The sequence below is a fragment of the Triticum aestivum genome, chromosome 5A, assembly GCF_018294505.1.
Source record: "Triticum aestivum cultivar Chinese Spring chromosome 5A, IWGSC CS RefSeq v2.1, whole genome shotgun sequence".
Lineage (NCBI taxonomy): Eukaryota > Viridiplantae > Streptophyta > Magnoliopsida > Poales > Poaceae > Triticum > Triticum aestivum.
The window spans coordinates 493,339,879-493,411,967 of NC_057806.1; the positions used below are offsets into that span (position 1 = coordinate 493,339,879).

Here is a 72,089-nt window from a genome sequence, read left to right on the forward strand (position 1 = left end):
CAAGCTATTATGGGCTCTAGCATAGTTGATTAAGTTGTGAGAACTCTTACAGTGGTAGACTAACAGATGTATGGGAAAGTAGGTGTAATGGTCTACCCGATCGTAAGGTGCTAGCGCTTCTGAAAGACTATGTCTTGGTCATCCGTTTTCTCAAACACCATGTAGTGCGAGAAACCAAACGGAGGCGATCGAGTCTTGTGGGGAAAAGTGCGCAAACCTCTGCAGAGTGTATAAACTAATCATGATTAGCCGTGTCCCCAGTTATGGACATCTTGAGTATCTAGTACCTGGATTATCATGTGAATCTCAACATGTTACTCTAAAATTAATTTTTTTGGATTTTGTTTAATGATGATGCTTAATTGGGATTGAGAATGCTGTCCATTCTCAATGTTTAACAACTACCATGATAGTTAAATAAAATGTATTCCTTTGCAGTAGGGAAAATTTGGCTTTACGCAAAACTGTAACCATAGAGCTTTCCACCAGCCAAATATGCATATAGAATAGCCTATTTCATTCCATTACTCTCTATGTGTTATTTTGCCAGCATATTCCATGTGCTGACCCGTTTCGGGCTGCAACGTTAATGTTGCAGACTTTTCAGACGATGATTAAGGTGTCTTTAGATCGTGGTTCTATACTCAGTGATGCCGTTGGAGTTGATGGACTCACTTATCTTCCAAGCCCTCCGTTGTTATCGTTATTAGATGGCCTTAAGCCATATTTATTGTAATAAGTTCTCTTTTGAGACACTCGATGTAATAAGTGTGTGATTGCTACTCTGTTATAAATCCTTCAAGTACTGTGTGGTGTTAGCATTACTGATCCAAGGATGACACATGAGCATAGAGATTGGACCGTTTGAGGTCTGGTCGTTACACGCACTCCCACCAAATCCCCTCGGGATCCATCCCCAACCTACCAGGCTCCTCCTTCCTTGGGATCATGCCCGTTCCAATCCAGCCACACCGAACCATCCATCTCCTCCATCCAATCAAGCCAACCCATCGTCGTTGTCTCCTACTCCTCCTGCCGAGCTACCACGTCCGCAGCAACGCCGTGCCCGAGCCCCGCTGCCTCCTCTGCTTCCTGAGCGCCACCGCAGCAACAGATGCAGACTCCTTCCTCGTCTCCTTGTTCCGCCAAGCCACCGGAGCGCAGTCGCCCTTCCGCCGCCGTCGAGCGCCACTTCAGGAGGCAAGCTCCACGCCATGGCCTCCCCTGCTCGCCGTTTCCGCTGCTCGCCCCGCCATCTAGATCAGGCCGGGAACCGCCTCCCCGCCGCCCTCTCGTCCGGACCCTGCCACCGTCAGAACTTCGGAGCGCGACGCCAGGGACCTCCCCGTCACGCCAAGTTCCTGCGACCGTGGCCGCCTGCCTCGACCGCCTCCTGCTCGTCAGGAGACGACGAGCGCCTCGAGCTTTGCCCGCCTCGTCTCCATCCGTCGTCGGTTGCCTCCCCGACCCGCCGCTTCTCGCGCCCTGCCTCACGCCCGAGCGTCGCGAGCGAGCGCGAGCTCCTGTGCCTTCCGCGTCGTCCCGACCTCCTCCAACCGTCGCCCTCTGCTTCGAGCTGCCGTCCGCGCCTTGATCTCCTCCAAGACCGGCCGGATCCATCTTCCCGCGCCTGGGCCCGCCCGTCCGATCCATCCCGCCGCTTGCCAGAGACCCAGGCGCCCCCGTCGTCGTCGTTGACTGCGTGCGAGCTCGACCCCTACCTTCTGTCGCATCCACGTTCGAGCGCTCGAGCACCGCCCCGCATTGAACGGTCCAACGCCAGCGTGGAAAAGTGTCGCGTCGCCGTGCGAGCCCTCCTCTGCTTCGCCGTGGGCCGCCAGATCCGCCCCGCTGGGCCTCCTCTCCGACGTTGGGCCTTAGCCCATGGGTGAGATGCCCCAGCGCCCCTCTTGTTTTTTTCCCTCCTATTGGGCTAGCCAGTTTCGGCCCATGTAGTGTTTTTTTCCTCGAGACGAATTTAGCTATTTTCCCAGGTTTTGCTATTTTGCAGAACAACCCTCATACTTCATGCATTTAATATCTCCACAACCATGCATCGGATTAAAATAACTTATATATGTAAAATGCTTAGAATTTTGTCTAGTTTCATAATATGCCACTTTCATCCATGTTAAAATGTTTAAACTGATGTTTGCATTAATTTGCTCATATGCCATGCTAAAATGCTTTATTTCATAACTAAATAACCGTAGCTCCAAACTTAACAAACTTTATATGTAAATGGGGTAGAAAATTGCCTAGTTTAACATGGTGCACTCATCTTGCATGTTTAACAGCTCTAAAATATGCTTTAGGGCAGAACAGTACCAAATCCATAATTATGCTCATGAGGATATTCCGGACTTGTTGCTTGTTGTTCCGGCCTCATTTAAACTTGCCTAGATATGTAGTTTTACTTTGCTTCACCCCTTGCCATGCTAAACAACATTTAATATTGTTGAGTGCATAAACGGGAGAGACTAAATAAGTCATGTGGTGTTCTGTCAATATGCAACTCGTTGCATATTGTGCTCCAATTAATTTGTAGGATTGTTTGTGCATTTTGCCATGCCATGCTTCATTAAACCGGACATGCATCATACTTGATTGTGCATCATGCCATGTTTATGTGATGGTTGTTTACCATGTTGTTTGCTTCTTTCCGGTGTTGCTTCTTCGGGTTGGTTCCATTAACATCGCGTTTGTGAGGATTCGTTCGACTACGTCCGTTTGTCTTCTTCATGGACTCGTTCTTCTTCTTTGTGGGATCTCAGGCAAGATGATCATACCCTCGAAATCACTTCTATATTTTCTTGCTAGTTGCTCGATCTATTGCATTTGGGGTTGTCTTTATTTTGGTTCTGTAGTCAGACCTTGATTGTATTCTGGATGATGTAATGCTATATTTATGTATTGTGTGAAGTGGCGGTTGTAAGCCAGCTCTTTATCCCTTTCTTATTCAGTACATGGGATGTGTAAAGATTACCCCTGTTGCGACATGCCTACCATCCGGTTATGCCTCTAAGTCGTGCCTCGACACGTGGGAGATATAGCCGCATCGTGGGTGTTACAAGTTGGTAATCAGAGCCTTGCCCGACTTAGGAGCCCCCTGCTTGATCGAATCGCTGGCGTTGTTGAGTCTAGAAAAATGTTTTGAGTCTTTTAGGATTATATATATCGGAGAGTAGGATTCTTTTTACTCCTCAGTCCCTTCGTCGCTCTGGTGAGGCCTCCTGACGTAGAGTTTTGACTCTTCTCTTCTCAAATTTCATGAAAAAAAATTAGGATCACGCGGGTGTCTTGGAATCGTTCTGATGGTTTTGTGACGAGAACATTGTTCTTGGTGCCTCCTGACATTTAGGGTTGTGGCAGTGTCCCAGGAAGTTGAGCTCTGAGGTGTTGTCGTCACAATTTTATCGTTGCGGTTCTGGAATATCTGAGTTTCGCCGACATCGAAAATCTCCTTTATGCAGTTGTTGGTGAGATAACCTCGACGCCACCCAGTACTGGGGCGGGAGTTCGGGAGTATTGCCATAACTCGTATAATGGATGCTTTTCGAAGGTTGAGGTAAATGATTTCCGAAGGTTTCTTGGTTATGTGTTGAAGGATGGATACAGCTGGATGTAGGATTTGCTAGTTTTGGGTGCGATATTATGCTTCCCCTGTATCCCCAACACCTGATTGCATAACCAGAAAGTTTCGGGAGTTTATAAGTGGGAATTCAAGTAGCTCCTAGGATATCTTTCCGAGAGATGCATGATATGAGATTGGGGTTCGACATCTAGTGGTCCGCCTATCCACGGTTGGTTTTACAGTGGTCTCATTGTGTCTTAAAGAGTCCTTGGCTATGCTAACTCGGGGACGCTTTGTATGTCATGTGCACTGCCTTGTACATGATGGTGTTGTACGATCGAGCCTGTGTGGGCCCCACCACGAAAACTTCGGATGAAATCTCTATCATATGTTTGTTCTGGCTTATTTTGCAAGCCAAATCCTTTGTTTTGTTTTTCAGTTGTGGTATTCGAGTTGCTTCGAAGTCAAATGTTGATTCCATACCTTCCCTAAGTGGTGTTCTCATATTCCTATGTGAATACAAATCCTTCTTGATCTTCGAGTTTGCTATCTCAATTTCTTCTAAACCGGTGTGTCTCTCTTCAAGTGGATCCGATCTTTTTCAACATCGACAAGACCAACTCGTCTTCTCAATGTTGTTTGTTTCATCCGCCCCAAATTGCCTTTGTTTTCCTGCCCTCCCACCCTTTTGTTTCTTCAAGGACTCAGATTTCTTTTTGAAGTACCCTTTTACTGATGGGAAGTCTCTCCATTCCTTTCCGTCAATGTTCTTATCCGGTGATTCTCAGGAAGATTCTAACGGAGCTTCAAGTTCGTCACTCTTCATTTGTTTTATTCTCGGGTGGATTCAAATCAAGCTTTCGGTGTTGATCATATCTTTTTCATTGGTTCACATGCTTTCCATGTTGGAAATTCTTATCGAAGACTTTCTTATTTATTCACCTCTCGCTATTCATTTGTTCCGTTGTCCTGAAGATATCTCAGAAGATTCAAGTTTCCATTCTCAATTCGCTCAAATTCTTTCGAGGTTGTAATCTCATTCAAGTCATTTAATTCAATCGGCGCATGCTCTCTTTTAAATTGTTCAACGGTGTTTCTCTTGAGTGGGCCCTAACCCACAGGTCTTTTCCCAAGATCTTACCTGACTCTTCTAATCTTCCCGGAGTTACTCTCAAATTCTTTTCGAAATTTGACGTAAGAATGAATTATCATCAGTCAGTTGGTTTCTCCAAGATCTTTCAAATTCTATCATCGCTGGTTCAACCTTTCTAATTTCCATCCTGAAGTATCTCAACAATTCATGGTGGTGTATATCATCATCATTCTCAACATTTGAAGACCGAAGAAGAGTTTCTCTCAAATTTTGGTTCGTTCTCTCAGAGATGCGTGGTCCTAGATTGATGCCATCCTCTCAAAATTGTTTTCGGTTGTGAGAATTCTTTTCACCCATCTGGAGCAATTCAAGAGTCTTTTCAGTCTGTTTCTCCGGAGCCCATCATCTCAGAATTATTCATTCTCAGCTTTCAGCTCTCATTCTCTAAATCTTACCGGTGCATCGTTCAAATATCCTCTAATCAGTTCATGATCTCTTCGTTCTCATGTATTTAAATCCTAGCAAGCATCTTCGTTCATTTGCTAATTCTTCCTGGTGTTTCTTTATCTTTTCTACGTTTATTTTCAATTCTTATTGTGGTTCTTCCAAGATTCTTCTCCCTTCATTTATCATATCAATTCATTCATTGTTTCCAAATCTTACCGGTGGTTCGTTGAAGACCTTCCCAAGTTTGCGCCATATCTATCTTAATCCGTTCTGCGAGAATAAGTAGTTTGTCAAATCTGTTGCTTGTCATCAATTTAAATTGGTGAAGGATACGCATAACATAATTCTTATTCTTGCTTCATCCAAATGATGGATTCTTTCTTCCGGAGTTTGTTCACGATGATTAAAATTCTCGGTTCAAGTGCTACATACTTTTCCCGGAGTTCCAAGATCTCTCAACTATATCACCACGAAGATCCATCTAAATCATTGCAAGGTTTCACCTTGTGTTTTCAACTTCTCTTTCTTTCTATCATCCTTGTTTACCGGAGTTCTTCATGGAGACTCTACATGCTTAATCAAGGATTTAATTCCTTCTCGAAGTGTTGATCGAGATTCTTTTCAAAGGAGCTCAAGTATTCTTCATCTTGCATTCCGAAGTGAAATTCTTTCTATCTTATCTTTTTCAGGTGGTGTTATGTCTTTCTTGACAATTTCCCTTCATGTTTCATGATTCACAAGTTTTCAAAGAGTGACGTATTTAAATCCATCAATCTCTTCACTAGAGTTATCTGGGTATAGATTTCACCTAAAGCCTTCCATTGGGAATGTTGCCATTATGGTGCTTATCTATGATCCAATTTCCGCTTCTCATCTCGATGAAGGAGTTTTCATCTCCTTGTTGATCTCAATCCAACAGATTGATTTCGTTAGTGGATGGTCTTCACCTCATAATTTGGGGATGTTTTCCTTAAGACCATTGGAAATCATATCTTTTGTTGTTGGTTTTCCAACAACTCCGTTCGACCCTTCTCCTAAAGATGCTTCTTCAAGCTCATTTGTGGCAGAAGTTGGCATTTTCTTCTCCATTTTGTTATTCCAATGATATATCTTCTATTCTTCCTTCCGGAGGCATTGTGATGTTGCACTCTTCACTCATCATCTAGTTTTGTGAAGATCATGTTCTTTCTTTTGCTTATCCATTTAATCGGAGTGTCGTGTCCTCTTTTCAAGTTCTTCCATCTTATCAAGTTTTGCCTCCCTTCTCTACCGGAGTGCTGTCTGAAATCTTTCTTACCTCTTGTGCCATTTTTTTCAATAGCTCTGGAGGCAGTGTGTTGTTGATTTTATCAAGTATCCTCTCATCTTGTCAATCCATGTTCAATTCCTACCATTTACAGTCGGAGTGCTGCCCAAATTATATCATTCTTATTCCTTCTCTATCTTGTTTTAACCGGTGTGTTGTGTCTATCATTCCTCTTCTAACCGGAGTCTCATCCAAGTGCTTTCATTTTGCCTATCTCATATTATTTACCTTCAATTTCTAACCAGAGTGTTGTCGTAATTGATCCTTATCATTCCTTGTACATCTCATTTCATCCGGAGTGCTTGCATGTACTTCTTGCCCATTGCAACCCTTTTCTCATGTCTTCAACCACAAGGTTCTAGTAATGTTCCTTGTTCCTCTTTTCTAACGGAGGGTTTTCGACTTTGTTCACCTTCGTTTTATTCTTTCTCGAATTTGTTCAACCTCGCAAGGTCCTTTGGTTTCACTCATTCGTCAAAGAAGCAACTTAGTTTTACCTCTTATCTTCCTTTTCTGTTTCTTTCCGGTGCCATCCTAGATCTCGGGATGAGATCCTCTCGTAGTGGTGGAGTGTTGTGATGCCCCGAGACCGATGCACCAGGTGTCTTCCAGTTATTCGTTGTTGTTGCCTTGTCTTCCGCTTGCGTGTTGCATCTTGCCATGTCATCATCCGCATTGCATCATCATGTTTTCGAAACTTGCTTCCGTCAGGGTCTCCCCGTTCCTTCCGTTGTCCGTTCTGAGCCCAGACACACTTGCACGCGCCCGTGGCACCTCCAAAATATTATTTTATAAGTGGTCGGAAAATGTTCTTGGAATGGGTTGAAAGTTGGCGTGTGGTGTTGTGTTGTCAGTAGAACGCCTGCCAAGTTTCATCGCATTCGGAGTTCGTTTGACGCCTCAACGTTTAACTATAGCGGCAATATAGTCGGTCTATCATCGGACGTTTTTGGTCTCCGAAAACTGTTGCCAGTCTTTCCCTCTCTTTCCTCCCTAGTCCGTCTACACAGGCCATCACCTACCGCCAGGCCCAACCTAACCTCTCTCGTTAGCCCGCGGCCCTCCTCGCGCGCGCGTCCGAAAGCTGTCCCGGACCCGACCCGGGCAGTCGTTACCGTTGTGTCCGGATCATCCCCAAACATCTACAAAACATCTCCGTTTTGTTATTTGGGCTCCCTAACCTATTTATCCGAGACCGTCCGATTCGATCGGATGATCTAAACTCCCTCCTTTCCTTATATATAAAGCAGTCCCTAACCTATTTTAGACTAACCCTAGAATCTAGCCCATTGTCCCATCCACCCGACCCGCCGCCGCACTCCCACCAAATCCCCTCGGGATCCATCCCCAACCTACCAGGCTCCTCCTTCCTTGGGATCATGCCCGTTCCAATCCAGCCACACCGAACCATCCATCTCCTCCATCCAATCAAGCCAACCCATCGCCGAAGTTTCCTACTCCTCCTGCCGAGCTACCACGTCCGCAGCGACGCCGTGCCCGAGCCCCGCTGCCTCCTCTGCTTCCTGAGCGCCACCACAGCAACAGATGCATGCCCCTTCCTCGTCCCCTTGTTCCGCCAAGCCACCGGAGTGCAGTCACCCTTCCGCCGCTGTCGAGCGCCACTGCAGGAGGCAAGCTCCACGCCATGGCCTCCCCTGCTCGTCGTTGCCGCTGCTCACCCCGCCGTCCAGATCAGGCCGGGAACCGCCTCCCCGCCGCCCTCTCATCCGGACCCTGCCACCGTCAGAACTCCGGAGCGCGACGCCAGGGACCTCCCCATCGCGCCAAGTTCCTACGCCCGCGGCCCCCTGCCTCGACCTCCTCCTGTTCGTCAGGAGACGACGAACGCCTCGAGCTTTGCCTGCCTCGTCTCCATCCGTCGCCAGTTGCCTCCCCGGCCCACCGCTTCTCGCGCCCTGCCTCATGCCCGAGCGTCACGAGCGAGCGCGAGCTCATGTGCCTTCCGCGTCGTCCCGACCTCCTCCAACCATCACCCTTTGCTTCGAGCTGCCGTCCGCGCCTCGATCTCCTCCAAGACCGGCCGGATCCATCTTCCCGCGCCTGGGCCCGCCCGTCCGCTCCATCCCACCGCTCGCCGGAGACCCAGGCGTCCCCGTGTTGCCGTTGACTACGTGCGAGCTCGACCCCTGCCTTCTGTCGCGTCCTCGTTCGAGCGCTCGAGCACCGCCCCACGTTAACCGGTCCAGCGCCAGCATGGACAAGTGCCGCGTCGCTGTGCGAGCCCTCCTCTGCGTCGTCGTGGGCCGCCAAATCCGCCCCGCTAGGCCTCCTCTCCGACGTTGGGCCTTAGCCCATGGTGAGCTGCCCCAACGCCCCTCTTGTTTTTTTTCCTCCTGTTGGATAGCCAGTTTCGGCCCATATAGTGTTTTTTTCCTCGGGACAAATTTATCTATTTTCCCAGGTTTTGTTGTTTTGCAAAACAACCCTCATACTTCATGCATTTAATATCTCCACAACCATGCATCGGATTAAAATAACTTTTATATGTAAAATACTTAGAATTTTGTCTAGTTTCATAATATGCCACTCCATGTTTAAAATGTTTAAACTGCTGTTTGCATTAATTTGCTCATATGCCATGCTAAAATGCTTTATTTCATAACTAAATAACCGTAGCTCCAAACTTAACAAACTTTATATGTAAATGGGGTAGAAAATTGCCTAGTTTAACATGGTGCACTCATCTTGCTTGTTTGACAACTCTAAAATATGCTTTAGGGCAGAACAGTACCAAATCCATAATTATGCTCATGAGGATATTCTGGACTTGTTGCTTGTTGTTCCGGCCTCATTTAAACTTGCCTAGATAGGTAGTTTTACTTTGCTTCACCCCTTGCCATGCTAAAAAATATTTAATATTTTTGAGTACATAAACGGGAGAGAGCTAAATAAGTCATGTGGTGTTCTGTCAATATGCAACTCGTTGCATATTGTGCTCCACTTAATTTGTAGGATTGTTTGTGCATTTTGCCATGCCATGCTTCATTAAACCGGACATGCATCATACTTGATTGTGCATCATGCCATGTTTATGTGATGGTTGTTTACCATGTTGTTTGCTTCTTTCTAGTGTTGCTTCTTCGGGTTGGTTCCATTAATGTGGCGTTTGTGAGGATTCGTTTGACTACGTCTGTTTGTCTTCTTCATGGACTCGTTCTTCTTCCTTGCGGGATCTCAGGCAAGATGACCATACCCTCGAAATCACTTCTATCTTTGCTTGCTAGTTTCTTGATCTATTGCATTTGGGGTTGTATTTATTTTGGTTCCGTAGTTGGACCTTGATTGTATTCTGGATGATGTAATGTCATATTTATGTATTATGTGAAGTGGCGATTGTAAGCCAGCTCTTTATCCCTTTCTTATTCAGTACATGGGATGTGTAAAGATTACCCCTCTTGCGACATGCCTACCATGCGGTTATGCCTCTAAGTCGTGCCCCGACACGTGGGAGATATAGCCGCATCATGGGTGTTACAATAGCACTTTCCAAATAAAAATGGCAGCAGTTCTCGTGAGCGCTAAAGTTTCTATTTTTTACAACAAGATATCAAGTCTTTCCCCAAGTCTTCCCAACGGTTCTACTTGGCACAAATACTAATTAAACACAAAAACACAACCTAAATAGAGGCTAGATAAATTATTTATTACTAAATAGGAGCAAAAATCAAGGAATAAAAAAATTGGTTGCCTCCTAACAAGCGCTATCGTTTAACGCCCCTAGCTAGGCATAAAAAGCAAGGATAGATCTAGGTATTGCCATAATAGTAAGATAGATCATTAAAACTCATTTCATATTCTCTACGTTCGGCAGCAAGTTTTCTTTAAGGCAAACAAAAGTAATCAAAAGGGCTAAATTTAATGGGACAAAAGTCCCCAAGATCAACCTTGGGAGGTATAGGTTCCTCCTTTGGTCCTTTGTATTGCACAACCAATTCATCATTATAAGCATTCTTTTGACAAAACTTTGTAAGCCTATATTTGAGAGAATATCTTAGTTCATTATTTCGAATGGCCAAATCATCATTAAGTTCAGAAATTCTATCAACTAAAACATTGGTAGGAGCCCTTTTTCTAAGATTTTCATTGAAAGCAACATAGTCTAGAGATTAAAAACGCATTATTTCTTCTTGATCAAAAAGGATAGCCTCTATAGGAGGATGGCAAGCGTCCACCCTATAATATGCAAAGATTTCTTTGGCCTCTTTTATTATGAATCTAAACTCATGAGCCAAAAAGATAGTAGCGGCACGCTTAATAGAAGAATGCTCAATATTAGAAAATTCTAGGAAAATCCTTTGTATGCAAGGATGCATGTGCATGAATTTTCTTTCAAGTTCAACTACAAGCATGGCAATAGCGTCCGCAAGACTACTAGTTCTATGAAGGGTAGAACTACCCATAGAAGGTAAAGCACCGACACAAGTAAAGAAATCTGAATAACTCCTTTTCCAATAATATTACCACTACCAGCGCGGAATTTTTTTGTATGTAAGATGGGGGTTCTTTAGCAGGAGCATCAGAATTTTTCATGATATTATTATTGTCCATATCGACAATAATTTCCCCAATTTCAGACATAACGGCAGAAGGTGCAAAGGGCAAAAAGAGGCAAAAAGAGAAAGAGAGGCAGGATAGAGAGAGAGAGGGCGAATAAAACGGCAAGGGTGAAGTGGGGGGAGGAAAACGAGAGGCAAATGGCAAATAATGTAATGCGGGAGATAAGGATTGTGAAAGGTACTTGGTATATTGACTTTTGCGTAGACTCCCCGGCAACGGCGCCAAAAATCCTTCTTGCTACCTCTTGAGCACTGCGTTGGTTTTCCCCGAAGAGGAAGGGATGATGCAGCAAAGTAGTGTAAGTATTTCCCTCGGGTTTTGAGAACCAAGGTATCAATCCAGTAGGAGGCTACACGTGAGTCCCTCGCACCTGCACAAAACAAATAAATCCTCGCAACCAACGCGATAAGGGGTTGTCAATCCCTACACGGCCACTTACGAGAGTGAGATCTGATAGATATGATAAGATAATATTTTTGGTATTTTTATGATAAAGATGCAAAGTAAAATAAAAGCAAAGGAAATAACTAAGTATTGGAAGATTAATATGATGAAGATAGACCCGGGGGGCATAGGTTTCACTAGTGGCTTCTCTCAAGAGCATAGATATTTTATGGTGGGTGAACGAATTATTGTTGAGCAATTGACAGAATTGAGCATAGTTATGAGAATATCTAGGTATGATCATGTATATAGGCATCACGTCCGAGACAAGTAGACCGACTCCTGCCTGCATCTACTACTATTACTCCACTCATCGACCGCTATCCAGCATGCATCTAGAGTATTAAGTTCATGAAAACAGAGTAACGCCTTAAGCAAGATGACATGATGTAGAGGGATAAACTCATGCAATATGATGAAAACCCCATCTTGTTATCCTCGATGACAACAATACAATACGTGCCTTGCTGCCCCTACTGTCACTGGGAAAGGACACCGCAAGATTGAACCCAAAGCTAAGCACTTCTCCCATTGCAAGAAGATCAATCTAGTAGGCCAAACCAAACTGATAATTCGAAGAGACTTGCAAAGATAACCAATCATACATAAAAGAATTCAGAGAAGATTCAAATATTGTTCATAGATAAACTTGATCATAAACCCACAATTCATCGGTCTCAACAAACACACCGCAAAAAGAAGATTACATCGAATAGTTCTCCACAAGAGAGGGGGAGAACATTGTATTGAGATCCAAAAAGAGAGAGGAATCCATCTAGCTAATAACTATGGACATGTAGGTCTGAGGTAAACTACTCACACTTCATCGGAGGGGCTATGGTGTTTATGTAGAAGCCCTCCATGATCGATGCCCCCTCCGGCGGAGCTCCGGAACAGGCCCCAAGATGGGATCTCGTGGATACAGAAAGTTGCGGCGGTGGAATTAGGTTTTTGGCTCCGTATCTAATCGTTTGGGGGTACGTAGGTATATATAGGAGGAAGGAGTACGTCGGTGGAGCAACAGGGGGCCCACGAGGGTGGAGGGCGCGCCTGGAGGGGTAGGCGCGCCCCCCTACCTCGTGGCCTCCTCTTTTGTGTCTTGACGTTGGGTCCAAGTCTCTTGGGTCTTGTTTGTTGAGAAAATCACATTCCCGAAGGTTTCATTCCGTTTGGACTCCCTTTGACATTCCTTTTCTTCAAAACCCTAAAATAGGCAAAAAAAAAACAGCAATTCTGGGCTAGGCCTCCAGTTAATAGGTTAGTCCCAAAAATAATATAAAAGTGGATAATAAAGCCCAATAATGTCCAAAACAGTAGATAATATAGCATGGAGCAATCAAAAATTATAGATACGTTGGAGACGTATCAGCAACTTTCATATATAAATTATTTGCATCCGAGCCATGGTTTAAAAGATATGATTTTCTAAAGTTTTATTAATTTCCTGAATTTATTTATTTAAATCAAACATTATCCAGAACAATGGATGATGACGCAAGCATGACATCAGCGTGATGTCAGCAGGTCAACTTGTCGGTTGACCAGTCAAACCAGACAAGTGGGTCCATTGGGACCCACATGTCAGTGACAGTGCTAACTAACAGCGTTATTTTAACCTAACTAACCTAATTAGAGAGAGGGGCCCAATAGTCAATGAGAGATTAGGGTTTTAATTAACTAAACTATTAATTAACTAATTATTCTTTTTATTTATTTTGTTTATTGAGGTGGGGCCCATAGGGCAGTGGGACAGGGGTGTCCCAGTCAGGAGTTGACTCAGTCAACTAGTCAGCAGGGGCCTCGGGCCCACCAGTCAGTGGCACGGGGCGATGCCACGTGGGTGCCAGCTCGACACCGGACGGAGAGGCGTCGGAGCTAACTCCGGCGACCAATCCAACGGCGGAGCGATCGGGAGAGCTGCGGGATTCGTCCACACCACATCATTTTGGGCGCGGCCGGGCTCGTTCGAACGGCAAGACGACGGCGGAGCGATCTGTGACGGTGGCGGAGGTTGGGGTGGCCCGAGCTAAGCGCATCGAGCTCATCGGCGGCGAGGTTCTTCGGGCGAGGTACGGGACCGGGGCTACGAGGCGCAAAGCGAGCTGCACGAAGTGCCCACGGTGCCTACTCGACGCGAGAAGCGGAACGGTGGCACGCATGGGTTCAAATGGTCACCGTGGCCACGCCGGCGACGAGGCCAGGTGGCGGCGCGTTCGGGTGAGCATGGAACAGGCGCTACAGGCGATCAGAGGAGGCAGGGGAGGGCACATCCGGCGCAGAGGCTCACCGGGGGAGCGTGGGGTCTGGGCAGAGGGCTCGGGGAGGACCGGTGGCGTAGATCAAGGACGAGGACGATGCGGTGGCCGAGCCGGAGAAGAAGAAGAATGCGGCGACGCGAGGGGCTCCGGGGCTCGATCCAGCGGTGTAGTGGAAGCAGAGGACCACGGCGGAGCTGTTGGACTTGCCGGGGCGACGAACGGACGACGGTGGCCATGGCTACGGCGATCGACGGCGACGGGGGCGCTCGGGCATCTCGAACAGAGGCGAGGAAGGAGATGAGAAGGGGATTGTGGGCCCGCTAGGGTTCTGGGAAGAGAGCGAGGCGCGCGGGCGAGTTATTAAGGGCGTCGGGGAACCATGGGATTGGCGACACGGCGTTGAACGCCGGTCGGATGCGCGCGCGTGCCGTTGCGTGCGCGAGGAGGGAGACGGGCGCTAGGTGGGCTGGGACGGGGACTGTAGCAGTAGGCTTAAGTGCACAGTAGTTCTTTAGGCCTTTTTCATTTTTCCTTTTTCTGTTTCTTTCCTTTTTTGTTTTTGCTAATTGTTTGGGCACCAAATGAGTTTTTTAAAATATGAGAGCTGGCCCACAAATGACAGCACAATATATCCTACCACCAAAAACTAGTTTGGGGTAAATATCATTTCATATTTATTTTGTATTAATAAAAAGGTTATTAAATAATGTTTTCAGCTACTGTTTGAGGTTGTTTAAGTCACTTATCAAATTTCAATAATGTTGATTGCAATTTTATCATAGCCTATGATTTATCTCCCATTTATTGAACATTTTAGTTTTAATATTTGAAAACTTTTATTGTTTGCTTGATTTTGAATTTGAATTTGAATCGGTTACGATCTAACGCGAGATTAGCAACAATAACCAAAGTGACGTGGCATCGTTAACGTGGGATTACTGTAGCCTAATTATCCAGGCGTCACAGTGACACTCGGGCTCTAGTGATAAGCATTAAACATAGCAAAGTCATAGCAATCTCAGAACATAGCGTATACTAGGGATCAAACCCTAACAAATTAACATGACTACATATGAAATCTCATACATCTTCATCTACCTCTAGTGTGCCTAAAGGGAATTACTCACTCATGATTGTGAGCATCAATAAATTGTTCATGGAGAAGGGATGGTGATGACGACGACGAATCACTCTCTCCGAAGCCACGAACGGACTATATATTAGGGCTCTCAACGAAGAACATGAGATGGCGGCGGCTTCATATCATAAAACGTGATGAAATTTTTTCTCGGTTATTTTCTCAGGAAGACGGGATATATAGCACTGGAATTAGGTCAGGAGGCGGTACGAGGGCCCACAAGCCCCATGGCACACCCTGCAGGCATGCCCCTGGCTTGTGGGCCATGGTGCCCCTCTGGTGCTTCTTTGCTCCAGTATTTTTTTATTCCCTAGAAAATATTCGTAAAGTTTCATCCAACTCCGAGAACTTTTTATTTCTGCACAAATAAGCGGTTTCCCACACGCCACCACGTTGGCTGCCACAAGCGTCGCCGGTGGGGATTCTGATGTGCCCTTAATGGCAGTGTTTTCTCCTCCACCGGTGCCCATCCACCTCCCCCTCCTCACACATATTCTGGTGGCCTCGGTGATGTGGAACCCAACCTTGTGCTCCATGATGCTGACACTAAACGTGGTCTTCTTTCCCTCCTTCAGCTCATCTTTCATGGTACTTACGCTACCAAAATCAGCACCCACGAGGCCACAACATCATGCATTCATCGTGGCGGCGTTGGCATTGAATAGAAGGTGGTGAACCTCACAAGCTCGAAGGCCTTGCTGAAACATTTGAGGTCCAACACGGAGGAGCAGATGACACCCACACTTTGCCCAATCTCGTTGATGCAATAGCCGTGGAAGAGTGTGGACTCGAAGAGCAGCTAGAGCAATATCTTGCGGCTCGCCTCGCTTTAGCGACTGAGGGGTTTTGAAGGGGGGTGGGGTCGCAAGACCAGCAATCGAAAGACATATCGGGGCGCAAAGACACAACCTTCGAATGAACTAACAATGCAGTCTCCAGTCGCACTCACAAAAGTAGCAAATCACCCCTTCTCGTCTCTCACTAGGACCCCAACTAAGCAATACATGCGAAGGAGGCACACACTGTCGAAAAGGGCAACTAGGTGACATGAGGATATCAGACCGGGATAGGTGTAACAAGCGTTTGACCAATGGGTGGGCATAGAACCGCGAACCGAAAACTAGATCGAAAAATCCAGGACCGATGTGAAAAAAGGTTAGCCCTAATGTGTTTCATTCTTCATTGCAGCGTCGCCGCCTCCATTCGCCTACCTCTCATAGTCACGACAACCACTGGTGCCCATGACTTGTATGCAGTGGTGACCATGGCGCCTTCATGGCCGAAGGTTGTGGTTGTATCTCCCGGTCGCTGTGCGGCCGGTTGTTCACATGGCTTCCATGGCCCACATGGCTTCCATGTGCGACGGACATGGCTCCTTCAACAGTTCTTTCCTCCTACCATTTCTGCCTGTGCTTGATTCCTGCTCGTATATTCCATCGTTTCTTGCTAAATATTTGACTCCTGATTTGGTCCTCCCATAAAATATCTGCCCTCTTCGGTCATGACCGGGACCGAACCGAGTTCATGGTGGAAAAAACAATTGGTTTTTCATTTGTGGAATAACCGACCAGTCATCACATATATGAAGAACCAAACAGTTAGACCGAATGCCTAGACTAAAATCCCATGCAGTGACAAAATAAATTAACATGCAGTGACCAAAGGGACACACCGAGAACATGACCAAGTTAAAATTATGGGGCAAGATCTCAAATTATACACCTCAATTAATTGTGAGAGCTTTAACCCCTAGGGAGCTTTGTAAATTAAAGGATTATGCACTCTATAGCCAATCCCCTTTCTTAGAGCATCTCCAGCCGCGGCCCCAACAGGCTCTCCCCAGACATTTTGTCGCGTCGGCGTCCAAAATTCGACCCAGTCACGCCCCCAGGAACCCGTTTTTCGCCGGGTTGGGCCGAAATCGGCGCCGGCGGCCCCAGGCTGAACCCGGTGCACTCGGGGGTGCCGGGTTGAGGGGTTTTGGCGCGAAAACTCGGCGGGCCCGCCAAGTCAGCGGCACGTGCCTCGTCCTCCCCAGAACGCCTAAGTTTCCCGCGCGGAATCAATGGCAAGGCTGCCGTCGGTCAGCCTTGCCATTGATTCCTCATGGGCGACACGTCACGGGCGGGCAGGCGCGGCGACGCCTCCACTTCTGTCATGCATTCACACGACCTGAGGCTATATAAACAGAGGCTTCCCTCGCCGCTGGCCACACCAGCCGATGTCCCTCCCTTCCACCGCCGAGCACAAACCAGCCGCTGTCCCTCCCTTCTGTCACCGAGCTCTGCCGCTCTCCCCTTCTGAGGGAGTCCTGGATTAGGGGGTGTCCGGATGGCCGGACTATACCTTCAGCCGGACTCCTGGACTATGAAGATACAAGATTGAAGACTCTGTCCCGCGTCCGGAAGGGACTTTCCTTGGCGTGGAAGGCAAGCTTGGCGATACGGATATGCAGATCTCCTACCATTGTAACCGACTCTATGTAACCCTAACCCTACCCGGTGTCTATATAAACCGGAGGGTTTTAGTCCGTAGGACAACATACACATCAACAATCATACCATAGGCTAGCTTCTAGGGTTTAGCCTCCTCGATCTCGTGGTAGATCTACTCTTGTACTACCCATATCATCAATATTAATCAAGCAGGATGTAGGGTTTTACCTCCATCGAGAGGGCCCGAACATGGGTAAAACTTCGTGTCCCTTGTCTCCTGTTACCATCCAGCCTAGACGCACAGTTTGGGACCCCCTACCCGAGATCCGCCGGTTTTGACACCGACATTGGAGCTTTCATTGAGAGTTCCTCTGTGTCGTCGCCATCAGGCTCGATGGCTCCTACGATCATCAATAGCGATGCAGTCCAGGGTGAGACCTTCCTCCCTGGACAGATCTTCTTCTTCGGCGGCTTCGCATTGCAGGCCAATTCGCTTGGCCGTCTGGAGCAGATCGAAAGCTACGCCCCTGGCTGTCAGGTCAGATTTGGAAATTTAAACTACACGGCTGACATCCGCGGGGACTTGATCTTCGACGGATTCGAGCCACTGCCGAGCGCGCCGCACTGTCACGACGAGCATGATCTAGCTCTGCCACCGAACAGTGCCCCGGAGGCTGCACCTGCATCGGCTCCGACCCTTGATTCGGAGCCAACTGCACCGATCGAGGATGGGCGGTTGGACACCACCTCAGGGGCTGCGACCCCAACGGCGATTGTGAAGGAAATATGCCCTAGAGGCAATAATAAAGTTATTATTTATTTGCTTATATCATGATAAAAGTTTATTATTCATGCTAGAATTGTATTAACCGGAAACATAATACATATGTGAATACATAGACAAACAGAGTGTCACTAGTATGCCTCTACTTAACTAGCTCGTTAATCAAAGATGGTTATGTTTCCTAACCATGGATAAAGAGTTGTTATTTGATTAATGGGATCACATCATTAGTTGAATGATCTGATTGACATGACCCATTCCATTAGCTTAGCACCCGATCGTTTAGTATGTTGCTATTGCTTTCTTCATGACTTATACATGTTCCTATGACTATGAGATTATGCAACTCCCGTTTGCCAGAGGAACACTTTGTATGCTACCAAACGTCACAACGTAACTGGGTGATTATAAAGGAGCTCTACAGGTGTATCCAACGATACATGTTGGGTTGGCGTATTTCGAGATTAGGATTTGTCACTCCGATTGTCAGAGAGGTATCTCTGGGCCCTCTCGGTAATGCACATCACTTAAGCCTTGCAAGCATTGCAACTAATGAGTTAGTTGCAAGATGATGTATTACAGAACGAGTAAAGAGACTTGCCAGTAACGAGATTGAACTAGGTATAGGATACCGACGATCGAATCTCGGGCAAGTAAGATACCGATGACAAAGGGAACAACGTATGTTGTTATGCGGTCTGACCGATAAAAGATCTTCGTAGAATATGTAGGAGCCAATATGAGCATCTAGGTTCCACTATTGGTTATTGACCGGAGACGTGTCTCGGTCATGTCTACATTGTTCTCGAACCCGTAGGGTCCGCACGCTTAAGGTTACGATGACAGTTATATTATGAGTTTATGCATTTTGATGTACCGAAGGTTGTTCAGAGTCCCGGATGTGATCACGGACATGACGAGGAGTCTCGAAATGGTCGAGACATAAATATTGATATATTGGAAGCCTATGTTTGGATATCGGAAGTGTTCTGGGTGAAATCGGGATTTCACCGGAGTACCGGGAGGTTACCGGAACCCCCCGGGAGGTATATGGGCCTTGGTGGGCCTTAGTGGAAGAGAGGAGAGGTGGCCAGAGATGGGCCATGCGCCCCTCCCCCCTGGTCCGAATAGGACAAGGAGAGGGGGCCGGCCCCCCTTCCTCCTCTCTCTCCTCTTCCCCCCCCCCCCCCCCCCTCCGCGAATCCTATTCCAACTAGGAAAGGGGGGGAGTCCTACTCCCGGAGGGAGTAGGACTCCTCCTGGCGCGCCCTATGATGGCCGGCCGGCCCCCCTCCCTTGAGCCTTTATATACGGAGGCAGGGGCACCCCCTAGAGACACAAGTTGATCCACGTGATCATATTCTTAGCCGTGTGCGGTGCCCCCTTCCACGATAGTCCTCGATAATATTGTAGCGGTGCTTAGGCGAAGCCCTGCGACAGTAGCACATCAAGATCGTCACCACGCCGTCGTGCTGACGGAACTCTTCCCCGACACTTTGCTGGATCAGAGTCTGGGGATCATCATCGAGCTGAACGTGTGCTAGAACTCGGAGGTGCCGTAGTTTCGGTGCTTGATCGGTCGGGCCGTGAAGACGTACGACTACATCAACCAAGTTAACGCTTCCGTTGTCGATCTACAAGGGTACGTAGATCACACTCTCCCCTCTCGTTGCTATGCATCACCATGATCTTGCGTGTGCGTAGGAAATTTTTTGAAATTACTACATTCCCCAACAGTGGCATCCGAGCCTAGGTTTTATATGTTGATGTTGTATGCACGAGTAGAACACAAGTGAGTTGTGGGCGATATAAGTCATACTGCTTACCAGCATGTCATACTTTGGTTCGGCGGTATTGTTGGACGAAGCGGCCCGGACCGACATTACGCGTACGCTTACGCGAGACCGGTTCTCCCGACGTGCTTTGCACATAGGTGGCTTGCGGGTGACAGTTTCTCCAACTTTAGTTGAACTGAGTGTGGCTACGCCCGGTCCTTGTGAAGGTTAAAACAGCACCAACTTGACAAACTATCATTGTGGTTTTGATGCGTAGGTAAGATTGGTTCTTGCTTAAGCCCGTAGCAGCCACGTAAAACATGCAACAACAAAGTAGAGGACGTCTAACTTGTTTTTGCAGGGCATGTTGTGATGTGATATGGTCAAGACATGATGCTAAATTTTATTGTATGAGATGATCATGTTTTGTAACCGAGTTATCGGCAACTGGCAGGAGCCATATGGTTGTCGCTTTATTATATGCAATGCAATCGCGCTGTAATGCTTTACTTTATCACTAAGCGGTAGCGATAGTCGTGGAAGCATAAGATTGGCGAGACGACAACGATGCTACGATGGAGATCAAGGTGTCGCGCCGGTGACGATGGTGATCATGACGGTGCTTCGGAGATGGAGATCACAAGCACAAGATGATGATGGCCATATCATATCACTTATATTGATTGCATGTGATGTTTATCTTTTATGCATCTTATCTTGCTTTGATTGACGGTAGCATTATAAGATGATCTCTCACTAATTATCAAGAAGTGTTCTCCCTGAGTATGCACCGTTGCGAAAGTTCTTCGTGCTGAGACACCACGTGATGATCGGGTGTGATAGGCTCTACGTTCAAATTTAACGGGTGCAAAATAGTTGCACACGCGGAATACTCAGGTTATACTTGACGAGCCAAGCATATACAGATATGGCCTCGGAACACGGAGACCGAAAGGTCGAGCGTGAATCATATAGTAGATATGATCAACATAGTGATGTTCACCAATGAAACTACTCCATCTCACGTGATGATCGGAACATGGTTTAGTTGATTTGGATCACGTAATCACTTAGAGGATTAGAGGGATGTCTATCTAAGTGGGAGTTCTTTAAGTAATATGATTAATTGAACCTAAACTTATCATGAACTTAGTACCTGATAGTATCTTGCTTGTTTATGTATGATTGTAGATAAATGGCCCGTGCTGTTGTTCCGTTGAATTTAATGCGTTCCTTGAGAAAGCAAAGTTGAAAGATGATGGTAGCAATTACACGGACTGGGTCCGTAACTTGAGGATTATCCTCATTGCTGCACAGAAGAATTACGTCCTGGAAGCACCGCTGGGTGCCAGGCCTGCTGCTGGAGCAACACCAGATGTTGTGAACGTCTGGCAGAGCAAAGCTGATGACTACTCGATAGTTCAGTGTGCCATGCTTTACGGCTTAGAACCAGGACTTCAACGACGTTTTGAACGTCATGGAGCATATGAGATGTTCCAGGAGTTGAAGTTAATATTTCAAGCAAATGCCCGGATTGAGAGATATGAAGTCTCCAATAAGTTCTATAGCTGCAAGATGGAGGAGAACAGTTCTGTCAGTGAGCATATACTCAAAATGTCTGGGTATAATAATCACTTGATTCAAATGGGAGTTAATCTTCCAGATGATTGCGTCATTGACAGAATTCTCCAATCACTGCCACCAAGCTACAAGAGCTTCGTGATGAACTATAATATGCAAGGGATGAATAAGACTATTCCCGAGCTCTTCGCAATGCTGAAAGCTGCGGAGGTAGAAATCAAAAAGGAGCATCAAGTGTTGATGGTCAACAAGACCACTAGTTTCAAGAAAAAGGGCAAAGGGAAGAAGAAAGGGAACTTCAAGAAGAACAGCAAGCAAGTTGCTGCTCAAGAGAAGAAACCCAAGTCTGGACCTAAGCCTGAAACTGAGTGCTTCTACTGCAAGCAGACTGGTCACTGGAAGCGGAACTGCCCCAAGTATTTGGCGGATAAGAAGGATGGCAAGGTGAACAAAGGTATATGTGATATACATGTTATTGATATGTACCTTACTAATGCTCGCAGTAGCACCTGGGTATTTGGTACTGGTTCTGTTGCTAATATTTGCAACTCGAAACAGGGACTACGGATTAAGCGAAGATTGGCTAAGGACGAGGTGACGATGCGCGTGGGAAACGGTTCCAAAGTCGATGTGATCGCGGTCGGCACGCTACCTCTACATCTACCTTCGCGATTAATATTAGACCTAAATAATTGTTATTTGGTGCCAGCGTTAAGCATGAACATTATATCTGGATCTTGTTTGATGCGAGATGGTTATTCATTTAAATCAGAGAATAATGGTTGTTCTATTTATATGAGTAATATCTTTTATGGTCATGCACCCTTGAAGAGTGGTCTATTCTTATTGAATCTCGATAGTAGTAACACACATATTCATAATGTTGAAGCCAAAAGATGCAGAGTTGATAATGATAGTGCAACTTATTTGTGGCACTGCCGTTTAGGTCATATCGGTGTAAAGCGCATGAAGAAACTCCATACTGATGGACTTTTGGAACCACTTGATTATGAATCACTTGGTACTTGCGAACCGTGCCTCATGGGCAAGATGACTAAAACGCCGTTCTCCGGTACTATGGAGAGAGCAACAGATTTGTTGGAAATCATACATACAGATGTATGTGGTCCGATGAATATTGAGGCTTGTGGCGGATATCGTTATTTTCTCACCTTCACAGATGACTTAAGCAGATATGGGTATATCTACTTAATGAAACATAAGTCTGAAATGTTTGAAAAGTTCAAAGAATTTCAGAGTGAAGTTGAAAATCATCGTAACAAGAAAATAAAGTTTCTACGATCTGATCATGGAGGAGAATATTTGAGTTACGAGTTTGGTGTACATTTGAAACAATGCGGAATAGTTTCGCAACTCACGCCACCCAGAACACCACAGCGTAATGGTGTGTACGAACGTCGTAATCGTACTTTACTAGATGTGGTGCGATCTATGATGTCTCTTACTGATTTACCGCTATCGTTTTGGGGTTATGCTTTGGAGACGGCCGCATTCACGTTAAATAGGGCACCATCAAAATCCGTTGAGACGACGCCTTATGAACTATGGTTTGGCAAGAAACCAAAGTTGTCGTTTCTGAAAGTTTGGGGTTGCGATGCTTATGTGAAAAAGCTTCAACCTGATAAGCTCGAACCCAAATCGGAGAAATGTGTCTTCATAGGATATCCAAAGGAGACTATTGGATACACCTTCTATCACAGATCTGAAGGCAAGACTTTTGTTGCTAAGTTCGGAAACTTTCTGGAGAAGGAGTTTCTCTCGAAAGAAGTGAGTGGGAGGAAAGTAGAACTTGACGAGGTAAATGTACCTGCTCCCTTATTGGAAAGTAGTGCATCACAGAAAACTGTTTCTGTGACACCTACACCAATTAGTGAGGAAGATGATGATAATGATCATGAAACTTCAGAACAAGATACTACTGAACCTCGTAGATCAACCAGAGTGAGATCCGCGCCAGAGTGGTACGGTAATCCAATTCTGGAAGTCATGCTACTAGATCATGATGAACCTACGAACTATGAAGAAGCGATGGTGAGCCCAGATTCCGCAAAATGGCTTGAAGCCATGAAATCTGAGATGGGATCCATGTATGAGAACAAAGTATGGACGTTGGTTGACTTGCCCAATGATCGGCAAGCAATTGAGAGTAAATGGATCTTCAAGAAGAAGACTGACGCCGACGGTAATATTACTGTCTACAAAGCTCGACTTGTTGCAAAAGGGTTTCGGCAAGTTCAAGGGGTTGACTACGATGAGACCTTCTCACCCGTAGCGATGCTTAAGTCTGTCTGAATCATGTTAGCAATTGCCGCATTTTATGATTATGAAATTTGGTAGATGGATGTCAAAACTGCATTCCTGAATGGATTTCTGGAAGAAGAGTTGTATATGATGCAACAGGAAGGTTTTGTCGATCCAAAGGGAGCTAACAAAGTGTGCAAGCTCCAGCGATCCATTTATGGACTGGTGCAAGCCTCTCGGAGTTGGAATAAACGCTTTGATAGTGTGATCAAAGCATTTGGTTTTACACAGACTTTTGGAGAAGCCTGTATTTACAAGAAAGTGAGTGGGAGCTCTGTAGCATTTCTGATATTATATGTGGATGACATATTACTGATTGGAAATGATATAGAATTTCTGGATAGCATAAAGGGATACTTGAATAAGAGTTTTTCAATGAAAGACCTCGGTGAAGCTGCTTACATATTAGGCATAAAGATCTATAGAGATAGATCAAGACGTTTAATTGGACTTTCACAAAGCACATACCTTGACAAGATTTTGAAGAAGTTCAAAATGGATCAAGCAAAGAAAGGGTTCTTGCCTGTGTTACAAGGTGTGAAGTTGAGTTAGACTCAATGCCCGACCACTGCAGAAGATAGAGAAAATGAAAGATGTTCCCTATGCTTCAGCCATAGGCTCTATCATGTATGCAATGCTGTGTACCAGACCTGATGTGTGCCTTGCTATAAGTCTAGCAGGGAGGTACCAAAGTAATCCAGGAGTGGATCACTGGACAGCGGTCAAGAACATCCTGAAGTACCTGAAAAGGACTAAGGATATGTTTCTCGTATATGGAGGTGACAAAGAGCTCATCGTAAACGGTTACGTTGATGCAAGCTTTGACACTGATCCGGACGATTCTAAATCGCAAACCGGATACGTGTTTACATTAAACGGTGGAGCTGTCAGTTGGTGCAGTTCTAAACAGAGCGTCGTGGCGGGATCTACGTGTGAAGCGGAATACATAGCTGCTTCGGAAGCAGCAAGAGGATGAAGGAGTTCATATCCGATCTAGGTGTCATACCTAGTGCATCGGGTCCAATGAAAATCTTTTGTGACAATACTGGTGCAATTGCCTTGGCGAAGGAATCCAGATTTCACAAGAGAACCAAGCACATCAAGAGACGCTTCAATTCCATCCGGGATCTAGTCCAGGTGGGAGACATAGAGATTTGCAAGATACATACGGATCTGAATGTTGCAGACCCGTTGACTAAGCCTCTTCCACGAGCAAAACATGATCAGCACCAAGGCTCCATGGGTGTTAGAATCATTACTGTGTAATCTAGATTATTGACTCTAGTGCAAGTGGGAGACTGAAGGAAATATGCCCTAGAGGCAATAATAAAGTTATTATTTATTTCCTTATATCATGATAAAAGTTTATTATTCATGCTAGAATTGTATTAACCGGAAACATAATACATGTGTGAATACATAGACAAACAGAGTGTCACTAGTATGCCTCTACTTGACTAGCTCGTTAATCAAAGATGGTTATGTTTCCTAACCATGGACAAAGAGTTGTTATTTGATTAACGGGATCACATCATTAGTTGAATGATCTGATTGACATGACCCATTCCATTAGCTTAGCACCCGATCGTTTAGTATGTTGCTATTGCTTTCTTCATGACTTATACATGTTCCTATGACTATGAGATTATGCAACTCCCGTTTGCCAGAGGAACACTTTGTGTGCTACCAAACGTCACAACGTAACTGGGTGATTATAAAGGAGCTCTACAGGTGTCTCCAAAGGTACATGTTGGGTTGGCGTATTTCGAGATTAGGATTTGTCACTCCGATTGTCGGAGAGGTATCTCTGGGCCCTCTCGGTAATGCACATCACTTAAGCCTTGCAAGCATTGCAACTAATGAGTTAGTTGCGGGATGATGTATTACAGAACGAGTAAAGAGACTTGCCGGTAACGAGATTGAACTAGGTATAGGATACCGACGATCGAATCTCGGGCAAGTAACATACCGATGACAAAGGGAACAACGTATGTTGTTATGCGGTCTGACCGATAAAAGATCTTCGTAGAATATGTAGGAGCCAATATGAGCATCTAGGTTCCGCTATTGGTTATTGACCGGAGACGTGTCTCGGTCATGTCTACATTGTTCTCGAACCCGTAGGGTCCGCACGCTTAAGGTTACGATGACAGTTATATTATGAGTTTATGCATTTTGATGTACCGAAGGTTGTTCAGAGTCCCGGATGTGATCACGGACATGACGAGGAGTCTCGAAATGGTCGAGACATAAAGATTGATATATTGGAAGCCTATGTTTGGATATCGGAAGTGTTCCGGGTGAAATCGGGATTTTACCGGAGTATCGGGAGGTTACCGGAACCCCCCGGGAGATATATGGGCCTTAGTGGGCCTTAGTGGAAGAGAGGAGAGGTGGCCAGAGATGGGCCGCGCGCCCCTCCCCCCTGGTCCGAATAGGACAAGGAGAGGGGGCCGGCCCCCCTTCCTCCTCTCTCTCCTCTTCCCTCCCCCCCCCCCCTCCGTGAATCCTATTCCAACTAGGAAAGGGGGGAGTCCTACTCCCAGAGGGAGTAGGACTCCTCCTAGCGTGCCCTATGATGGTCGGCCGGCCCCCCTCCCTTGAGCCTTTATATACGGAGGCAGGGGCACCCCCTAGAGACACAAGTTGATCCACGTGATCATATTCTTAGCCGTGTGCGGTGCCCCCTTCCACGATAGTCCTCGATAATATTGTAGCGGTGCTTAGGCGAAGCCCTGCGACAGTAGCACATCAAGATCGTCACCACGCCGTCGTGCTGAAGGAACTCTTCCTCGACACTTTGCTGGATCGGAGTCCGGGGATCGTCATCGAGCTGGACGTGTGCTAGGACTCGGAGGTGCCGTAGTTTCGGTGCTTGATCGGTCGGGCCATGAAGATGTACGACTACATCAACCAAGTTAACGCTTCCGTTGTCGGTCTACAAGGGTACGTAGATCACACTCTCCCCTCTTGTTGCTATGCATCACCATGATCTTGCGTGTGCGTAGGAAATTTTTTGAAATTACTACGTTCCCCAACAGATTGAGCCAAGCACCAGCCCCGTACTCTACGAGACTCATGACTCCAAGGAGCCGGACTCCCCTCCGGACTCCGAACCCTCCGCGCCCTACCGATCGAATCCGATTGGGCGCCGATCATGGAGTTCACTGCCACGGACATCTTTCAACACTCGCCTTTCGGCGATATCCTGAAATCACTGAAGTCTCTCTCTTTATCAGGAGAGCCCTAGCCGGACTACGGTCAGCAAGGTTCGGGTACGGACGATGAAGAAATTCAAAGCCCACCAACCACCCACTTTATAGCCACTGTCGACGACTTAACCGACATGCTCGACTTCAACTCCGAGGACATCGACGGTATGGACGCCGATGAAGGAGATGATGAAGAACCAGTGCCTACTAGGCCCTGGAAAGCCACCTCATCGTATGACATATACATGGTGGACACCCCAAAAGAGGGAGATGGTGATGGAACAGCGGAGGATGACCCCTCCAAGAAACAGCCTAAGCGCCGGCGTCAGCAGCGCCGCTCAAAATCCCGCCAAAACAAACACGGTGATTCCAGCACGGGAGATAATAATACTCCGGAAAGCGACGAAGAAAACCCCCTCCAACAAGAATTAGCACAGGAGGATGGAGAAACCAGCCCTCATGAGAGAGCGGCAGACAGAGAGGTCGAAGACGATAATTATATGCCTCCCTCCGAAGACGAGGCAAGCCTCGACGACGATGAATTCATCGTGCCAGAGGATCCCGTCGAGCAAAAGCGTTTTCAACGCAGGCTTATGGCCACGGCAAGAGACCTCAAGAAAAAATAGCAATAGCTTAGAGCTGATCAAGATTTGCTAGTCGACAAATGGACTGAAGTCCTTGCGGCCGAAGAGCATAAACTCGAACGCCCCTCCAAGAGCTACCCAAAGCGCAGATTGCTACCCCGATTAGAGGAGGAAGCACTTGATGCGGCCGACGGGCCACCTCGTGGTCGCGACAAAGAGGCCTCTCGGCCCTCCACTCAAGCCGCACCCCGTACCAAGGCACGGGAATATGCGCCGGACTTACGAGACATGTTGGAGGAAAAGGCAAGGCAAACAAGATCGATCTACGGATCGCGTGGGCGCCCCACGGCTCGAGACGGTAACCGTCACGCCGGCCACAAATTCGGCGGGGCTGAACACAGTAGACAAGGCTCATTGGAGCTACGTCATGATATAGCCCAGCACAGAGGCGCCGCACATCCACTCTGCTTTACAGACGAAATAATGGATCATCAAATCCCCGAGGGTTTCAAACCCGTAAACATCGAATCATATGATGACACAACAGATCCTGCGTTATGGATAGAGGATTATCTCCTTCATATCCACATGGCCCGCGGCGATGATTTCCACGCCATCAAATACCTCCCACTCAAGCTTAAAGGACCAGCTCGGCATTGGCTTAACAGCTTGCCAACAGGATCAATCAGTTGTTGGGAGGACCTGGAAGCCGCATTCCTCGACAATTTTCAGGGCACTTACGTGCGACCCCCAGACGCCGATGACCTAAGTCACATAATTCAGCAGCCAGAGGAATCGGCCAGGCAATTCTGGACACGGTTCCTAACAAACAAAAATCAAATAGTCGACTGTCCGGACGCTGAGGCCCTAGCAGCCTTCAAACACAATATCCATGACGAGTGGCTGGCCCGGCACCTTGGGCAGGAAAAGCCGAAATCTATGGCAGCACTCACGACACTCATGACCCACTTTTGCGTGGGAGAAGACAGCTGGCTTGCTCATAGCAACAATATGACCAAGAACCCTGGTAATTCGAACACCAGGGACAGTAGTGGCAGGTCGCGTCGCAACAAGCAGAAGCACCGCATTAACAGCGACAATGCTGAGGATACTGCAGTTAATGTCGGATTCAGAGGCTCTAAATCCGGTCAGCGGAAAAAGCCATTCAAAAGGAATCCTTGGGGCCCGTCCAGTTTGGACCGAATACTCGACCGCTCGTGCCAGATACATGGCACCCCCAAAAAGCCAGCCAATCACACCAACAGGGATTGTTGGGTGTTCAAGCAGGCAGGCAAGTTAAACACCGAAAATGAAGACAAGGGGCTGCATAGCGATGACGACGAGGAGCCCCGGCCGCCGAACAATAGTGGACAGAAGGGTTTTCCCCCACAAGTGCGGACGGTGAACATGATATACACAACCCATGTCCCCAAAAGGGAGCGGAAGCGTGCGTTAAGGGACGTATACGCGGTAGAGCCAGTCGCCCCAAAGTTCAACCCATGGTCCTCCTGCCCGATCACCTTTGATCGAAGGGACCATCCCACTAGCATCCGTCATGGCGGATTCGCCGCATTGGTTCTAGACCCAATTATTGACGGATTTCATCTCACTAGAGTCCTTATGGACGGCGGCAGTAATCTGAACTTGCTTTACCATGATACAGTGCGGAAAATGGGCATAGATCCCTTGAGGATTAAGCCCACCAAAACGACCTTTAAAGGCGTAATACCAGGTGTAGAGGCCAACTGTACAGGCTCGGTCACACATGAAGTGGTCTTCGGATCTCCGGATAATTTCCAAAGCGAGGAGTTAATCTTTGACATAGTCCCATTTCGCAGTGGCTATCACGCACTGCTCAGGCAAACCGCATTCGCTAAGTTCAATGCGGTACCGCATTACGCATACCTTAAGCTCAAGATGCCAGGCCCTCGAGGAGTAATTACGGTCAATGGAAACACCGAATGCTCCCTCCGAACGGAGGAGCACACAGCGGCCCTTGCGGCGGAAGTTCAAAACAGCCTCTCCAGGCAGTTCTCCAGTCCGGCCACTAAACGACTGGACACCGTCAAGCGCACCCGGAGTAACCTACAACAAGACCGCCTGGCACGATCCGAGCAGGCGTAGCAATGCGGCCCCAACCCCAACCCTCGCAAAAAGGCGACGCCAGTACTTCGCGTACATAACTACGCTCTAGAGATACCATGGGAACAGGGGGAGGGGCACCATCACGGCACGCCCAAAACACGGCTTAAACCGTACCAGGGGCTGTCGATTTCTTAATTTTCTCTTACTTTTAGGACTTCATCCTTCGGAAGGCCTGTTCGGCGGTTCAATTGCCGCACAAACGATGCAAGAACCAGGGAAGCAGACAAGCCACGCCGCACTACGGAACTCCCAGGTGGTCTCTATCACGAGCAGTATACCCGTTCCGCATACTATTCCGCAGCTTGCCCCTGGAATGGACATGTTAACTAGTCCAACCTTCCACTTATCGCATTATTTGTATCGTTCTGCTTTGATCGCAGCCCTTTTTAATAAACAATGCATAGCTTTCGTCTATTTTTGCATTACCTTTTTTTCTTTATATATGTTCCTTAACGACATGTTGCACCCGTACACGTTGGTACAGCCAAAATACGCCAGGGGCTTTAGTACCCCTCAATATGGTGTGAGAAGTCCGAACACTTTAACAAGTGCGGCACCCCGAACTTATAGCATTATATGCATCGGCTCTGAATCATGTCTTGGGTCAATAGTTGGGTTTGCCCGGCTCCTATGTTTTGGTGCCTTACGTTCCGCTATATCGGCTAAGGTAGCACTAGGAGAACCACATCGATTGTGCCCCGATTGAGCTGGGTCGAGCACCTCAGTGGAGAAAGCTAAAACTGACTATCATGATGAAGCGAGAGCTGGTCGCTGTTCGAGAGGTTTTTTCGAGTCCCTAAAGACTTATGTCGCTTAGGGCGAGGAGCCAGTTCTGTCCGTCCAAGGCGTGGATAGCGCCCAGAACTCGGTCTTCCGAATACCAGGGGCTTCGCCGAAATTTAAAATTATAGAATTCTATGGCTAAGTGAGAGTGTTCATGCATTATAGTCTGATTGCCTTGTTCGTTGGGCTGAGCGCCTCCCTCGAAGGACCCAAACATGGGAAAAAGAGCGCTCAGGTTTATCCCCGAACACCCCAGCACTAGCGGCACAGGGGCAGAAGCCGACGACTCGCCATCTCTCAGAACTGATAAACAGCCGCACAGAAGGTAATATTTTAAATTCCAACAGCATTGCTTAGCGCATATAAACAAGTTTTCAGCGCACAGGACAAAACGAGCAAGTTTCACTCAAAAATTACATCCCTAGAACATTCATCCGCCACAAGGCGGGCACCCTTCAGAACATCCTTATAGTAATTCTCGGGCTCGCGATGCTCTTTTCCCGGCGGTGGCCCGTCCTTCACTAGCTTCTCAGCATCCATCTTGCCCCAGTGCACCTTAGCACGGGCAAGGGCCCTACGGGCACCTTCAATGCAGATGGAGCGCTTGATGACTTCAAGCCTTGGACAGGCCTCCACCAACCACCGCACCAGCACGAAATAGCTCCCAGGCAGAGCCCCTCCAGGCCACAGCCGAACAATGAGGCCCTTCATGGCCTGTTCGGCCGCCTTGTGGAGCTCGACCAGTTGCTTCAGCTAGTCGCTCAGGGGCACGGGGTGTCCGGCCTCAGCGTATTGAGACCAGAACACCTTCTCCGTCGAGCTGCCCTCCTCGGCTCGATAGAATGCGGCGGCATCGGATACACTCTGGGGAAGATCTGCAAACGCTCCTGGAGAGCTCCGGATTCGGGTAAGTAACAAGTAACTCACGTTTACGTGCTTGCTTTGCATAAAGAATGCCTTACCCGCCGCTATCTTCTTCACCTCATCCAACTCCTGGAGGGTCTTCTGGGATTCGGCCTTGGCAGACTTGGCATTTTCGACAGCCACAGCGAGCTCGGACGCTTGCGTCTTCGAGTCAAGCTCCAAACTCTCATGTTTTTCCATGAGAGCCTGGAGCTCTTGTCGCACCTTGCCAACCTTGGCCTCATATTTCTCCCGCTCGGTGCGCTCCGAGGCCGCACTCTTCTCAGCCTCGACCAGTGCTTGCTTAAGGGTCGCCACTTCAGACGTGGCCCCTACAATAGCCATGATAATCCTGTCATTCTTTGCAATTGCACCTTTTTATATATATTTTTAACAAGGCATTTCTTACCTTCATTGTCCTCGAGCTGCTTCTTGGCACGTTCGAGCTCTTGCTCGGACCACTCGAGGTTCTGCTTTAGCGTGTCCACTTCCGCAGTCAGTGCAGCGGACGCAAGCAGGGAAGCCTGCATATGCATATTGACTCATTTTTTTAGACTCCTGCGAATTCTATTTGATCCTCTATTCGGCTTTTCTTCCCGAACGCCAAACAGAGCATCAGGGGCTACTGTCTATGCGGTACTATTATTTACACTTTACTTACCTCAAAGCCTGTCAAAAGGCTAGTACAAGCTTCAGTCAGTCCGTCTTTGACGGACTGAACCTTCTGAACCACCGCACTCATAATAGCGCGGTGCTCCTCGTCGATGGAGGCGCCTTGGAGCGCCTCCAACATATTGTCCGGCGCCTCCGGTTGGACGGGGGCCGCCGGCACGGTGGACTTGCTCCACTTGGAAGGAGGTCCCCCGCCGGACTCTAGAACCTTTGAAGGTTCCGAAGCGGTGTCCGGCCTAGAGCCGGACTTGGAACCCTGAGGGGTTCCATCCCCTTTACTCCTGGAGTCCGGGAGGTCGCCTTGCGGTGCCTCCAGGACCACCTCCTCCCGGCTTGGAACCTGTTGAGACAACACTTCTGTGTCGTCCGTAGGGCGGGGGGAGGAAGCCGTCGGAAGCGAGTTCACATCCGACGAGTCCAATGAGCCGCTCGATGACGCGTCGAGCCGGTCTTTGGGTGGGCTGCATAAACATATTCGACGTTAGGGAAAGCTGTGCAATAAACGAATGCTATGAATTACTCCGGTATCCGGATACTTACAATTTTACCAGGGGCTTGGCCCTAGGCGCCCACTCCTCTCCGCCGCCGTCGACGTCGATGGAGCAGTCCGGAGGAAGGGTTTTCCCCTTCTTGGACCCTTCGGCCTCCCCAGTTGGGGTGGCCTTCCTTTTCTTCCCTTCCCCTGCTGGAGGGGGAGGGGTCTCTTCTTCCTCCTCCTCGTCTTCACGGGAGGAGTGCGTCTTGGATTCGGATGATGAATCCGACACCTCCGGGCGTCGGGCACTCTTTCAAGTCCCCGTGGCCTTCTTCTTGACCTTCTTCTCCGGCACCACATAGGGTGCCGGAACCAGCAGCTTCGCCAAGCGAGCATCCGCTGGGCCTTCGGGCAAAGGAGTCGGACAGTTGATCTGTCCGGAGGTCACCTGCCAATCCTGTCAAAGGTAAGGGAGTTTAGATCCCGCATGGATTCAAACTATGAAAAACTGATACCCTGTAAAAGGAAAAAACAGCTTACCGCGAGAGCGTGACACTGTGCATTGAATCCGCGATCCTCAGTAGCGGATGCGGGAGCCTCGGAGCCCTTGAAAAGCACCTTCCAGGCATCTTCGTACATCGTGTCGAAGAGCCTGCTCAGAGTTTGGTGCCGCGTCGGGTCGAACTCCCACAGGTTGAAAGCTCGTTGTTGGCACGGGAGGATCAAGCGGATGAGCATAACCTGGACTACGTTGACAAGTTTGAGCTTCTTGTCCACCAGGGTTTTGACGCATGTTTGGAGTCTGGTTAGCTCTCCTTTTTTACCCCATGACAGGCCCGTCTCTTTCCAGGACGTGAGCCGCGTTGGGGGTCCGGACCGGAACTCGGGGGGTGCGACCCATTCGGCGTCGCGCGGCTCGGTGATGTAAAACCACCCCGATTGCCACCCCTTCAGGGTCTCCACAAAGGAGCCCTCGAGCCAGAGGACGTTGCCATCTTGCCCACCATGGCGCCTCCGCACTCCGCCTGGCTGCCGCGCACCACCTTCGGCTTGACGTTGAAAGTCTTGAGCCAAAGCCCGAAATGGGGGCGAATGCGGAGGAAGGCCTCGCACACGACGATAAACGCCGAGATGTTGAGGACGAAGTTCGGGGCCAGATCGTGGAAATCCAGGCCATAGTAGAACATGAGCCCCCGGACAAATGGGTGGAGAGGGAAGCCCAGTCCGCGGAGGAAATGGGGGAGGAACACCACCCTCTCATGGGGCCTAGGGGTGGGGATGAGCTGCCCCTTTTCGGGGAGCCGGTACGCGATGTCGTTAGACAGGTATCCGGCCTTCCTCAGCTTTTTGATATGTCCCTCCGTGACGGAGGAGACCATCCACTTGCCTCCCGCTCCGGACATGGCTGGAGAAGGTTGAGGTTGGGAGTGCGGACTTGGGCGCTGGAGCTCGAGTGCGCAAGAATGGATAGGCAAAGGAGGAAGAAGGCGTAGGTGAAAAGGTGGATCTTTATCCCCTTATATGGGTGGACGCGGCTACATGTCCCCACCACCCTGATAAAACTCGCTTATCTCCAAGCGCCGTAATCGATGGCGCGGTTGGGTTACCCACGCCCATATTGATGAGAATCCCGGAATAAGGGGACACGATCTCTGCTTTAACAAGACGTGCCAAGGAAACCGCCTCGCATAATGCGCTGAGATGGGATAGTAAAACAGTTCGAATAAAAGCTTGGCCGTGGTGTGATGTCGCACCACGGAATACGTCAGCAGATTAGATTTGTGTAAATATTATTCTCTCTATAGCAATATGTGGAAACTTATTTTGCAGAGCCGGACACTATCTTTGTGTTCAAAATCTTCTATGAAGTACTTGGAGGAGGAACCCGCCTTGCAATGCCGAAGACAATATGCGCGCCGGACTCGTCGTCATTGAAGCCTGGTTTAGGGGCTACTGAGGGAGTCCTGGATTAGGGGGTGTCCGGATGGCCGGACTATACCTTCAGCCGGACTCCTGGACTATGAAGATACAAGATTGAAGACTCCGTTCCGCGTCCGGAAGGGACTTTCCTTGGCGTGGAAGGCAAGCTTGGCGATATGGATATGCAGATCTCCTACCATTGTAACCGACTCTATGTAACCCTAACCCTACTCGGTGTCTATATAAACCGGAGGGTTTTAGTCCGTAGGACAACATACACATCAACAATCATACCATAGGCTAGCTTCTAGGGTTTAGCCTCCTCGATCTCGTGGTAGATCTACTCTTGTACTACCCATATCATCAATATTAATCAAGCAGGACGTAGGGTTTTACCTCCATCGAGAGGGCCCGAACCTGGGTAAAACTTCGTGTCCCTTGTCTCTTGTTACCATCCGACCTAGACGCACAGTTCGGGACCCCCTACCCGAGATCCACCGGTTTTGACACCGACACCTTCCCTCCCCTTCCCCTTCTCTCTCCATGGTCGAACGCTTCCCCGGCGACGCCGCAGCGGCCAATGGCTTCGCCCGCCCCACGCTCCAGGAGTGCGAGTTGTGGCTTCTCTTTGAGGCAAACATCCCGACGTCGCCGGACATGCGCACCGGGCCGACGGGGTGGAAGCTCAGCAACACCGGCGTCCCCATCCTCCTTGTACCCGACGTCGACGCGCGCCCCGGCCTCTTCGCCGCCGAGGTCGACCGTGTGCGGGCGTCTCTGTCGGAGGAGGAGCGCGCCCTCCACCAGTACGTCGCCGACAACCACGCGGCCTGGGCGGGATATTTCCAGCGGTGGCAGGCGCAGAGGCTGGCGTCCACGAACGGGGCGACGGTGGTCGGCGGCACGAAGAACAACGACGGCCGCCACATGTAACGCCCGGGTAATTAAGCTACAGTAATCCCCACTAATGATGCCACGTCACCTCTGTCACTGTAGTTAATCTCGGGTTAAATCAAAACGGTTTCGAAATTCAATTCAAAATTATGATGGCAATAAAAGTTTTTCAAAAAATGAAACTAAAATGTTCGGGGGTTGTCAAAAATTACAAGGTTAATTATGGTGGGGTGCACACATTTTTATAAAGTGCCTGAATATTTTAAAATGAAATAAAACAGAAGAGAAAATAAATTAAGAAAAGAAAAAGAAAACAAAGGAGAGAAACCCCCCCCCTGGCCAAACTGGGCCAAGCCCACCTGGCCCAGCCGGCCAGCCCCTGGCCCGGCCCACCCCCCTCACTCCCATAACCCCCCCCCCCCCGGTCGGCGGAAACCCTAGCCGACACCCCATTCCCCCCCCCCCCGATCCCCTTCTCCTCCCTCCCCCGCCGATCTGGATCGGGATCCGCCCGATCCCGTCGTCCCACCCCACCGGCGCTCGTCCTCCTCCCCTCCTCCCCGACCGGCCGCGCAAGACGCCCGAACCCCCCCTCGTCGCCTCGGGACCGTCCCCGACTCCCACCTCGCCGGATCCGCATCACCGGACGGCCGCCGCCTCGACCTCCTCCCCGCCGGACGCCCCCGACCGCCCCCGAGCCCGCTTCCGAGACCCCACGCGTCCCCCCCCCCCGTGAGCTCTTCCCTCCCCTGCTTCGCTCTGTAGCCGTAGGGGTCGACCCCCGTGCTCGGTCGCCATGGCCAGAGCTCGCTCCGGCGCCGCGCACGTCGCGCTCCGGCTCGCGCCGGCTCACCGCGCCCCACGTACCCCCCTCCCCTCGCGCCTCCTCCGCTCGGTCGAGGCCCCCCTCCTCTTCCCCCTCGTTCCCCTCCGTACCCGAGCGCCCCCGTCGCGGATCTCGTCGTCGGCGCCCCTCCGGTGACCAAATGGTCACGGGGCCGAGCCCCTTGTGCTCAGCGCGTCGCGCAACCCCCCCTGGCCTTCCCGTTAGCCCCGTAGCGCGATCCCGACGCGGTCCCGAATCCCACCGCCGCCTCCGCCGCTCGCCGGCGTCGTTTCCGGCCAAGTCCGGCCGTGCCTCTGCCACCGTTGGACGCGGCATCCTCTCCACGTTCGAACGCACCCGCCCGCGGCCATTTTGGCCGCCGGACGGCGAATCCCGGCGAGGTCCGGCGCCCCTCCGCCGCGGGAACGCTCCCCGGAGCTCCCCAACACCGGCCGCCGACGTGGCCGACCTGGGGCCACCCCCGGGTCACTGACCCGTGGGCCCTAGGGGCCCGGCCGGCCTGTTGACCGGGTCAGCCTCGCTGACTGGACCGGCCATGCCACTGACCGCAGGGCCCCCCCCCAGAATGTTAAAAATAAAAATAAATGATAATTAAAATATTAATTAATTAATTAATTAAATACTTAATTTAATTAATCCTAATTAATTAACCTAATGGCTAATTAACCTAATTAACTATTGTTAATTAACTAACAGAGTATGACGAACGGGACCCACCTGTCAGGTTGACCAAGTCAACCCTGTTGACTGCTGACGTCAGCATGACATCATGCTGACGTCATAAATTCATTTTTCGAATTAAATAATTAATTAATTAAATTCCAGAAATTAATAAAATCTTTAGAAAATCATATCTTTTAATCCGTAACTCGGATGAAAATACTTTCTACATGAAAGTTGCTCAGAACGACGTGACGAATCCGGATACGCAGTCCGTTCATTCGCCGCACACCCCTAACCTATCGAACCCGCAACTTTCCCCCTCCGGCTCCTCTGCCCGAAAACACGGAACACCGGGAATACTTTCCCGGATGTCTTCCCCCTTCGTCGATATCACCTACTACCGCGTTAGGGCACACCGAACACCGCGTATTGCCTTGTTATATTTTGTGATGCTTTGTTTGCTCTGTATTCATTATTTCTTCCCCCCTCTTCTCTCCGGTAGACTACGAGACCGACACTGCTGCTGCCCAGTTCGACTACGGAGTTGACGACCCCTCTCTCTTGCCAGAGCAACCAGGCAAGCCCCCCCTTTGATCACCAGATATCGCCTACTCTTCTCTATACTGCTTGCATTAGAGTAGTGTAGCATGTTACTGCTTTCAGTTAATCCTATACTGCTGCATAGCCTGTCCTTGCTACTACTGTTGTTACCTTTACCTGCTATCCTACTGCTTAGTATAGGATGCTAGCGTTCCATCAGTGGCCCTACACTCTTGTTCGTCTGCCATGCTATACTACTGGGCTGTGATCACTTCGGGAGGTGATCATGGGTATATATGATACATACTTACATACTATACAGATGGTGACTAAAGTCGGGTCAGCTCGAAGAGTACCCGCGAGTGATTCACGGATTGGGGGCTGAAAGGACCTTTGTCCCGACGGCCCTCTGTGTGGATCTTTGTGGCGAAGCGACAGGGCAGGTTGAGACCGCCTAGGAGAGAGGTGGGCCTGGCCCTGTTCGGCGTTCGCGGATACTTAACACGCTTAACGAGATCTTGGTATTTGATCTAAGTTGGCTACGAGCCTATACGCACTAACCATCTACGCGGGAGTAGTTATGGGTATCCCGACGTCGTGGTATCAGCCGAAGCACTTCAGACATCAGCGACGGAGCGGCGCGCGCCGAATTGGACTGGAACGCCACTAGGCTAGGTCTGCTTTCGGCCGCCCACACAACGTGCAGGTGTGCTCAGGGCGATGGGCCCAGACCCCTGCGCGCTTAGGTTTAGACCGGCGTGCTGGCCTCTCTGTTGTGCCTAGGTGGGGCTGTGACGTGTTGATCTTCCGCGGCCGGGCATGACCCAGGAAAGTGTGTCCGGCCAAATGGGATCGAGCATGCTGGGTAAGTTGGTGCACCCCTGCAGGGAAGTTAATCTATTCGAATAGTCGTGATCTTCGGTAACAGGACGACTTGGAGTTGTACCTTGACCTTATGACAACTAGAACCGGATACTTAATAAAACACACCCTTCCAAGTTCCACAGACAACCCGGTGATCGCTTTTCCACAGGGCGACGAGGGGAGGATCGCCGGGTAGGATTATGCTACTGCGTTGCTACTGGAGATGCTACTTGGGGATGCTACTTGGAGATGCTACTTGGAGATACTACTTGGAGGACTTCAATCTACTCTCTTCTACATGCTGCAAGACGGAGGCTGCTAGAAGCGTAGTCTTCGACAGAATTAGCTATCCCCCTCTTATTCTGGCATTCTGCAGTTCAGTCCACCGATATGGCCCTTTACACATATCCCCATGCATATGTAGTGTAGCTCCTTGCTTGCGAGTACTTTGGATGAGTACTCACAGTTGCTTTTCTCCCTCTTTTCCCCTTTCCCTTCTACCTGGTTGTCGCAACCAGATGCTGGAGCCCTGGAGCCAGACGCCACCGTCGACGACGACCCCTACTACACCGGAGGTGCCTACTACTACGTGCAGCCCGCTGACGACGTCCAGGAGTAGTTAGGAGGATCCCAGGCAGGAGGCCTGCGCCTCTTTCGATCTGTATCCCAGTTTGTGCTAGCCATCTTATGGCAACTTGTTTAACTTACGTCTGTACTCAGATATTGTTGCTTCCGCTGACTTGTCTATGATCGAGCACTTGTATTCGAGCCCTCGAGGCCCCTGGCTTGTATTATGATGCTTGTATGACTTATTTATGTTTTAGAGTTGTGTTGTGATATCTTCCTGTGAGTCCCTGATCTTGATCGTACACATTTGCGTGCATGGTTAGTGTACGATTGAATCGGGGGCGTCACACCACATCTGGTGGGGGGTCCCCGGCCGCACCCTACACGAGGTGATCGCACACCTCGAGGGCAGAAACAACCCGCCGCTGGCGTACCCCGCCACGGTGTCCGTGTCGGCCCCTCGCCGGAGCGCTGGGCCGTGGGTGCCCAGGAGGTTTGCCGCCTCCTACTCCTCCCACTCTTCCTCCTCCTCCCGCTCCTCCTCCCACTCTTCCGGCTCGCCGGCACTCTTCGGCGTCAAGGCAGAGCCCGTCGCGGAGACGCCGCTCGACCGCGCAACCACAGCGCCGGCATCATCATCAACGAGGGCGGCCGACGTGCCACCTCCTCGGCTCCTCCGCGTTTCGTCAAGCCAAAGACGGAGCCGGGGCTCCCCGTCATGAAGACGGAGCCCGTCAAGGAGGAGGCGCTCGATGACGAAGCCGTCCTCAAATGGGCGCGCGACGACTAGGTGTAGATGGAGAGGGAGCGCCAGTGCGCCGCCTTCGCGTGGTTCGAAGCTCGTCGCCGTGGCCGGGACGAGGGAGGCATCGTCGTCCTCGACGACAGCAACGACGACGACGACGCGCCGCCACCGCCTGTCCGCCATGGAGACGCCGGGCAGCGGTCCAGCAGGGGCAGCCACACCATCAAGAATGAGGAGGCCGACGACGATGACGAGGACGGTGGTGACTTCGCCGTGCTGATCGAGTTCTTCGCCCCGTAGATTACTTTTTTTAAAATAATTTATGTAAAACGCCGAACATGTTGAATATGAATATCAAGTTTGCCAAATTTTAGCCAAACTTTGCCGAATTCAGTTTTTTTAAAATAAAAAAACGCGTCCGGGGCGAGCGGCTGGGAACCCGCTCGCCCCCGCGCCGATTTTAGCGCCGACTTGCCCCGGGGGCGCGTAAAATCGCCACCTGGGGGGCCAACGGCTGGAGATGCTCTTAGGCTGGCCTAATTGCCTTAGTCTAGAAAGAATGCACTGCATCATATGGCAGCTGTTTACCTCTTTGGACGATGATGCTTAGTCGGGCTGTGGATTCTCTGACTTACATCACCTGCCTTTACAGTGGCTGACATGTGCGCCCAGGAACAAAATGGGCCACATGTCAGCAAGCCAAAGGCAGGTAACTTACCTCAAAGAATCTGCGCCCTTAGTTGTGCGACATCCATAATGTAAAGCCAACCACGATTCTTTTTATCTATAGGCCATTGTGTGGTGTATTTTATTCAAAGAACATTTACTTGGAAATTCACAACATAAAAGAGTGAATATGTAGATTTCAACATTGGGTAAAGTCAGACCATGGAAACTTGATCAAAAGGTGTTTACTGATTTATTTTTATATTTATACAACATATACAGAAAAGAAGGGAAAGGGCATCGACTTCGTCTGCTTAGACCCAATTGATTCAAAATTAAGCCCTCTTATTTATCAAGGGATCCGCGATGATCTGAGGCTTAAAATCTGGCTTCAAGTACTCTGAAAGCAAGTCAGCATACATGTCATACCGAGCAGTCATGCGGAAGGCCCACTTGTCTTTGATCTGGCGGCATAAGTTCAGGTCCATGTCAGATATCATCAAGCCATCTCGGTAGCGCGATAGCGATGGGGTGCAGGAAGCATCAGGCGCTGAGAAATGGCTGGATCCATAGAAATGACCAAAGTCGGCATGCTGAGGTTTCCCATCACCAGAAGTGAATGGGTTCGGGAATACCTCTGTGCCTACCCGGTTAATTGATCCGACAAAGTAGCTATTTGCAATTGCAGCATTCCTTGCCTGAAATGGACCAGCTTAGCATCAGGGTTGCTCCAGCATGAATAACAGCAAAAATAATAACAAATGTCATGTGAATAGTTTTATCTGACCTCAATAGGCCACATTGGTTCACTAAGTTCACCGACAGTTGCAGATGGGTTGAAAACTATTTCAGCTCCATTGAGGCCAAATGCAAGCCAATTCAGAGGATGATGCCTGCCGTAGCAGATGTTTACAGCAATTTTGCCATAAGCTGTTTCAAACACCGGATGCCCAGTGTTACCTTCCATATAGTACGTGCTCTCATTGAAGTCGCCAACTCTTGGGATGTGATTCTGCAGTAGTGTTCAGTTAGAGACAAAAAATACTTTCAGGTAGAAGGAAGAAAAAGGGAAATGCAACCAAAGGAAAGAAAAATGTACTGGTATGCATACCTTTCGATGAATGCCAATTATGTTGCCATTATTTCCAATTACAACAACAGTATTCCATATAGTCTCTCCATGGTTTATATCCCTTTCAAGGATAGGGCTAACAATTACCATGTTATATTTCTGTGCAAGCTCTTGAAGAAACTGAGTAGATTCTCCATCAACAGGCTCAGCAAACTCACACCATCGTTTTTCACGCGTGCAGAAGGCAAATGGCATTGTCCAGGCTTCCTGAAATTTGAGGGTATGAATCACAACAAATGATCTGCTTCTGTGGAAATATAAGCAAACATGTCTCAATATTATAGCTAGTTTGGACTGGCTTAAGCTTTTCTAAGAAGCTAGTTTTCAACATTCAAAAAAGAAGCTAGTTTTCGGTGCTTATAAGCCCAAAAAGGTAGCATCTCATAGAAGGTGGCAAACCTGTTTGGTAAGAAGTATCGGCCTATAAGGCTCGTTTGGATAAAAGGTTTTTTTTTTTGAGTAATCGCAAATGGAAGGACTTTTTTTCCTTCAGTGATGCTTGGAACAGGAGACCAGAGAGATTCTGAAGCCACAGAAGCGGCTACTCAACAGCTTCTGGCTTATTTAAACAGGTGGTTTTCAGTTTCTCAAGATGATGGGCAGAGAAAGCGACTGTTTATTTAAGGCTCGAACTTTTCTTAGCTGGCAGAAGTTGAAGCACAGGATATGCCAAGCAGAGTCTCATATACTTAGACTAATAGGACACCAGGTTTGAAAACAAAGATGCAGATAAGAGTCGCAAGAGAACACCAGAACTAAATCACCAATGTTAGAAGTACCTGTAAGCACAAAATATTGACACCAGAAGCACCAGCTGCGTCTATGATGGGTTTTACTTTCTCCATGATAGACTTCTTTTGATCAGCAAAATGACAAGTCGTTGGAACAGCAATTGAGTTCTGAATTAAGCCAACTCGAACAATCCGCGGCTGTCTCATATGCTCTTTGTCAGCGTTAAAACGGAATGCCTGTAATACAAGTAGCTAACAGTTTAAAATTTTCAAAAAAGAGAGAGCAAACAAATGGTTTCAGTTGTTAGGTGCTGCCTTGTTTTCAAACTATGATGTCTAGAAATTACAAGATCAGTTCATAATCTACCATAGCTATTTAAAATCAAGGCAATTTATTCGTAGATAACCTGCACATCGAAATTATGCGCTCCAGCAAGATCAGTGGTGGCCCCAGGCAGGGAAATAGCCTCAAGAGGGTGTGCACAATTCAACCCCAAAAGCAACCGGCTTGCCTCCTGTCACCAAATGGAGAACATAAGTTAAAGTAAACTCGGTATAAGCAAATTGAGCCTAAATAGATTCCTAAAACAAATATGAATCTAGATACCATCAATATATCGGAAATAAAGTACAGGTGAAGAAATACAGGTACCTGAACAACAGATCACAAACACAGACTACTAACATCATTGCACGATAATTTGGATACAAATTCGTTGAATGATTTTACAGAAAACAGATCCCGAACACAGGTCGGATAGACAGACATGCAAATTCTCGCACTGAATCAATTATTTCGCTGCTAGAAGAAGATTGTAGCTGTCTGTTTGTGTTGGGAAACAACCAACTGAATCTGCTCACATAGTTCATCAGGTTCCTCGATACATATCGACTGAACCACGCATGCAGTGCGATTACCTCGAGATCTTCTTCATTTGTACAAATATTTCACCCAACCAACCAGGCGGAGCGAGCGACTGACTCTGAGGAGCTAGCGAGCGAGGGCCGAGGATACGAACCTTGAAGAGCTCGGGAGGGAGATTGGACTCGAGGAGCCTGTGCAGCGACTCGTGGCCTCCGATCGACCCCGCCGCCTTCCCCTCTTCCTCTCCCCGCGGCGGCTTGCCGTTGGAGCTCTCCATCCCTATCCTCGCGATTGGACTCGCAAGAGGAGATAGGAGCGGGTAGGACTCTCTTCTCTCTCGAATTTAGAAACCGCACTCCACAAGAGAGACCACGACGAGCAGATTTCTCCTTGCTTAACGGATCCGGCGGGGATTAGAAAACAAGGGCCGGTGACGGGGACGGCACACGACAGCGGGATGGGGGCGGCGGGCGAGCTCGATGGATGCGGTGGGGATTAGAAAACAAACACACATGGAGTATCCGACGGAGTAAACTGTATTTTTACTCCACTAAGATTTCACCGGACCTAGCCCATCCTCTGTATATAACGGAGTAAAACTTACTTTTGGCTCATACATTTCGTCGAACACCTGCTATGCGCCCCCACGACGATGGTGACCAAGCCGACATGGCTAGTGAGCATGCCGGACGTTGCCGATCATTGTGCTCGCCGCCGTCCTATGGGTCGGGGTGTTCGACGAGAGGGCGCCAGCAGCGTCAAGGACCTCGCCGCACCGCTGCCCAAGGCTGTGCAGGTGTCAAGGACGGGACCACTAGCCACGTTGGCCCTGGACATGTACTCGAAGTGCTTCCCGGTATCTTCTTGCATGGCGTCGGTGAGGATCTGGGCGCGCACGTCGACCATGGACATGTAGAGCTCCCCGGTGCGCACAGATGCGATGGCGGCCGTGTCGTGGAGGCTGTGCGCGGCAATGTGCTCCGCGGCGTTGGCCGTGTCTTCGAAGGCCTGGTGCGTGACGTTGAGGCCCATGCTTGTCAGTGTGTGCTCACACTGCGTCAGCGCCTGCGGGTGCAAGATGACCCGGGCCAGCAGCTCCCGGCGGACCCCCGGAAGGGCGAGCATGCAGTGCTGGACGGGGAGACGGTGCCGGAGGAGCAGGTCGTAGTTGCGGTGGATACTGCTGCCCAGGAAGTTCTCGACGGGGAGCACGGGAGGAGGCGACGAGGAGAATGCAATGCATTGGGATGAAGAGTTGCTCTGCCGCCCATCTCCGACGAGCCGCTCTTCCCACACCCGGGGCTGGCGTCGTCTGTCCTCGGCGAGCTGCTTTGCCTGCCCGTCACCGCGATGCGAGCGCGGGGGGTCCTGAAAGAAATATGCCCTAGAGGCAATAATAAAGTTGTTATTTATATTTCCTTATATCATGATAAATGTTTATTATTCATGCTAGAATTGTATTAACCGGAAACTTAGTACATGTGTGAATACATAGACAACACAGAGTGTCCCTAGTATGCCTCTACTTGACTAGCTCGTTAATCAAAGATGATTAAGTTTCCTGACCATAGACATGTGTTGTCATTTGATAAACGGGATCACATCATTAGGAGAATGATGTGATGGACAAGACCCATCCGTTAGCTTAGCGTAATGATCATTTAGTTTTATTGCTATTGCTTTCTTCATGGCTTATACATGTTCCTCTGACTATGACATTATGCAACTCCCGAATACCGGAGGAACACCTTGTGTGCTATCAAACATCACAACGTAATTGGGTGATTATAAAGATGCTCTACAGGTGTCTCCGATGGTGTTTGTTGAGTTGACGTAGATCGAGATTAGGATTTGACACTTCGTGTATCGGAGAGGTATCTCTGGGCCCTCTCGGTAATGCACATCACTATAAGCCTTGCAAGCAATGTGACTAATGAGTTAGTTATGGGATGATGCATTACGGAACGAGTAAAGAGACTTGCCGGTAACGAGATTGAACTAGGTATGGTGATACCAACGATCGAATCTCGGTCAAGTAACATGCCGATGACAAAGGGAACAACGTATGTTGTTATGCGGTTTGACCGATAAAGATCTTTGTAGAATATGTAGGAGCCAATATGAGCATCCAGGTTCCGCTATTGGTTATTGACCGAAGATGTGTCTCGGTCATGTACACATAGTTCTCGAACCCGTAGGGTCCGCACGCTTAATGTTCGATGACTATTTGTATTATGAGTTATGTGATTTGATGACCGAAGTTTGTTCGGAGTCCCAGATGAGATCACAGACATGACGAGGAGTCTCGAAATGGCCGAGAGGTAAAGATTCATATATTGAAAGGTTGCATTTAAATATCGGAATGGTTCCGAGTGGTTCGGGCATTTTCCGGAGTACCGGGAAGTTACCGAAACCCCCCGGGAGAAGTTATGGGCCTTATGGGCCATAAGAGGGAAGCACACCAGCCCATAAGGGGCTGGTGCACCCCCACTTGGGTAGGAGGCCGATTAGGACTAGGAGAAGGGGGCCAACCCCCCCCCCCCCCCCCTTTCCTTCTCCTTCTCCCTTCCCCCTTTCCTACTCCGTGTGGGAGGTGGAATCCTACTAGGACTAGGGAGTCCTAGTAGGACTCCACACCTTGGCACGCCCTCCTAGGGTTGGCGGCCTCTCCCTCTCCCCCCTTTATATACGGAGGCAGGGGCACCCCATAGACACACAAGTTGATCTTTTAGCCGTGTGTGGTGCCCTCTCCACAGTTACACACCTCGATCATATCGTCGTAGTGCTTAGGCGAGACCCTGCGCCGATAACTTCATCATCACCTTCACCACGCCATCGTGCTGACAAAACTCTCCCTCGTCCTCAACTGGATCAAGAGATCGAGGGACGTCATCGAGCTGAACGTGTGCAGAACGCGGAGGTGTCGTACGTTCTGTGCTTGAATCGGTTGGATCGCGAAGACGTTTGACTACATCAACCGCGTTACTAAACGCTTCCGCTTTCGGTCTACAAGGGTACGTGGACATACTCTCCCCGCTCGTTGCTATGCTTCTCCTAGATAGATCTTGCGTGATCGTAGAAATTTTTTTAAAACACTACATTCCCCAACAGGTTTGTCGCTGACCCATTCATTGTCGCTATCTTTCGCAGGAGTCATGGCCGCGTGTGGAAAGCGAGGGGAAAGGGGTCGGCGGCGCTCTGAGGGAGAAGGCAGTGACACAGAGGGAGGAGGTTGGCGAGCGATCTAGTCGGGGTAGATGACGTGCCCGGAGCGAATTTAGGTTCGGAGGGGAGCCACGAGAGATAGGAGATTTTACTTGGTCGCCTCCGGCCAGAGTCCTTGGTCGCCTCCGGCCGGAGTAAATATACTTGCAGGATAGGGGTTGGAGTAAATTTTTACTCCACTAACCGGTTTAAGGGATCGTCTAGGTGCGGCATAGAGGAGGAAAAATGAAATTATCCTCCCTTATAGCCAGATAGGGGAGCGGTTAGAAATTCCCTAAGAGCATCTCACCCAATAAATTCGGTTTTCCTCCTCTAATTGACACCTAACCAACCCTCAAAAGCTCTAGAGGAGGATAGTTTTTACTCCAACCAACTCTATTCCTAAATATACTCCCCTGTAGCTGGCTGGAGTAAAAAAATTGCTCTGAAGACGCCTTCGCACCCCCCGTTTCGTTCGTGTCATCGCGACACAACCTCGGACTACCGCCGCTGCACCCCCATCGCAGTCCGCCACTCGCCCGTTACCCTCGAGCAGCTCCAAGCTCCGTGCACGCACGCATGGAAGCTCCACTGCAGCTTGCCGACGGGCATGTGGAGCGTGCGTGCATCTACGGCGAGGGTCATGTGCGTGGTGTGGAGAACATGTGGGTGTTGTTGTAGTGAGTGTGAGGGTGCAGCCAAGGGCGTGTGAGACCAAGCCTGGCTTGGCCACGGCGGCCGGCTGGAACAACATCGTCACAGGCTTGTGCAACGAGGGGTTGCAAGAGCTTTTGCGCGTGTTGTGGGGGCGCAAGGCTGCCGCAGTGTGTGTGTGGGCTCATATAGGAGCGGGTGAGGCGCCGGTCTACCGAGCTTTGAAGCTCCGGCTATGGCAGCCATGTACAAATTCAAGTGGGGCAGTGGGAAACGGAGCTGGAGAGGCAGGAAGAGACGCGACTCATCTTGGGAAGGTCGATAGTGAGTTGGGTGAGGGCCCGGGAAGTGGAATGATGATGAGAGCGAGATGCATATATTGGTCGGAGCTTGAGATGCAGCGAACAAAAGGGATGTAGAGGGGGCGACCCATGCGTTGTTGCCTCCGGGGCGGAGAAGCCAACGTCGGGGAAGAACAGGGACATGGTCGCACGTCCTATGGTCACCGATGACGCATCCTCCTCGTCGGTACCGGTGCTGCTCGTCCTAACGTGGTCATCATCATCGTCGCTCGTTGCCGAGATATATGCTCTAACCAATGCATCAGTGTTTGAACTAGAGTATTTGAGAGAACCAACTGCCGAGGACAGATACAAGTTATTAGCAATTGATGCAATAACAAATTTTCTATGTATACTTGATTCAGTTGGTTGCATGCATCGGCAATAGAAAAATGTCCGACATGTTTGCGCGAGCACTACTAAGGTCACACCAAAGAGGTCACCATCATATTTGAAGCAGTGACATCTGTTCAAGATACTTTCTGATGGGATGCTTCAACATGCAACTATACTATCAACGAGCATGACTACACCATGGGATACGACCTTGCCAATGATATCTTTCCTCGGTGGGCAGGATTTGTGAAAACTATACCCATCCCCAAGGTAACAAACAACGTCTCTTTACACAAATGCAAGAAGGTGTTACGAGGATATGAAGAAAGCATGTAGAGCGCTACAAACTCGTTGATGTATTGTTTGTGGAGCGGCAATGAGTAGTATTCGGAGACACCGGGGGAAGTGCTGACCCATTGTGTAATCTTGAACAATATAATTGTCGATGATGAGAGCGAAGGGGCAACTTACCCACATGATTTTAAGTAGTCCGGAGTATATGTCCGCCTCCCGGGACAAGATGCAAAGCATGTTGTTGTGCCAACTTTAAGATAAACAAGCGCACATGCAACTATTCAATGATCTTGTGGAGCATATGTGTAGATTCACATGGTAGATCATTGAAGAAAGACACTATACATCATTGAATATTACTAGCAAACGGGCCCGTGCGTTGCGACGGAAAAGAAATCCCATGCCCCTAAGCACAGTTGTGTCTGCATCTTGGAAGGAATTGTAGTAGGGCAATGTACATGCTTCTTGCCAAATCGACACTGATTGATCACCGATGCACTTGCTAGGTTGGTTGCTCGGAAAAGCACCACCTTGCGCCATGGACGTTGGCATTTGACATTCTGGACCAGATTGACCAGTGACTGATGGTTTCTCTGTCTCGCACATGATTCCTACTCCGCCTTATCTATATTGCCCATGCCCACATAGATGGACTTCTTAGGGTCGAGTGAGCATCGACAAAATAAATAAACATGTGCTTGGAAACCTATAAAACAAATTAACACTTGAACAAAAAAAAAATTGTGCATACAAGTATGAAATTATTCAAAAGTACCAAGGTCCATTCTTGGAAACAATCCATTACCAGATAGAACAGTGTCCAGTCCTTTCCTATCACAACAGCACATGTGATATAAAATCGGATTTTTCAAGTTGTAGGTTTAATACAATTTTAATTCATAATTTTACATGTCTAGAACTAACTCATTGTCTTGATTATAGATTCAACTTTCAGTAAATTAATCAATGGCAGTGAGCTACATATGCGCATGGTTTTTATTCCCCTCATCCAATATCATTAATGAAACGATGTACTAACAAAATATACATCATAAAACTCCCACAAAAAGTTACATCATAAGCCAATGTGCTTTGAGTGGATATTTTTTGTTTATGCAGAAATGTACTGACCAAACCGAATTACTAAATTACCTCGTGAAGTCTCAGGGTGTCTTCACTTTTTGTGTGTGTGGAATGTCTCCCCCACCAGCAAGTTTCAAGTGAACATTACACTCTTGCACATATGTATTGTTCGAACTCTAAATTTCTATATGTACATTTATTCAAACCTTCAAGCTGCTCTTTGTTAGCGGCTGCTTGTTCCAGAGGCGCAGCAAGCCCCATCAAGTTGCGATTCTGCGAGGAAGCATCAGGAGCATTAGTCTCTTTTGATGGCATCTTGCATGCAATGCTTCTTCACAAAGTAACAAAAAACAACATCTATTTAGTAACAGAGCTCAATAACACACCTCAAGATCAATAATACTTGGTCACTAAAACATCAGAAAGTACTCTCCTGTTGAAAACTTGAAATGCATCAGTACATTGATCTTTTACTTCCATAAGCAAACTCCCATTGATCTTTTGAATTCTGATTCTCTAGGGGGAACAGAAGCGTCAGGCTACTCATAAAATCCCGGCATTCAAGGCCACACCTACGTCAAGCTGCTACCATGAGGCACCTTCTCCCGCAAGGCTGAATACTGAAAGGTAGACATGGAAACAAATCAACTATCTTCGTAGTTTTCTAGCCCATTGGCTTTAACATTCAGAAGACGTTTCTAGTACTGATTATTCAAAACTGCTATTGCCGCAAGCCATCCTAAGTGGGGAGAAAAAAATCACCCAACTATGGATTGTTGTGTGCTTTGGCCGTTGCAAACCCATGCATATGATGGAGGTCCGCAAGCATCCTAGCAGCTAGGTTAGCAGCAATGGTAGCTCTCGCCGTTTCTTGTCTTGCTCCTCCTGGTCCAAGCTATTACTGTTTCTGCCTGAAACACCTGCGCATGCAGCAAAAAAAATTCAGAGATATAAGATGACAGAGTAGAGAGCTTGTAGGCCGTGCCACCCTTAGGCTACACCCTGAACAAATTTCAGACCACCGCATGCCTTAGTTGCTCCTGCAACGCCTCCCAGCAGAGATGCGAGAGAGAGGGAGACAGAGGAGAGGGAGGAAAAATAGAGAGTCGGTTCAGCTCCTTTTCTGCTCTGTTTCCGGTCCTAGCTATAGGAGGCGCGCTTCAGTTCGACGGCGGTTCACACAACGTTGTTGTAGATAACAAGATCTTCTCCCCCTCGGCCCCTCCGACGATGCGCCTGACCCGCTGCTCTAGGGAGGTCGCATCCCGCTGCGGAGGACCAAAGTCTCTGAACAATATTGCTGGTCTATTAAAATAGTTTTGGCAAACTGGAATATTTATAGTTCCCTAGGTTGGTAATCCATGAATTTATGATGGGATCCTGACCAGGCATATCAACAAAAAGATCGTGATCACATATTATTTGCAGGAACGAAAATTTGCAATCATGGAGGTCCGACTGGCAAACCCCTGCAGACTTGTCCATATACAATGAAACCTGAAGAACAGATCCTTAGTTATGCACATCAGTACTTGGAATGAAGCTCCTCACGAGCTTTACTCCAGCAAACCAAATCAACAGTAAAAAGATCAAATAAGCTCAAATGAACCCAAATATGAGATTAGATTATCGTACCTGAAAAGAAACAGTTCAATCTTCAGGCAAAGCAACACTTATTTTGCAGGGATATTTCAGGAATTCAAAAAAGATAACAAAGAACCAAGGGGAGGGACAAAATTAAATGTGGCAGGCTACATTACAATCTCAAAAACTTGGCGTGGCTCAACGATTGATAAAAGATCGTAATAGAAGAACTCAAGAGTGTTGTTCAAGAGCTTCGCCAAGTTTAAACCCTTTTTACACGGACCAGCGACGCCACCTGGCTTACGTCGTCCTCGTTCTCGCGATAACCACCACCGGGCTGAGGGATTCTCAACAAAAACGCCGGGCTCAGGCAGCGGCCATCGCCGTTCCTCACATCTGGCGTTGGCCAGCAGCAGGATCATTGCCCTCTTCAAAATCGCTGGCGGCGAGCCTCGGATGGATGGCCTGGAGGATGTGTCCCCTGCGTGCGTCGTGGCAGCAGCAGGAGTCGTCTCGTGTCGCCTAGTTGATGCAGCACCAGGCAGTTGTTTCGATTCGATTTGTTCTCGCGATGGAAGGAGGTGGATTTTTAGTCTCGTCCTCGGTTCGAGTCATATACGTATTTTTTTCTCTCTCATTATGAAGCCCACTCGTGTCTTTAGGGCCCATACAAAAGCAGGGCACTTGCCTGGTCCAATACGGGCAAACATGCCCCCAATGCGAGGCTGCGTGGGTTATTTTTCTCCCTTCATATGTCAAGTTATTTATGAAATCTCATCCGTCAATCTCCATAATTAACATAAAATCAACGGATAAAAGGGTAACATATGGAGAACTATGAAAACCTCCTCACTTTTTTTTAATTTATTAGTTAATTCATATGAAAGCCTCCTCACTTTGATATTAGGTAAAGATAAAGATGTGTTAATTATGAAGGGCAGTATGGATTATTTTTTTGAGGGGCAGAAGGGCAGCATGGATATTTTTTTTTAGGAGCAGAAGGGCAGCATGGATTTTTTTTTTTGAGAACTAAAGGGCAGCATGGACGCCGCGCCAGGCCTTGACCCTCGACGCACGTTGGGCCGAAATATGACAGCCAACAATACTACGCGTGCACACCGCAAGGCTCTTTCGAATTTCGGTTCTGCTTTTCTAATACCACATCGCTAGCTGAAGCTAGGTCAAACGTGTTTATAGATTAGTCTACCAAAGAGGTTAGCACCGAGCGGCAGGCCCGGTCAGCACACTTAAATTATCTTGAGATATATATCCGGTTTGATATGATATTCAGGACATTTGAAGACCACACGACACGCTGTGGTTAGCACTTTTTTTTTGTACTACATATTTTTCTTTCATACATTTCTTGGGGAATTTTTTCATTGACATAATACATATTTTCTTTCATTGCCCTTTTTTTTAATGAAAAGACCCGATGCGCCCTGCTGATTCATGCATATTGTTATTGTTTAGCTTTACTTTTCGCAAATGATACAACTCGTTCGGTTGATTCTGGGTGGACACGCGATATGACTTTATTATTTGGAAACTAGATGATACCCCGCGCGTTGCTGCGGTACTTTTAGTCAATAAGTCGAATAACTTTGTTTACAAAGTAGATATATGATTATAAGATGAAAATATTGCAATAGTCAGTGGACACAATAGGTAATGTGAATTATGTGAGATGGTCAAATGTTAATGTATATAAACATAGTAAGAATGGTGATTCCAAAATGAAGATGCTTTGAAAGGCAACAACCATGTCAGAACACATTGCTTGCCCAAGATATAATGGATTGAAGCTATTAAATGAATAAAGCAGGAATACGATCTAATTCAAAGGATAATAGGAAAAATGATACACAAACATGCTAGTCGTCTTAGTCTTCCTTCACTTTGTGGTTCTCCCATTTGTTATCTCCACTCCATCTAATATTAATGTGTGTGTTACCTAAAGGAATATAAAAGAAGGTAAGAAAATATCTAGCATGCAAAGACGAATTCCAGATTGATCCATACAAAACCTGGTCTGTGCTAAAAAAAGATGAAAAGAAACAACCTGCATGTAATAAAGTTCACCTTTGCGTTTCAAAAAAAGTAAAATTCACCTTGTTGTGATTAGAAATACCCCAAGCTCCTTCCATTACCGACCTTGGTAAGCTTCAGATTGACGACTGTATAACTTCAGTATAGTTTACATCCTAAAACACAACATAAGATAATCCATGTTTGAAATTTTCTACATGCAGTAAGTGGATTAAGCTAATCATTGAAGAGCAAATATATCTTACCTTCCATCTGATCCCAACCAATTGAAGCTGAATTTCCTGAGTAATTGACACCTAATTGGCTAACAAACTAAGAGTGAAATTACATAACAGCAAGGCAAAAAGTTTGAGGCTAACACAATCAAGAAACAATACAGTATGCCAAAAAAATGTATTACTCCCTCCGTTCCGAAATGTAGGTCGCTGGGGCTTGTGTTCCGACCAGGTGAAAAGTTGACAATTGACCTGAATACCATCCCTTCAAAATTTGAATCCCGATCGATCGTCTTCCACCTCCGCCTCCGCCCTCCACCTCCACCTCCGCTTCCGCCCTCCACCTCCACCGACCCTCACCTCCTCCCTCCAGCTCCATCTCCACCTCCACCCTCACCTCCGCCCTCCACCTCCATCTCCACCTCCGCCCTCCATCTCCACCTCCGCCCCCTGCCCAGGCGCTGCCGCCGCTGGAGTAGAGCTAGTGCTCTGCTGCCGCCCACACACAGGGGCTCCTCCTGACCCGCGCCCAGGTGGAGGCGAGCACAGGCTGTTCCGCCATCTCCACCTCCGTACCCACCTCCGGCCACTGCATCCAGGCGCAGGCGCTCCTCCTCTCCCACGTCCAGGAGCTGCTGCTGGGTTCGGCTGGTGCCCAGGTTCATCTCCTCTCTCTGATCATTTGATCTTCTGCTGGAGTACATCTCTCTGTTGTCGCTGGAAACGAACTGCAAGCATGAACAATACTCAAGTGATTCAAGAGATGTACTAATTCAAGAGTAGTCAAGAGTAATTCAGAAGTGCCAACATTTGATTCAAGAAATGTTTGCTGCCAAAAATTCAACAAATAATTTGAACAAGTTAACTGAATTAACTGTTGACTGTAGCATTTCAGACAATAGGAGTAGCAGACCAAACTGTATTAACTGTTGACTGTGCATCATTGATTTTGAAAATTCTGGAAGAACCTCTGCCATTATGTTGATTTACTTTAAATAAAAATCATAGACTGAAAATGTTGTCATCTGGATTACACATGTTCTTTTTCTCATTAGAGGATCATGAGAGAAAACTATTGAAAATAGTCTGGAGTAAAAAAAATCTGAGAACACACACACAACAAAAACAGGTTCATGACTGGAGTAGTACTGTAATAAGACCTGACAAAACTTCTTTTGGCTGGGAGAGATTTGAGTGTTTTTATATCATTGCTAAGAGATTTTATTACTGTAATAAGACTTGACAAAACATCTTGAACTGATAATCTACAGCAAACTTGCTTGAATGCAATGCAAGTTGTACCTCGATCTGTCCTGAAACAATGACCACGTAGCAAAGAGAGGAATGAACTGCAAACATAAACAATTTGATGAGAATTTGGTTCAACTAGCCAATAATTTGATCTAACCATTTGACAAAATCCGAATCTACTGATGCAGGAATACTGTCAAATTACTGTTGGAGTACAATTCAGATTACAACAGCAGTACCTGAAAGCAGCAGAAGATGGTTGTCCCAGACCTCAACTGCACTCCACCTGCAGAAGATGCAGAAGATGAAATGGGTGATGATGATGCAGGAGTACAAATGGATGAAGATGTAGGAGTACAAATGGATGAAGATGCGGGAGTACAACATGCAGGTATAGCTACAGTGGCATTTCAGAAATTTTCAGTTAGTGGTGGAAGAAAAAAATCAGTTAAATTACAGAATACAGTTTGATGATATGATCATATCATCATTTGATCATTTGATGATATGATCATATCATCATTTGAATGCTTATGTTCATTTGACCATTTTTCCTTTGATCATTTGATCATTTTTCCTTTGCTGTATTTCTTCGTGCAGGTGTTGAGCAATCAGTTAAGAAAAGGGATAGCCTCGATGACAAGCAAAAGTATGCTGCTTATGTTGCAATGCACACACTGTGCATGAGTAGAGGGGGCAAATTTGAAAGAGATGACAAGAAAAAGATTGCCAGTTTCTTTGGAGTGGGTGTATGGAATGTACAAAGAGTTTGGAAGAAAGCAATGAAGCAAATTGCTCAAGGTCTGGAGGTGGATGTTTCAAGTCAGAGAAAAAAGAACCGTGGAAGAAAGCCAAAGGACATTAATCTAGATCAAATACCTACCATTCCACTTAACAAGCGGTCTACTATCAGGTCACTTGCTTGGCAACTCGGTTGCAGCCCTACGACACTCCACCGGAAGTTCATGCTGAAGTTGATAAAGAGGCATACAAACTATTTGAAGCCAGTTTTGAAGGAAAAGAACAAGAAGGATAGAATGGAATTTTGCTTGTCAATGCTCGATGAGACAACAACACAAACTGAAAGGCCAAAATTCAAGACCATGCACAACATTATTCATATTGACGAGAAATGGTTCTATATGACCAAGAAAATCAGGAACTATTATCTGCTATATGGGGAGGAAGAGCCTACGAGAACTATACAAAACGGCAGTTGGAAAAGTCGTGTTCTTGGCGGCTATTGCTAGGCCAAGGTGGGATAGTGAAGGAAATGTGACATTTTCTGGGAAAATTGGAATTTGGCCGTTTGTGAAAGAAGTTCCGGCTCAGAGGAGAAGCGACAACAGGCCCAGAGGAACAATGGAGACGAAGTCCATAAAAGTCAACAGGCAAGTAATGAGAGAGTTCATGATAGATAACCTACTACCAGCAATACAAGCATCTTGGCCTGAGAATGATGCTGGGCAAACCATCTATATACAACAAGACAACGCCAAGCCCCATATCTTGCCCAACGACCCAGAATTTGTAGCAGCCGCGGAAAGAACTGGACTCGACATCAGACTAATTCAACAACCTGCCAATAGCCCTGATCTGAATGGCCTTGACCTTGGGTTCTTCAACTCGTTGCAATCTCTGACAGATTGTCTAAGCCCTAGAACGCTTCAGGATCTTATCAAGGGTGTGCTAGATGAATTTGAAAACTATGAAGTTTACAAGCTGAACAGAGTTTTCCTATCTCTACAAGCTTGCATGATTGAAATCTTGAACCACGCAGGGGGCAATGGGTATAAAATACCCCATGCGAACAAGGAAAGGCTAGAGAACCTTGGGATGCTACCTCCAAGACTTACATGCCCTGAAGAGGTATATGCAAATGCCATGCACAATCTTGGGATAATGGAGAGAGTTCAGTGATGGAAGAAGAGGCTTGACATACTTGTCGAGATGCTTGTTGATATGCTTGAGGAGTTAGTTGTTGAGATGCTTGAGGAGTTGCTTGTTGAGATGCTTGTCGAGATGCTTGTCGAGATGCTTGAGGAGTTGCTTGTTGAGATGCTTGTCGAGATGCTTATTCATATGCTTGTCGAGATGCTTATTCATATGCTTGAGGAGTTTCTTGTCGAGATGCTTGTTCAGATGCTTGAGGAGTTGCTTGTTGAGATGCTTGTCGAGATGCTTGTTGATATGCTTGAGGAGTTGCTTGTCGAGATGCTTGTTCAGATGCTTGAGGAGTTGCTTGTTGAGATGCTTGTCGAGATGCTTGAGGAGTTGCTTGTTGAGATGCTTGTCGAGATACTTGAGGAGTTGCTTGTTAAGATGCTTGTGATTATTTGTGTGGAGTATGTGTAACTCCTTGTTTGTGTGGAGTATATGTAAATCCTAGAGATGAGGCTTGTGCGGAGTATATGTAACTCCTTGAGAAGAGACTTGTGTGGAGTGCATCATTTGTATGATCATTTTAATTAACCAAGAACTACTCCTACATACTCCAAGAACTACTCCTACTCCTACTCCAAGAACAACTCCTACTCCTAATTTTAATTAAAACTAAGCAGCAAGTCCACACGATTTTAATTTTAATTTAAGGAAAATCCACACGATTTTACAGAAGCTTGTATGGCATGTCATGATTTTACAGAAACTACTCCTATCATGATTTTGCTGTCATTAATATGCAAGCAACAATTAAGTTCACAATATTATGCAAGTTAACAAGCTTCAGTAGCCCAAGTTTCAGTAGACAAGTTAACAAAAGCTACAGACGACAACTTTTAAAAGAAGCTATAGAAGCTTCATGAGAATAAGTTATTTTTAACAGAAGCTACAGAAAATTTACACTCAACATGCACAACAAATTTACACAGAGAGAGGAGAGGACCAATTTGCACAGTGAGTTTCAAGCAATTAACAAAACAAGTTAACTTGTTTGGCCCCTTTTTTCTTTTCAGTTAACAAGACTGGTAAGCAAGTGAACAAATTCAGAACAAGCCTGGAGTATATGTAGAGATACAAGTGCTCCTACTGAACAAGACTGGAGTATATGCAGAGATACAAGTACTCCTACTGGAATATCTAAACATGTTTGACTGCTTAAGCATGCAGAACAAGACTGGAGTACATAAACATGTTCGACTACAGAAGTTCCCTCGCCAAAGCAATGAACATTCATGACTAGCAAGGGAACTGCAAGATTAAGAAGCTACTCTGCACTCTACCTGCAGTAGATAAACAAACTGTAATACAAGTATGCAAAATATGTATTGAGATTGCAAAGTTACTTAAAGTAGAAAAATGTATCCAACTGAGATTGTGGTAAGCTCTTGATTGGAGTGCAAAATGTATCCAGCTAAGTTACTTGTTGAGATGGAGGAAGTTGTTCAAATGATTAAATCGGGACCAACTAACTGAATCAGGAGGAACTTTATGTCTCGACAACTACGGCATAATAAACACACAAGAATAACTGAATCAGGAGTAGAAACCACGAGTGAGACTGCGAGAGTTCATCGCCAACCATTCAAAACAAGAAAAAGAAAAATGTGGGATCTGCAAGAAAAATGTGAGTATGTTCGATGCCTGCAATTTTCGTTCTCTGAAAATATGAACCTGCTTCAGTGGCTCAGCCGCAACATGGCGTAGATACAAAGGAGAGCATTACCATCCTACTCCATTCAGCAATTCACACACATACTCCAGAATCCATCAGCAAGTTGCTCTAGGCCTGGGGTGATCCATCAGCTTCATCTTTGCTTGCACAGCAACAATCACACGATTTCAGTAACTTTGTGAAGGCTTCAGAGCCGTAGTGGAGTCCGGCACACTGCATTTTCAAGCTACTGCATCAAGTTTTCATTAACCAAATCGATGCACTGCTACTCTAACATCAACTACTCCTGCAAATGGATAAGAGAGGAGGCATGGAGAAGAAACACCGTACCAGATCCGTGAGGACGACCAAGCCGCTCCAGATCCGCCAGTTGCTCCCGCGCCTCTCCAAATACGCCGCTCGGCCTCCGCTATGCATCCAGTGCCGACGAGCGCAGATCCAGCGCCTCCCTCGCCTAGATCGAGCGCCGGCGCACGCAAATCCATCGCCTCTGTCGCCCAGAAGCTCGTCGCCGGCGCAAAAAAATCATTCTTTGACCTTGGATGTGGGGCGTGAATGGACGCCGGCTGTGAGTGGACGCCAGACGTGAATGGATGCCGGCTGTGGACGCGGAGAAAGGTGGCGGCGACGGGGAGATATGCTAGAGAGGCCGGCGACGGGGAGTCAGGGAGATGCCGGCAGGAGTCGGGGAGAGCGATGGGGAGAAGAGGGGAGCGATGGGGAGAAGAGAGGCGAGCGAGTGAGCGAGTGGGCTGTGAGCGGAGTGAGGGGTAATTTCGGAAAGTGCGAGAATTCCGTAACGTGTCGAAATTTGCACTGCAAAACGTCCAGCGACCTACATTTCGGAACGGAGGGAGTATTACTGTACGCTCATGGTGATGTGGTAATGAAATTGTGCAGTACTGTTCTAAAAGAAAAATAGCTTTCTTTTTTTTGAGGGGTAAAAGAAAAATAGCTATGTTGTTGTTGAGGATGGTGATGCCTCCCTTTACCGGTTTGGTGGCAGCCCGCTGCCTCCCCTGCTTCTTTTAGCTGAACTGTGGGTGATTAACGCTCACATATAAGATGTAGTGTCCTCTATTAATTCCTTATGGAGAAGACAGTTACAGTGACGACCTAACAAAATCGATGCCACTGCACTACCGATCCTATCAGCATATACAAGCATCTTGTGAGCAGGGACATGAAGCCGTCGGAGTTCTCGCTTTGGTCGACGGCGGAGTGCGGGTGCCATGGATTAATTCCAGATAATTCTGCAACTAACCTTGAATATATCTGACCAGTATTGTGTGCGCCGCCGATCGCCAGGTCACCATATGCGGTTGTTACTAGCTAGATCATCGTCACTGATTGCGTCCGCATCTGCGTGCCTCCAGCTCGCCAGTATCTGCAGCCATTGCAACTCGGCTTAGGCATCCTCTCTTGGTCAGTAGTATTTGCTAGATTACTACTGTTAAATGTGAACTCACAAGTGCTCTTTATTCAATATGTTTCTCATATAAGAAAGTAATCTCACATGTAGTTTATTTTAGTATGCTTATGTGAGATGTGAACTCACAAATTCAATTACACATGAACAATATATTTGTGTGGAGCAAAAGATTCCCATCCTCTACGATTTTCTTGGATGATTTGTTAATTAAGATACCCCTATTTGCTTCAATCCATTATGTCTTGAGCAAGCAAATAGGTCGGACACTATGTGCCACTTTACTTAATTAAGGTGCCAGCCACTGCAGCCCATATATTGTTATTGTAGAAATCAGCTGAGCGTGAAGCAACAATGTTGATGTTTATCCATGCATGCCTGATTATTCATTCATTCCTGGTGTTTGCTTTGTTGTATGTCACAGAATAAAACCTAATACATTTTTTGGCATACTGTATTTGTTTCTTGATTGTGTTAGCCTCAAACTTTTTGCCTTGCTGTTATGTAATTTCACTCTTAGTTTGTTAGCCAATTAGGTGTCAATTACTCAGGAAATTCAGCTTCAATTGGTTGGGATCAGATGGAAGGTAAGATATATTTGCTCTTCAATGATTAGCTTAATCCACTTACTGCATGTAGAAAATTTCAAACATGGATTATCTTATGTTGTGTTTTAGGATGTAAACTATACTGGAGTTATACAGTCGTCAATCTGTAGCTTACCAAGGTCGGTAATGGAAGGAGCTTGGGGTGTTTCTAATCACAACAAGGTGAATTTTACTTTTTCTGAAATGCAAAGGTGAACTTTATTACATGCAGGTTGTTTCTTTTCATCTTTTTTTAGCACAGACCAGGTTTTGTATGGGTCAATCTGGAATTCGTCTTTGCATGCTAGATATTTTCTTACCTTCTTTTACATTCCTTTAGGTAACACACACATTAATATTAGATGGAGTGGAGATAACAAATGGGAGAACCACAAACATGGAAGAACCACAAATCCTACGGTCCATTGTAGGATGATTTTCCTAAGGCCTTGAATTCGTTGGCAAGGTGATCAGGGTCCTCTCCCTGGTCCTATCGAACCAGTGACTTCTCTCCTGGGATTGAATATGTTTTGCCTTTCCCCGATGCTTCCGCATTCCTATGTGGGTAGGATTCGCCAGTGATGAGCGGCTTATTTAGCCTATGCGAAGCGCGAAGCATAAGAGAAGAGTGTAGCAAAGCAAGTGTAATACTTGTAGCGAATATAAGTAGTGTCAAAGCCTACACTGGCTTAGCTCTGCAGATGTTTTCAGGACGAAGACGGTGATACGATACCACTCGCCAGTGATGATAAGATTCACTCATAGCATAGGTGGAAGATCCATCCTATTTTCTTTATAGATTTATTTGTTCAAAGAAAATACGCCTAAAAATCATTCAGGGAACCCACTCTTGGTATCCTTTACCACTTTCACTTTCCATATTCCCTTTCTTTAGTTCAGACGCTATCGTACCTCAGGGAAAATCCAAATTTCTATCAACGATTCCCACCCAACTCTGGAATGACTCTCCCCTCTCTCCCTTAACATATCGAAGGCCTCTTATCCGTCAACCGCACCTTAATAGCTCAGACTTCCGAGCCTTGCTGGATGATGCAGAAGGGCCAACATCAGAGGATCAATTGAATAACCAACTCTCCCGCCCCGCTGCCGCTACTGCTCGAAAGCCTTTGGATCCCCTACAGGACTGTCATGAGCCCCTACAAGGAGTCAAAATAAAGCCAAAACCAGATACAGGAAGTGTTGACCCGGATCAATTGAGTGCGAGCCCTTTTATCTTGAGCTGATTCTCCTTATTTTAGAGCTGTGGCGAAGGTAAATTGAGCTCTGGCCTGTGGGGAAGGAAAAGGCTCTGACGAATCTCCAGGGATTACAGGAAGGTTTAGGCCTTGTGAGCAGCTCCAGACGGTCAGAAAAGAAGATGGTCCCGCCCTTACTTCGGCTTGAGGAGTCGTTTTCTCGCTATCTTCTTCGTCTGGATTAGCCTTTTAGTAGCCTAGTAGGTTGTTTGAGTTTCAGGAAAGGAAGAGGTGCTTTCTAAAACAGCCGTTACCACTATGTTTTTTTTCAATAAGTTCTTTTAGAGCATCGTGCCCCACTGTCCGAATAAAGTGTGCGCCTAAGGTGTCATGTGTTTAAGAATATACGTATAATAGAAATACTTTCCCAATCCATATAAGAGGAAAGAAGGGTACAGCAATAAGCAGTAGAATAATAACCCGCAGTAGAAGTTTAATCGCTTCCAAAGATCGGAGCCAGACAAAGATAAGACTCCACGGCGGCACGATCGGGATGATCGGGTCAAAAATGAGTCAAAATTTGTAAAACCCCGGTTTTGGCCTTGTTACTAAGGAGAAATTGACATACTTAACAAATAGAGATAGAATTATTTCAAAAAGAGATCAGGAAAGAGCCATTTCCCAACCAAATAAAACAGGAAAGCATGAGGCTCGAAGCCCTTTCTCATTTCGAATTTCATCTTAGTATCGGTAATGCCCCGCCCAAAAGTATTTCATCGCAATCACATGCTAGCTTGGTTGGAAAAGCTCGTTTGCACCCACTAACTAATACCTTCTCGTCAGTATTGAATTCTCCATGCTTTCGCCTTGCTTTGTAGTCATTTTCTATGAGTAATCGGTCCGAACTCAATTTCAAGAAAAAAACTCTATCTCGCCTGTGGCCAAAAGTAGTGAAAATGGTATTTAGCTTAGTCAATATACAACACAACTGCTGATTCTTCGCGAGATGAAAACCCTTTGTCCTCCGTCTGCAGGGGCAATTCCTGAGAAAAGTGCTACTAGCCCTTGTTTTGGTCATGTCCACAGGCCTTTCCATTCGTCTTTATTCGTCTTTCTTTCGGCAATCTATGCATAATTCTACTTCTTGAACCACCGAATCCGCTTTTGAAAATGGATAACTAGCTCCATTCTGCGTCAAGTACTAAGGATGGGCCCAAAGCACACTTTTGAAAGGCATCGATCACCTTAAAAACCCCAAAAGTAGGAAGTCTAGCGTGCTTCTTTAGTGCTGCTCTTCGATCAAATGCTTTCTCATTGAACGAGGCATATTAAAGTGAAAGAAGTTCCAGGTCGAGTCCCGAGAAGGTGATAGTTGATTTTGATCATGAAGTTGGCACTGGACTTTGGAATTGATTCTGGACCCCCACCTGCTCAGGACGCCCCGCCTGCTCAGGACGATCCCATTACGGATTTTCTGGAGGGGGACACGCTTGACCCAGCGCAAAAACGGGAATTCAGAAATATTATGAATTTCTTGAAGACCAAAAGCAGAATGAACCTTCAAAATGAGCGAATCGTAATAAAAAGATGTTGGGGGGCGAGGGTAGTAGTTACGAATCTAGGGCAATCAACCACTATCTAAAAACCTAGGTTGGACAACTGTGTGCTGGGGGATTAGCAGGGGATTTTGTCATAAAGGAATTACAGAAATGGAAAAGGGACTTCAAAGCTCAAAAGAGACGGTCCCACTTCTATCAGGGCCTTCTCGGGGTCTTGAGCAATGTTAATTTGCATTGATTGCAAACAGGGTGCGGGATTCTCTGACGCAAACAAAGAAATGGTCCCGAAGAAAGGAATCGGTCTCTTCAGTCCGGCGCATGCCTCAAATTCATTTTTCCTTTGAATTACTCATTTTTTGAATTTCACACCAGAAACTTTTCTAGGAGAAGTTCGAATCCGTTCCGTTCGGATATTGATCGGTCTTGGTTTGACATGGTTTACGCGTTACTGGTTCCCGGAAGAGTCAATTTCTCCATTAGCTAAACCCTTTATTACCCTACCTTTGGACTCGTATTTTGTTTGTACACAATCAATGGAGGCCCCCCGACATATGTTGCAACATCTTCAATAGCATGCTCTTACTTCGTCTTTCCCTTAATAAGTCATCAAATTTGGTGCTTTTCGATCCCCGGTTGCTATGGGGAACAAAGGCAGAAATACAATAGAATCCTCCATTTAAGTGGTTCTCGCTTCTCCTTGTTCCTGCTCCTAACTCATCCCCGGGTAGTTCCCAATGTTTGGCACTTTCCATACTTCGTGGGTGCAACATCAAAAAATTCGCTCATGATCAAGTTACAACCTAAGATCTATGACTATATTATGTTAACTGTTCGTATTTTGTTCATTCCATCGGTATGCTCCCAGGTACCTGTAATTGTGATCTGTTTGCCAGAACCAAGGGGTCTTTCTGTGGAAACCTTCACGAGCAATCGTCGTTTTTTGATGGTTTTTCCGCTTTTCACAGCTGCTCTTTCCACACCCCCGGATATCTGGTGCCAAACCGTCGCCCCTTTCCTTATATATATCGAGTTTGCTATCTTTGTGGCATTGATTGTACAAGTTCGTGAAGAGGGCTGGACGAGTAGAATGAGGGAAAGCGGCTCGATCGAGAAAAAAGAGGAGTAGACTAGAAAACCTAGAACTTCAAAAGTCACTATCAATGAATTCCCGAGCAATTCTAAACCAACATATGCTCCGTATAGACGGAATCTCAGATAAGAACCTAACAGAAGTTTCGCGACTCCTTCATGGAATATAGGTCTTAGTATATAAATAATGTCAGTTCGAACCTGACGAGTCGTTATCATCTATTGCCCTAACTGAGTCCATTAGCTCTTGTTGCCCTTCTTTGGTGGGGGTCCATAGAGAGTTCGTTTTATGAAATATCTGAGAAAGTAAAAAAAAGATAAAGGATGGCTTATGGTCTATTTTCTTACTTGACTATCCTGCCTGACTTGGCCAATAAAAGATACCTAGCATGACACATCAGCTACGCCATCTGAGCCTGTCCACTTGCTAGTCAGGAAAAATAACCGCTCCGTTCCGTGGGCTTCTTTTGCAGCTCTCTTCACGCTCGCTTTACGAGTGCAACCAAGTTCAATAAACTGTTCATGCTAATTCATAGACTATGCTGGTTTCTATCTAAGAGTCCTGTGAGACGCTTCCTTCTTATACACATCTGAAGCAACGTTTGATCATCCGCATTAGAGAGTTTTGCAGGTCCTTGAGAGAACGTTATCCAGTCAGTTATGACTTGACCATGGTCTGAGGTGAAATTGGTCCTGGTCCATAAAACGAAAGGTGCTGGGCAAGCGCAGAGAAGTCGTCTGAAGGGGAGTTCCATAGGAATGTTCAACTTCGATCAACCTTGGTTTGGTCCCATGCCTAAGAAAGAAAGAAGGTCAAAAACAAAATAGGGGTGATATAACCCACTGCTCGCCTAAGAATGTACTGACGTAATCCCTACTATGGCTTCCTGAAGGATCCAGCTGCTAAGAGGGTCCGAGCCATAACGGATTGATGTGACCGTAGCGGCGACTGGAATCGATCTGAATGAGGCAGTTATGGGACTGATCTTATATAACAATATATATGGAGGAAGGATTCATAAAAGGTGGGGGTCAATGTGTATAATACGAGCTCCACTTTCAGGCAATGAGCTAGCTTAACCCTGATTGCTTAAGGTTTAATACAGTCATGTTGGATCTGCTACTAAGAAAGGAAGAGAAAGACTGATTGCGACAGCTCAACCGGATGAGACATCTCTTATTTACAGAACCGTGCCAACGTGTGCCTACATTGTTTGATTTACCAGTTCTGGGTATTGGATTTTGGAATAGAAAGAATGAAACTAGTACTAGCTTATCGCCAACCGTGCTTTCTACCAACTCCGCCAACCCCAGACGGGAATATTGATTGCGATTTAGCCGCACCTGAGCCCGCAACTGCTGCCTCTACTCCGCCCACTTCTTGTGCCGACTTCGCCAGCCTCGCGGGGTACCGATTTCCTCCTGCTTTGTGTGCGTGCCATTGACTCCTTTAATGGGTCGAAACCTACTTAGTTCTCATTTTTATTTCGTCTATACAAGAAAAGAAGGATTTGTGTTTAGCAAGACAGAGAATTGAATAAGTAAAAATAAAGTCATGTGTACCCTTTACCGAAAAGCAAATATGACAGATAGGGTACGGCATATTGCTTATTCCTGATTGATCTAGTTGACGACAGTTGCCTTGTTGGACCGATTGTGGATTGGAATAGAAGTTTCTTATATACAGATATTCGTGTTTACTGATTTCGCATACTGGGAATGGAACTTGATGTAACCCATTGGAAACTCTCTTTGAGACTCATTATCTGTTATATACGACAGGCTAATTAAGTCCTTCAATTTCAGAAAGGAGTCTTTCCTTACTTCCTTACACAAAACTGTTATGTTGTTATGCTGCTCGTGCAATCAAAACTTAGAATAGAAGAAAAAGAGTTCCCTCGGGACCCATCCTCTTCTCCTTTGCTTGTGTGACTATCATGAGAAGAATTCCATTCCAAGAAGTCAAATAACAAGAAAAAGAAACGAGGTCAAGATCCGTTGTTACCAGTACCGACGAAATGGAGAAAGTGTCCTCCGGGAACGCAATCTACTACATTAGTTGGTGTAGCCAAAGAAGAGGATATCCCCTTTTTGACCCATTGGTCTTCAGACCAGACCCATACCATAGCTACAAACACTTTTGAGTCGGAGGAGACTGGCCAGATCGCCTTCTTGAGGCTCTCCGGGCTTATCGGACGTCAAACTGTATAGCCACTGGTCCCCTTCTCCTTAGTCGTTGGCATGGACGCCATTCTTCCAGTGAACTCGACGATTCCTTCCCTGCGCGTTCTGCTCGACAACGATATGACTGATAATCAGAAGCGAGAGGCTCTGCTCTCGAAACTTGACCTCCTCGATTCGATCGATGGGAGAAAAAAAAGGTTACGAGCGGCAGAGCATGCACAAGTCTATCAACGTCAACTCAGCCGCGCTTTGGACCGATCCTACGAATAAGAGGCATTAACAAAGCATTTATGAGACACCATACTTTCAATAGGCAAGGGCCAGCCCGAAGATCAACGGGATCTTTCTCCAAGCTAAGTTTCTACCCCCGAGGGAACCGGCCACGATGCGTGGGGGTATCGGTGCTGATAAAGTCGTCTCCGCTCATCTTACCTGGAAATGGAAATAAATTATGGCCAATACCAGGTATATAAGCAGTGATTTCAAATCGAGAGGTTAATCGTACTCTAGCAACTTTACGTAAGGCAGAGTTGGGTTTTTTGGGGTTGATAGTGGAAAAGTCGACAGATAAGTCACCCTTACTGTCCCTTTACAGAACCGTACATGAGATTTTCACCTCATACGGCTCCTCGGTCAATTCTTTCGAAGGGATCCTTTTCCTCGTTCGAGAGTCTCCACCCTTCTTCCACTCTATCCTAAAGACTAACTAAGACCAATTGAGTCACGTTTTCATGTTCTAATTGAACACTTTCCATTTATGATATGATTAAAGGAGAAGATTGTTCTTTTACCAAACATATGCAGATCAAATCACGTCTTATAATAAGAAGAAATCTTTCTCGGTATCAATCCCCTTGCCCCTCATTCTTTGAGAATTAGAAGGATCGTTTTCGAGTTTCCATTTCTTCATTTGGAATCTGGGCTCTTCTATCTTCGACTTATTTTTTTGGCTTTATTCTTTATTTATTTCATTTCGATTTTTCCCTCTTCCTCTATCCCTATCCTCTAGGTACAGCGTTTGCATCAATAGAGAACCTTTTCCTCTGTATGAATCTATATTATTCCATTCCAATTTCTTCCCGAAACTTCCCAAGAAAAATCCCGAATTGGATCCAAAATTGACGGGTTAATGTGAGCTTATCCATGCGGTTAGGCACTCTTCAAATAGGAATCCATTTTCTAACTGGCTTTCGTGCTTTGGTGAGTCGTCCGAGATCTTTTCGATGACCTATGTTGTGTTGAAGGGATATCTATATGATCCGATCGATTGCATAAGACCCGCGGTAGCAATAGAACGGGGAAAGTATACAGAAAAGACAGTTCTTTTCAATTTCGGTTATCTATATATTAGTTCATTTCTATTTCTAGATATCTATTTCTATATATTAGTATTAGTTAGTCGTACTATTAGTTACCGATCCCGGCTCTGTGAGTTCTTTCTTCCGTGATGAATTGTCAGCACCAGTCCTACATTTTTTTCTCTGTGGACCGAGGAGAAAGGGGGCTCAGCAGGCTGCACCGATTAGAGAGAGTACGTCGTCTATTCATTCCACTCATTCCTTAACGTCCAAAGCTAAGAATTCAAAAAGTTAATAGGTGGGTAGGTGTTCTTAGGTTCGTAACATGCCTTTCTCGGAAGCATTGTTGAATTAATGGCAAGGGAGATATTAGCTTAATGGCTTGGCTATGCTTGAGTCAGCAGAAATCATTTATGACGAATAAAATCAATCAGAGGTAGTTACCTCTCCTGTAGCCGGGTATGAGAGGTCTAGTTCGGTGAGAATAGATAGGGATAGAAAGACCATCCTGGTGCACATGCTATGGGTCTTATTGTTTGTTGGGAAAGCAAGGAAGACTAGCTTTGGCGTGGGAAGCTTACCAATTTATGCGGTGGCTACTCGATCGAGAAGAAAGAGCAGTTGTTACCCGCCTCCACTATTAAGCAGCATGAGCCACTAGACTGACTCGATATCGTGTGTGGATCCGCCCGAAGGCAGTCGATTAGAAAAGATGAAGACAAGGAAGAGCCATTCTTCATACATAGGAGCGAGCGAAATGGAAAGCGGACAAACGGAATTCTGTACAACTATAGGGTTCAGTTCTTTCTTCTGTCCCAGGTCCTTTCTTCTCTTGCGGATCTTTCTTACTTTTATTCCTCAGCTCGCTTACAAAAACTACATATTTTTTTAGATATAGACCTGGGGTTCTCGCTTCTGTGCAAGCTATTTCCGAACCTGCCTGCCTTCGGGGAGATGGGTTGGGTCATACGCGGGACCTACCCCGAGGAAGGAGGCTTGAGGCGCGCTAAATACAATTGTTTTATCAACACGGGGTGGAGAAGGCATTGCAATTTCCTGCTTTTATGATTGCTTCAATTCCTCTGATTCTTCTTCTGACAGGAATTACCAATCCTTTATTGGCTATGTCATCCTCTGTTTAGTAGATGTATGGTATGGTATGGTTACTAGGTAGTGTTGCTCGATACCCGAGCTTGCACCAGTATTAGCTGGCTATTCCACTATTGCCAAAAGAATTTTGGCTATTGGCTTTCCAGCTTTCACCTCTTTGCAGCTTCTGGAGCTGCTTAAGCGCTTAACTTCTACCAAAGTGTGGTATACATTGGATGGAATTAGAGTGGGCGTGGCTACCTACATCAGGCAAGAATAGGAGTCGTATTTCGTTTTGTACCACCGAATAAGATAGCAAGAAATCAGATCAAGAATGGAACCTGTGGACCCTCCGACAGTACGAGCTCTTATTCGCTTGGTTGCTCAACCCCTATCTCCCAGGCTACGACCTATCGCATTGCCTTCGATGAGTCTATATCGGATGGGTGTTCAAGTCTTTTGAAAAACCAGCCCATTCTAGTCTATCTGTCCCACTCTAAAGAAGATAGTGAACCTGAGGTTGTGCTGTCTCCAATCCCACGAGTCCAATAGGAAGAGCTAGTCCTCTAAAGTAAAGTAGGCGAATTATGGCTAAATCAAATAATTCTTACTTTCACGGCCATCAAACATTCCAAGACATCTCTTCAAGACTATCCAACTCAGCTCTGCGTAGGCAGAGCCAGGAACTAGATCCGTATCCCATGATCAGTAATCTTACAATTACACAACCACCAGATCCTTTAGGTTTGTTCGATCTATCGATAACTGATAGAAAGACGCCTTTGACACTTCCTCCAGGTGGAGTTGATTAACACTCTCATGGTTGGTCGATGGAAATAGCAAGACGAGACAGACATGATAATCTGAGAAATATATGTGGTGATCCCTTAAGCAATATCTAAGAATTCAATGTGTCCAAGATTCAATTGATTGGTTGAAGCCAAGGTCTCGAGCTAGTCCATCTTCCTATATGATATTCTTAATAATGCGCAGCACCAAGCCTGAAATTGGGGAATGAATTGAATCGATTGCCTTCCTTTCCTGGACTGGACTGAAACTAATAGGATGCTTCCTCGTCTGCACTTCAACTAGAGGTTGTTGATATCACTCTAGATTCTCAAAAGGATATTGGATTGATTTCAAATCAAGGAAACTATTGAAATCGGGTAGCGAACCTATTGTTCCTTATTCTTTTGTCCTCCTCGGCTCTAGTTGAACAATGCACACACCCCGCTTTAGCTGCACATAATAAGGTGATCCGTGAGGCGGCTAGCTATTAGTTAGTGCGATGTGCAGTGAAGTGAGAGATCTCTCTACTCTAGTAGACCAGATGAAATAGCTGCAATGACTAATGTTTGATTGGGAAGACAGAATACATACGTTGACGTGCCCAGTCGAGCTACCGTAAGGTAGTCTAGTTAAGGAAAGGAAACCGGCTATTCCCCTCATGCTAAGGGTGCGATTCCTTACTCTCCCACAAGATCACACTAAATACAATAGGTGCGTGATCTACTAGATTCTTATAGAATCAATTTATAACCTTAGTTGATAGACAGGAACCACCATCCCATAACAAAAAAGGGGGGCGAAGGTTATTTTGTACCAATGAAGATGGATTTCTCTCTCGAGCTGCTCAAAGATCTTTAAGTGGCTTACGAGGTAGACTTGATCATGATCCATATCCAACCTTCTCCCATCTGCTTCTGTCTTTAAAGATTAGAGTCATCGACGCGATTCAAGTCCAGTGCTGATAAAATCCTGTTGTCTAGTTCGGGAAAGCAAGTGATTGATTAGTTCCATTGGTCTATTGGCTTCAGCTTCCAGTCTACCTCATTTCTATCAAAATGATCTGGTGTCTATGTCCATGCCTGAGGTTGGTAAACCCTATATCTATTGCGGGGTGGTTTGAGGAAGGGACAGCTTGTAACCCACGACTTACTACTACAAAGATTCTGGCGGAGAGCTTTTCACATATAGATAGGTCGGGATGAGGAAGCTCCGTAGTCAACTAATAGATAGAAAATCCACCTTGTGAACCATGTTTGTCTTAAAGTACTGTCTGAGAAGGAATATACCTGTTCCAATCCCTCTAGTGGCTATACTGATTGACATATGTAGCTTTCGTAGTCAAAGCTCACAGGGCCAAATGCTCTATTGGAGTGGGCATGAACACACACAATCAAGGTTCGAAGAACTTCTACTTCACGCCTTGAGGATTCTATGATGCTCACTCAATGGTGTTGTGGCGATTGCAAGCAATCAATAAACGAGGAAGCCAAATTATGGATCCAAGAAGGCTACATCAGAAGGAAGAGTAGGTGTTGCTATGCCGTTGGCTGGGACTGAGACAGAGAGAGGGGAGCATAGTGTTGGGGAACGTAGCATAAATTCAAAATTTTCCTACGTGTCACCAAGATCTATCTATGGAGTCATCTAGCAACGAGGGAGGAGTGGATCTACATACCCTTGTAGATCGCGCGCGGAAGCGTTCAAGAGAGCGGGGTTGATGGAGTCGTACTCGTCATGATTCAAATCACCGATGATCCTAGCGCCGAACGGACGGCACCTCCGCGTTCAACACACGTATGGAGCAGCGAAGTCTCCTCCTTCTTGATCCAGCAAGGGGGAAGGAGAGGTTGATGGAGATCCAGCAGCACGACGGCGTGGTGGTGGAAGTAGCGGGATTCCAACAGGGCTTCGCCAAGCGCTGCGGGAGGAGGGAGATGTGTCATGGGAGGGAGAGGGAGGCGCCAGGGCTTGGGTTGGTGCTGCCCTCCCTTCCCCCCACTATATATAGGGCCAAGGGAGAGGAGGGGCGCAGCCTTTGGCCCTTCCTCCAAGGAAGGTGCGGCCAAGGGAGGAGTCCATCCTCCCCAAGGCACCTAGGAGGTGCCTTCCCCCTTTAGGACTCTTCCTTTCCCCTCTTCTCTTGGCGCATGGGCCTCTTGGGGCTGGTGCCCTTGGCCCATATAGGCCAAGGAGCACCCCCTACAGCCCATGTGGCCCCCCGGGGCAGGTGGCCCCACCTGGTGGACCCCCGGGACCCTTCCGGTGGTCCCGGTACAATACCGGTGACCCCGAAACTTGTCCCGATGGCCGAAATAGCACTTCCTATATATAATTCTTTACCTCCGGACCATTCCGGAACTCCTCGTGACGTCCGGGATCTCATCCGGGACTCCGAACAACTTTCGGGTTACCGCGTACTAATATCTCTATAACCCTAGCGTCACCAAACCTTAAGTGTGGGTTCGGGAGACATGCAGACATGACCGAGATGACTCTCCGGTCAATAACCAACAGCGGAATCTGGATACCCATGTTGGCTCCCACATGTTCCACGATGATCTCATTGGATGAACCACGATGGCAAGGACTTAATCAATCCCGTATATAATTCCCTTTGTCTAGCGGTACGATACTTGCCCGAGATTCGATCGTCGGTATCCCGATACCTTGTTCAATCTCGTTACCGGCAAGTCTCTTTACTCGTTCCGTAACACATCATCCCGTGATCAACTCCTTGGTCACATTGTGCACATTATGATGATGTCCTACCGAGTGGGCCCAGAGATACCTCTCCGTCACACGGAGTGACAAATCCCAGTCTCGATTCGTGCCAACCCAACAGACACTTTCGGAGATACCCGTAGTGTACCTTTATAGCCACCCAGTTACGTTGTGACGTTTGGCACACCCAAAGCACTCCTACGGTATCCGGGAGTTGCACAATCTCATGGTCTAAGGAAATGATACTTGACATTAGAAAAACTCTAGCATACGAACTACATGATCTTGTGCTAGGCTTAGGATTGGGTCTTTGTCCATCACATCATTCTCCTAATGATGTGATCCCGTTATCAATGACATCCAATGTCCATGGTCAGGAAACCGTAACCATCTATTGATCAACGAGCTAGTCAACTAGAGGCTTACTAGGGACATGGTGTTGTCTATGTATCCACACATGTATCTGAGTTTCCTATCAATACAATTCTAGCATGGATAATAAACGATTATCATGAACAAGGAAATATAATAATAACTAATTTATTATTGCCTCTAGGGTATATTTCCAACACATAGCCCCT

At 47.1% G+C, this 72,089-nt stretch overlaps 1 protein-coding gene and 2 long non-coding RNA genes across 5 annotated transcripts; 1 reads left to right on the forward strand and 2 right to left on the reverse strand.

Moving 5' to 3' along the window:
• Positions 1-40,445: 40,445 nt before the first annotated feature.
• LOC123104297 (beta-ureidopropionase) lies at positions 40,446-43,431 on the reverse strand. Its single transcript, XM_044526120.1, has 6 exons — positions 43,098-43,431; positions 42,486-42,593; positions 42,127-42,315; positions 41,327-41,554; positions 41,003-41,227; positions 40,446-40,913 (listed from the first exon to the last, which is right to left on the reverse strand). The coding sequence occupies exons 1-6, from the start codon at positions 43,218-43,220 to the stop codon at positions 40,551-40,553; spliced, it is 1,236 nt and encodes a 411-aa protein (XP_044382055.1). The 5' UTR covers positions 43,221-43,431; the 3' UTR covers positions 40,446-40,550.
• An 8,664-nt stretch (positions 43,432-52,095) lies between these two features.
• LOC123104298 (uncharacterized) lies at positions 52,096-58,354 on the reverse strand. Of its 3 annotated transcripts, none has more exons than XR_006450245.1 (7): positions 57,898-58,354; positions 55,897-57,780; positions 54,194-54,240; positions 54,006-54,052; positions 52,734-53,431; positions 52,551-52,643; positions 52,096-52,393 (listed from the first exon to the last, which is right to left on the reverse strand). It is a non-coding gene; the product is annotated as an uncharacterized lncRNA (long non-coding RNA). The 3 variants fall into 3 exon arrangements; XR_006450246.1 differs by having other exon boundaries at positions 57,567-57,780; positions 57,898-58,347; XR_006450244.1 differs by having other exon boundaries at positions 57,619-57,780; positions 57,898-58,346.
• Positions 58,355-59,441: 1,087 nt separating this feature from the next.
• On the forward strand, positions 59,442-59,979 carry LOC123104299 (uncharacterized). Its single transcript, XR_006450247.1, has 3 exons — positions 59,442-59,583; positions 59,674-59,766; positions 59,924-59,979. It is a non-coding gene; the product is annotated as an uncharacterized lncRNA (long non-coding RNA).
• Positions 59,980-72,089: the final 12,110 nt, after the last annotated feature.

What these genes read in the sequence shown, in the direction of transcription:
- LOC123104297 (XM_044526120.1), bottom strand. Translation starts at nt 43,220, where the DNA reads ATGGAGAGCTCCAACGGCAAGCCGCCGCGGGGAGAGGAAGAGGGGAAG. An exon ending in TAATTGGCATTCATCGAAAG is followed by an intron (nt 41,228 to 41,326) that starts GTATGCATACCA and finishes ACACTACTGCAG; the next exon opens with AATCACATCCCAAGAGTTGG. An exon ending in AACCAATGTGGCCTATTGAG is followed by an intron (nt 40,914 to 41,002) that starts GTCAGATAAAAC and finishes GGTCCATTTCAG; the next exon opens with GCAAGGAATGCTGCAATTGC.